This window comes from Euphorbia lathyris, chromosome 1 (genome assembly GCF_963576675.1).
Source record: "Euphorbia lathyris chromosome 1, ddEupLath1.1, whole genome shotgun sequence".
Taxonomy (NCBI): Eukaryota; Viridiplantae; Streptophyta; class Magnoliopsida; order Malpighiales; family Euphorbiaceae; genus Euphorbia; species Euphorbia lathyris.
The window spans coordinates 111,689,836-111,761,924 of record NC_088910.1 but is presented as its reverse complement, the minus strand read 5'-3'; the positions used below and the strand labels follow the sequence as shown (position 1 = coordinate 111,761,924).

Sequence of the window (72,089 nt, the reverse complement as noted above, 5' to 3'; positions counted from 1 at the left end):
TCACATCAACTTCAGTGCAACGGCAACGAAACAAAGCAGTAGCTCAAACAACCTCTTCATGCATTGAGGCTAACCGAAGCTGCGCACAGCTTCAACTTCTCAACAGTCACAGTCTTTGTTAACATATCAGCAGGATTCTTACTTCCAAGAATCTTATCAAGCATCAAAGCTCCATCTTCTAATGTTGATCTAATAAAATGATATCGCACCTGAATGTGCTTTGTTCTTCCATGAAAAGTTGGATTCTTTGCTAAATGAATAGCACTTTGACTGTCGCAATGTAAAATATTTGTCTCATGTTTCTGTCCCAACTCTTCAAGAAATGATTGTAACCAAATCATCTCTTTGCTAGCTTCCGTAATAGCAACATACTCTGCTTCCGTGGTTGATAGTGCAACTATCTTCTGGAGTTTTGAGAACCAACTCACAGTTGTACCACCAAGTGTGAAAACACCACCGGAAGTACTTTTTCTGTTATCTAAATCACCATCCATATCTGCATCTGTGTATCCTTGCAGACCTATATCTGATTTCTTGAAACATAGACAATAATCAGAAGTACCTTTCAGGTACCTCAAAATCCATTTCACTGCTTCCCAATGTTGTTTCCTTGGATTACTCATGTATCTGCTCACAACTCCCACTGCATGGGCTAAATCCGGCCTTGTGCCTACCATAGCATACATGAGACTTCCAATAGCGGAGGCATAGGGAACCTTTGCCATATAAGCTCTCTCTTCTTCTGTTGAGGGTGACTGATCTTTGGATAATTTGAAATGACTAACCAGTGGTGTACTGATAGGTTTTGCACCATCCATATTGAATCTCCGCAAAACTTTCTTCACATACTCTTCTTGAGATAACTTCAATGTACCTTGCACCCTATCTCTTGAGATTTTCATTCCAAGTATTTGCTTTGTAGCTCCCAAATCCTTCATGGCAAATGTTTCTGACATCTTCATTTTCAACTTGTCAATTTCCCTCTTATCTGCCCCTGCAATTAACATGTCATCTACATACAACAACAAAATTGTGTAATGACTTCCAGAATTTTTAATATAACAGCAGTGATCAGCTTGACATCTCAGGAAACCATTATCAATCATAAAACCATCAAACTTCTTATACCACTGTCTCGGAGCCTGTTTAAGCACATAAAGGCTTTTCTGCAGTTTGCATACCATCGTCTCACGGCCATGCACTTCGAAACCTTGTGGTTGCTTCATGTAAATCTCTTCTTCTAGTTCACCATGAAGAAATGTCGTCTTCACATCCATTTGTTCTAGGTACAGATCTTCTTTTGCTACAAGAGAAAGCACAAGTCTGATTGTGTTCAACTTTACCACTGGACCAAAGATTTCATTGAAGTCAACACCTTCCTTTTGCTGATATCCTTTTACAACAAGCCTTGCCTTGTACCTTGTAGAACCGTCATGTTCTTCTTTCAACCGAAATAACCATCTGTTTTGTAAGGCTTTCTTTCCCGATGGTAGTTCTGTCAACTTCCACGTATGATTAGACAACAGAGAATTCATTTCTTCTTTCATGGCTAACTCCCACTTGCTAGAATCATCCACCTGTACTGCCTCATCAAAGGTTTCTGGCTCACCTTTGTCAGTCAATAAAATGTAATTAAGTGCAGGAGAATACCTCTGAGGTGGTCTGATGGTTCTAGAAGATCTTCTTAAGGTAACCTCAGGAGTATGTGGCTCCTCTTCTATGATCACCTCTTCATTTTCATGCCTTGGCATATTAACTTGAATTTCAGGGAGAATTATTTCTGACTTTTTAACTTCAGAATCAGTTTGTACAACTTTTACCGAGCTGTCCTTGTACAAGACTTGCTCATTGAAGATCACATCTTTGCTCCTTATGATCTTCCAATTTTCGTTATCCCAAAAGCGATAGCCAAACTCAATTTCATTATAGCCAATAAAATAACACTTCTTTGATTTAGCATCAAGCTTAGACCTATCTGCAGAATCCACATGAACGTAAGATAAACAACCAAACACTTTCAGAAAAGAAAGGTTTACCTCTTTCCCACTCCATACTTCTTCCGGTATCTTGAAATCAAGTGGGCTTGAGGGACCTCTGTTTATCAAGTAAGCTGCCGTGTTAACTGCATCTGCCCAAAAATATTTTGGCAAACCTGCATGCAACCTCATGCTTCTGGCACGTTCATTCAGTGTTCTATTCATCCGCTCAACTATCCCATTTTGTTGAGGTGTGCCTAGAATAGTTTTCTCCATCTTGATGCCCATTTGTGCACAATACTTCTTGAATTCACTATTTTCATATTCTCCACCATTATCAGATCTCAGGCACTTCACCTTCAAATTCGTCTCATTTTCTACTAAAGCTTTCCATTTCCTGAAGGTATCAAACACATCAGATTTATTTTTGAGAAAGTAAACCCATACCTTTCTGCTTGAGTCATCTATGAATGTAACATAATATTTTGAACCTCCAAGGGATGGCATGGGAGATGGCCCCCAAACGTCTGTATGAACCAACTCCAACTTTGTTTCTCTAGGCTTTCTTCCACCATTCAAGAAACTCACCTTTTTCTGTTTGCCAAAGATGCAGCTTTCACATATGCAATGTTCTACACCTTTCAAGTCAGGGAGTTTACCTTTTGATAGCATCAACTTCATCCCTTTCTCACTCATGTGACCAAGTCTACAGTGCCATAGACTTGAGTTTACACCTGCATCAATAGCTGCCAGAGTATCTTTGCAATTAGTGGTCATGTACAAAGTACCAGTTTTATTACCTCGAGCAACAATGATTGCTCCTTTGCTGACTTTCCAAGATCCATTAGTAAAGTGCACACTGTGACCTGCTTCATCAAGCTGTCCAACTGAAATAAGGTTCTTTGTTAATCTAGGCACATGTCTTACTTGGTTGATTTTCCACACCGTTCCATTTTCTAACTTCAAACAAACATCACATATTCCAACTATCTCCAATGGCTCACCATCTGCGAGATACACCTTCCCATAGTTTCCAATTGAATAGTTCTCCATGATTTCACAGTTTGATGTTGTATGAAAAGAAGCACCTAAATCTAATACCCAAGATTCAATAGAACAATCAACAGATAAAAGTAAGGCATCTTGTACCTCATCGGCTACAACATTTGCAGCTTTCTTATTGCCTTCCTTCTTTGGAAGTCTGCATTTAGCCTTCACATGTCCGGGCTTTCCACAATTCCAGCACTCCAATTTCCATCCATTTCTTGATTTGGACCTACCATTCCTCGACTTCGATCTACCTCGTCCTCGATTAGAATTCCTTTCATTGCTTCTACCTCTATTTTCAACATTTAAGGCAGAACTTGTCGATGTACCTTCACCGGAATCAATCCTTCGCACTTCTTCAGCAAGAATTCGATCCCTGACATCACTAAATGACAATTTTCCCTTGCCAATAGAATTACTAACCGCAACCCTCATAGGCTCCCAACTATTAGGTAATGAAGCTAAAAGAATTAAAGCATGTACCTCATCATCAAAGGTAATATCAACAGACGTTAGTTGAGTGACAATGGTATTGAACTCATTTATATGTTCTGCAACTGAAGCACTATCACCCATTCTCAAATTAAATAACTTTTTCATCAGATGTACCTTGTTATTTGCTGAAGGCTTCTCGTACATATCTGATAAAAGTCTCATCATTTCAGCCGTTGACTTGGTTTCTGCTACGTTATGAGCAACATTCCGTGTTAGCGTCAATCTGATTACGCCCAACACTTGTCGATCGAGAAGTTCCCAATCCTCTTGGCTCATATCTGCTGGTTTCACTTCTGAAAGCGGCAAGTGCAGTTTTTTGCTATACAGATAGTCTATAATCTGTAATCGCCAGAATGAAAAGTCAGTTCCATCAAACTTGCTTATTCCAGAACTCATTCCGTCTAATCCCGCCATTGTCCAAACCAGATAGCTCTGATACCAGTTGTTAGGAATTTATAAAATAAACGATCACAAAACCAAATTCCTCTTCCAAGACACAATGACAAAATGCGGAAATAAAAATGGAATATAGAAATGAACAAACAAAAAAACACAATAATTTTTACAAGGTTCACCACCAAATCAGTGGCTAATCCTTGGAGCTACTGCAAGAAGCCCACTATAGGAGAATGGAGTACAAGTATTACAACACTCAATCACTCACTCACAACCCAAAACCCAAGTACACCCTACTTAGTTTTGATCACACACAATTTACACAGGTGTGTAGAGTGAGAATTCCTGCAATACTTCTAAGCAAACACTCACAGCCTTTTTTACAACTCTTCTCTCTTAATTCTCCAGAAATATAGAGCCTCTATTTATAGGAAACAAAGAACCCTAAAAATAGAATGTGATGCTTTGTAATCTCCATCTTCAATTAATGTGTTGTAGAGATCAAGATAACCTTTTAAATTCTTGACTAGGTTCAAAGCATAATCCTCCATCTCCTGGATAATAAATGCTTCATTTATTATGCACATAAAAATATTAGATTATGTTAGTTAATTAAACATAAATTAGTTACTGGGTAGTTAGGTTTGTAACACGTGTTATTCACGTGCTTACTGTTAGTCTGCATATTATAAATAAGCAGTTAGGCAACAGATGTACTTACTCAAAATAATTTCCTTTCAATCGATGAATACGTTATTTCTTCTTATCTCTGTTTTCTTCTTCCTTCCTTGCTCTCTTTAGTTTTGATATGGTATCAGAGCATTCTTTCTAATTTCCGCATTCAAGAAGCAAGTGTTCATAGAAGATTAATTTCATTCACACTGGTTAGAATTATGTTCTAATTTGCTGTTTTTCACGAATTCTTCATTCCATTTCTGGAATTTTTTCTGGGTTGTGTTTCTTTTATTTTGATAACCCGATTAGGTTTTTTTCATCTTTTATACCAATTGGGGATAATTCCTTTGAGGAGATTATAGTGTTCAGAAATGCATACCGTTCAAAATAATCAAGATTCAGTTCACAACACCACCAATACACATTCACTTAATTCTAATCCAACAGTGAATGTGATGAGTCCGTATTACATACATCCTGGAGAGAATCCATCTTTGTGTTTGGTTTCACTAGTGTTGAATGCAAGAAATTATCATTCTTGGGCTAGGTCGATGAAGCGAGTTCTTGTGGTGAAGAACAAGTACAGTTTTGTTGATGGAAGTTTGCCTTTTTCTCAAGTAGAAGCTGCTAATCAACTTTCTTGGAAACGCTGTAACGAAATGGTACTTTCTTGGATCTCACAATCAGTTTCTCCTAATATTGCTCAAAGCATTTTATGGTTTGACAATGTTTCTGATGTTTGGAATAATTTGAGAGATCGTTTTTCTCAAGGAGATACTTTAAAGATAGGAGAGTTGCAAGATGAGATTGCTGCTATCGTACAGGGTGATTTGTCTATCACAGATTATTTTACTAAGTTGCAGATATTGTGGGAGGAATTTATTAATTTTCGTGTGATTCCAGCATGTAATTGTGGTCCTGATAGGAGCAGTAATGAGAATTGTGCAGCTGTAAAGAAAATAAAATTGTATCAAGATCAAGATTACATAATAAAGTTTCTTAGAGGCCTGAATGGAAATTATTCAGGGATTAAGTCTCAAGATCACAAGGGTTTTTAGTATTGTGTTGCAACATGAAAGGCAGCTTCTAGGTGAACAATGTCATGGTTTAGGCAATATTCTTGAATCTAATGTCAATTTAGCTAGAGGACCAACATGAGGACGATTCAACAAGCCCTATACAAAAGGCAAAAAGGTGTGTAGTTTTTGCAATAAGGAGAACCACACCATAGATGAGTGTTACCGTAAGCATGGGTTTCCCCAAAACTTCAAATTCACCAAAAAGAAACTAGCTGCTAACATACAAATTGGAGATGGTGGTGATAATGGTACTCAGGAAGACATTTTTTTTCAGCAAGGAATTCAAACTCATGGAGAATTGCAGATTCAAATTCCTATGAGTTCCACGAATACAATAAATTCTGGAGCAATGACATTCACACCAGATCAATATAACAAGTTGGTGAGGTTGCTTGATCATACAGATTTCTCTAACAAAAATGTTAATTTTTCTTCTGTGAATGCAGTTACTACTAGTGATAGTTCTAAAGGACTATCAGTACAACCTTCTCAGCAGTTAGGCAACAACTTTGAAGGTAACAATTCTCTTCTTTGTTCTGTTGTAGCAAATGCTGCTGTTTGGATTATAGATTCTAGAGCTACATACCATGTAGCTAGTACTTTAGATATGTTTACTTTTGTTAAGCATGTCAAACCTGTAGTTGTTTATTTGCCAAATGGGAATACAATTAATGTTTTCCAAAAAGGAGAAGTTAGATTAGGAAATGAATTAGTTCTTAAGGATGTGTTATATATACCTAATTTCCAGCATAATCTATTGTCAGTTAGTAAACTACTTGCTGATAATTCTTGTTCTTTAACTTTTGCTGGAAATATGTGTGTATTCTAGGATCCTACAACCAAGAGGACGATTGGTACAGTTAAACAAGGACAGGGGTTGTACAAATTGAATTTAGGGTTGATAAAAGTTGATAATAATGTTTCTATTTCTAATGTACAAACTGCTTCTCCATTGTGGCATTTTAGGCTAGGTCACTTGTCTCATGTACGTTTGAAACAATTATCTAGGGAACATTCTAATATTGATCCTTTTTCAGATTTTCAGTGTTCTGTATGTCCTCTTGCTAAACAAAAGCGTAAATCTTTTCCTGTAAGCATTTCTCAATCTATGAAACCTTTTGAGCTTGTTCACATTGATGTATGGGGGCCACTATCAGTTCCTTCAATTTCTGGTTTTAAGTATTTTGCTACTGTGGTAGATGATAACAATAGATATACTTGGGTGTATATGTTAAAAAGTAAGGCTCAAATGCTAGAAGTTATACCACAATTTTATAATTATGTTTGGACACAATATGGGGTAGCTATTAAAGTCATTCGTACTGATAATGCACATGAATTAAATCCAGTTAGTTTTTATTCATCCAAAGGCATTATACATCAAACCTCATGCCCCTATACACCCCAACAAAATAGTATTGTGGAACGTAAACACCAACATATTTTGAATGTGGCACGAGCATTAAGAATACAATCTCATTTGCCTCTGACTTTTTGGCCTAAATGCATTATGCATGATGTTTTCTTGATTAATTTACATCCTACTCCACTTCTACAACAGTTAACACCTTACCAAAAATTATATGATAAATTGCCAGATTATACAAACCTTAAGGTGTTTGGCTGTTTGGCTTTTGCATCTAAGTTAGGACCTAAAAAAACCAAGTTTGATAATAAGGCAGATTTGTGTATTTTTGTTGGTTATCCTACAAATACAAAAGCATATAAATTGTATCATCTGCAAGATAGAAAGTTTTTCGTGAGCAGAGATGTAACTTTTCATGAACTCTCTTTTCCTTATGCAAATAAGCATAGTACAGAAAATGCTTTTTCACTAACGTTTCCTACTGTAGAATTTCAGCAGTCTATACAGGAACATGCATATCAATCTTTGAATACATCAACAGATAGGGTTGTTAGTATTGAAGACAATCAAATCTTGTTGAATGATAATAGGAATGAGCCTATTTTACATGTAGAATCACAATCTGTTTTATCACATCAAGATTTGCAAGTTTTACCTGATGTTTTAAATAATGATTGTGATTCTAGTATTATTCCTAATGAGCAGTCCGTTCATATTCCTATGGACCAGACCATTCATCCTGTAAATATTAGAAAGTCAGATCGTATTAAAAGGACTCATAATTATCTAAAGGAATTTCATTGTAATAACCTAAGTTCTACTGAAGTTTCAGCACTAAAACAAACAACCAAATATCCTTTATCATCTGTGGTCTCTTATAATAATATGTCTAATACACAAAAGATGTTTATTTTGGGAACTGAAATTCTGCCAGAACCAAAAACATATAGTCAAGCTATCCAACATGATTGTTGGAAGAAAGCTATGGAGGCAGAAATAAAAGCATTACAAGATAATAACACATGGGTATTGACTGAATTACCTGAAGGTAAGGTTCCTATTGGTTGCAGGTGGATTTTTAAAGTTAAATTGAAAGTAGATGGAACTTTAGAAAGGTATAAAGCAAGACTTGTTGCCAAGGGCTACACACAAACTGAGGGTTTGGATTATCTTGAGACTTTTAGTCATGTAGTAAAGATGACAACTGTTAAAAGTTTATTAGCTATAGCCTCTTTAAAACACTAGAATATATGTCAACTTGATGTTAATAATGCATTCTTACATGGGGATTTATATGAAGAGGTGTATATGACATTACCTCAAGGTTTTGATTCTTCTTCTCCTAACACTGTTTGTAGATTGCAAAAGTCCTTATATGGACTTAAACAAGCTAGTAGACAGTGGAACCATAAACTAACAGAATCCTTGTTAAATTTTGGCTATGTTCAGTGTCCTTATGATTTTTCTTTGTTTATAAAAAAGACATTGAGATCTATAACATGTCTATTAGTGTATGTAGATGATATTATATTAACAGGAAATGATGATGAGGAAGTGCACAAAGTAAAGAAATTCCTTGATGATTCCTTCAAAATTAAAGACTTAGGAAAACTGAAGTTTTTCCTAGGACTTGAAGTGGCACGATCCTCTACAGGTCTATCCATATGTCAAAGGAAATATGCTCTGGAGTTATTAGACGATGCAGGACTTCTAGCATGTAAACCAGCATCGACACCTATGGATAATTCAGTTAGATTGTCCAAGGCACAAGGGAAACCATTAGAGGATAAACAATCATATAGGAGGCTTGTGGGTAGATTACTATATCTAACAACAACAAGACCAGATATTTGTTTTGCTGTAAATAATCTGAGTCAATTCTTATCTAATCCGACTGAAGTACATATGCAAGCAGCAATTAGGGTACTTAGGTACATCAAAGGTTCCCCTGCTCAAGGATTATTTTACCCATCAAAATCTGAATTGAAGCTTACTGCTTACAGTGATTCTAACTGGGCAAGCTGTCCAGATTCTAGAAGATCAGTAACAGGAATGGCAATATTTTTAGGAAGGTCACTCATTTCTTGGAAGAGCAAGAAGCAACATACAGTGTCAAGGAGTTCAAGTGAGGCTGAGTACAGGGCTTTAGCTAACACAGCAGCAGAAGTACAATGGTTCCGTTTTCTGCTTGAGTATCTTGGTTTTCAACAAGATTTACCAACATCCATCTACTGTGGTAATAAGTCAGCTATATATATAGCCCAAAATCCTATTTATCATGAGAGAACAAAGCATATAGAACTCGATTGTCATTTTATTCGGGAGAGGTTACAAACGGGAATGGTTCACTTACTTCCAATTCATACAACACAGCAACTTGCAGATATTTTTACAAAGCCACTGGTTTCTTCAAGTTTCAAGAATATTTTCCAGAAATTAGGCTTTATTGATTTATGTAGAGTTATTCAAGCTGGTTGATAGAGATTAGTTACAGGAAAATCATTCCAGCTTGAGGGGGGATATTAGATTATGTTAGTTAATTAAACATAAATTAGTTACTGGGTAGTTAGGTTTGTAACACGTGTTATTCACGTGCTTACTGTTAGTCTGCATATTATAAATAAGCAGTTAGGCAACAGATGTACTTACTCAAAATAATTTCCTTTCAATCGATGAATACGTTATTTCTTCTTATCTCTGTTTTCTTCTTCCTTGCTTGCTCTCTTTAGTTTTGATAAAAAAACATACATGCACCTATTTCCAACATGGTCTACATGCCGACTTATTGACATCTTCTATCTCCGAATCGTTATTCAATAAGAGGATTTTTGGAGTTTCGGTTACATAATTAGGCACTGTTTGTCTATACGACGAACACCAACTTTTGTCTATCTATTTATAGCTTTTAATTAGGCAAATCAGCCACATAATTTAATCCGACCCATAAGCAAATTATATTCCATCCTCATAATTCGAACAATTTTGGTTTAAGAAAAATCTAATACCATGTTAAGTAATTCAAAAATTTAAATCTAGTGATTAACATTTCAAAAATACTTTTCAATTAATTCTAACATTAATAAAACAAAAAGGGAAAGAAAAAGAGTTTGATTAAGCAAATTGTCTATTGGAAATTGACCTAATGAACAACTAATTGAACCTAACTAAAGATGTATTTGCACATTTAATAATAAATAAATAGATAGATGAGCCCACTTTTAACAACAATTGATTCCAATAGTACCACCATCATTAGTGTCTTTTCAGGATTAGGTAAAGTGTGGGAGCACTTAAACTTAATATTCCTCAATTAATTACAAATATTATATGTTAAACAGAATCTTATTTAATGTTATATGAAAATCAATAACCCCTTGGATTTCATGGGGCAACACTTGATATTTCAAGTTTATCCTCTATCAGATATAATAATAATAATAAAAATAAAAAGATATAATAATAATTCTTAGACATCAGCTTAAACTTTTAATTCAATGGTTACGTTGTTATGTTTTGTTAATTTCATATCTAATAGTCTCACTAATTAAACATCGTTAAACTCACGGACTTGGAGCTTAATTGCATCTTACTAAATCTGATCCATGGTTCTCAAGTTTATTTGGTCAGAAATTTATTTATTTAATCTAATTAAGAAATATTTTAAATAATTTAGGACGTTAATGAAATATCTTCAAAATTGAGAAGTGAATTAAATAATCTGAAAAAATAGGGGATCCCTTGATATATGATATAACAATTTTTATAAAATTAATTTCCTTGTTTTTACTTGGCTTTTATTGCTATGTCATTGAAAAATTTGGAATTTTTTTGGCTTATTTGCGATATTTAATTTGTTCAGGTGCCTAGGGTGTGGTTGCGTGAAAGCTCTATTTTAATGCAAGCATGGCCATTTTTGGACGTAAAGGTGGAGCTTCATGAAGCGTGGGACCGAGCTGAAATTATCGTAGGATATTATTTTGGTAAAAAGCATCCTAAGTTCAAATGAATTTTTATTTTTGGTTTATTAATCCTTGTTTTTTTTTTTATTTGGATATATTAATTAGTCTATGATTATTTATTTTTTTATCTCATTAAGTCTTTACTTGCTAAATTAGTTAGCGGTTAATATCTGATGCGGGGCATCTCTCCCTAGGATCGGGTCCGGACAAGGGAAGTCGGAGGAAGAACAAAGCACAAGCAACAAGCGAGTAAGGAGACCAAAACAGTACCACACAACAGCTCAGGCACGCTCCACGTAGTTTATAGCAAGCTCCGCGTACTTGAAGGTTTGATCCGGAGAGAAGTCCAGGAGGTCACATACGCACCGCGTAGATTTGGGCACGCTCCGCGTAGAATGAATACTGATCCAGAGAGAAGTCCAGGAGGTCACTTACGCACCGCGTAGAATTAGGCACGCTCCGTGTACCTTCATTTTAAGGAACTTGCTCCTTACTCCAGCTTCCTCCTTAATTACAATCTTGTCACTCCTTATTTGCAACCCCTGCCACTCCCTATTTACCATCCATGCCACCCCTTTATATTTAACCCAATTTACCCTTATTTTGATATTTTAATTAGTTATGTTCTTTTCCCTTTATTATAATTTAGCAATTAGGTTTTAGATGATATAAATTCATCTCTTTCATTGTAATTCCTTAACTTTTTTATCAATAAAATTAAAATCTACTTCAAGAAGCTTGTTAAGGTTTTCACCTTCAACAATGGGGATTTCATTATTCCTATGGATTTAGTCCATAAAACCCGGGATTAACTCCTTCTAGTTTAGCTAGAGAAGAAATATCTTTGTTAGTTTACGATTAAAACTTTCAGTGGAAACCGATCCGTATCAGTTGGTATTAGAGCCGGTCGTTTTCTTTAACGGAGACTTCTTTCGACTATGGTTCAACCAAGTTCATCTCATAGATCCGAAGACACCTTCAACAAGGGGTTGGAAAATCTTGAAGCCATCGTGAGAAGGCATCAAGCGAGTTATAGGGAGGATTTTCGGGTGATAAATGAGCTAACAAGGAAGCTTGTGGCATCCGTGGAGAGCCTCAAGCAAGGAATCCGAAATCGTTCCCAACCGACCATGGAGGTTCCTCCTAAAGATCCATCACCAATCTTTTCTCCTTTACACATTGAAGAGGTAAATCCTAAACTTCCAATTTCTCATATTGAAGTTGTGGATAGTCCTATTGCTAGGAAGAGATTGGATGTTTGTGATGTTGTTTATGATGTTGAAGTGGATTTAGATTCTCATTGTGGATTTGTTGATAATAATGTTATGAATGAGAATGTGAGTTCATGTATGGATGAGGAGGAAGGAGAGTTGGTAGGTGAGAATGTTGGGAAAGCCTATGTAGCAAGTGATGCTCCCCAAGTGTTTGATAAAATGCCTCTTAAGCATAATCTTATTTGTAAGTTTGAGGAAAGTGAATGCATTAATCTTGAGGAAGGGGAGAGAGACTTTGGGCTTATTAATCTCTTTGAGGAGCATGATGAAATTAGCTTATGTGTGGAGATTGATGACTATGGAGATGGAAGAGATGTTGGTGGTTCAACTATAGTTGGGTGTAACATGTCGTTTGGGTCGGGTAGCTATTCAAATGAGGTAGCCAGCTTGAACTATAGGGAGAAGTGGAAGGAAACGAGAGGTCGTGGGAAAAGATGGATCGTGGATGAAGATGGAAATGAATTTGAATACAACCATGAAGAAGATGAGTTAGTAGAGGAGATTGATGAAGAGGAGAACCAATCCGAGAATGAGCTAGGAGGTTATGAGGAATATGATTATTATGAAGGCAAATTCGAGGATGAGGTTGACGAGAGAGAGCACGCTTCCGAAGATGAACTATGTGAGGATGGTGAACTTTGTCATAGTGCATATGAGTTTGATTATGATGAAGATGGTAGAGTTTACCATGGGGAGGATGAACGTCGAGGCATTGAGTGGAACCAATATGGGGCCGCTTTTGAGAAAGATGAAGATGGGGTCTACTATGATGAGAGTGAGCATCGGTGTGTTGAGTGGGATCGACACGGGGATCCTTATGAAGATAATGAAGGTAGATTCTATTGTGATGATGAATTGGAGGATGTTGAACGGAACTATAATGAAGATATCTATGAGTATGATGGAGGACGGTTCCGTCATGAAGACGAGTTCGAAAATGTAGAGTGGGACCGAAACGAAGAAGCTTATGGTGGTGAAGAAGGTCGGTTCCAAGATGACTATGAGTCGGGAAATGTTGGGTGGAACGGAAATAAAGATGCTTATGATGGTGAAGAAAGTCGGTTCCAAGATGAGGATGAGTCGGGAAGTGTTGAGTGGAGCCAAGATGAAGACACTTATGAAGTTGATGATGATGGCAATGAGCACAATGTGTATTTGGTGACTAGGATGCCAATGCCTAGTGAAGAGGAGCCTAGCCAATGACAACGATTATTTAGAACTCGATGCTTAGTTCTTGGGAAGAAGTGTGAGATGGTGATCAATGGAGGAAGCCAAGTGAATATCATTAGTCGGTCCGCCGTGAGTAAGTTTGGGTTGGTTCCCGAGCCACATCATAGACCTTACCGGCTTGGTTGGGTCAACGAGGTGGAAAAACTTCAAGTTACTCATTGGTGTAAAGTTCCTTTCTCTATTGGAGCTTATGGGGATGAAGCTATTATGTGATGTTGTAGAGATGGGTGCTTATGATGTGCTACTTGGTAGGCCATGGCAACCTCACATGCGGGAAGAAGCAACACCTACACCATACACAAAGGCGGAATCTGATATGTCCTTACACCTTTGAAGAGTTCTCCTAGTAAGAAAACGGAGACCACTTTGGAAGATTGTCCAACTCGGGAGTTGAGTGTGAATGGGTGCATTGGTGGAACTGGTGAGACATTGAGTCATCTTAACTTAGGTTCCATGGTTGAGGTAGCTAGACCCTATCCTAATGAAGTCAAATCCTAAGAGGGGAATGAGGTTGAGAGAGGGGAGAGCAAAGTTGGAAGTGAGGAAGTTGAGCCGATGTCCGAGGGTGACAAGCACATGTCTTTCAACAAGCCACCTAAGGGGTTTCCTAAAGGGCTTCCACTTTTGAGAAAGCTACCACGAGACATAGCATGGGATCCGGGAGATAGTGCACCTAGCTCTACACATGGTGAGTTGAGCTCTAAGGAGGAGGAGGAAGGTTACTCTATGAGGCCTATTGATAGCACCGAGATGACTAGCATATGCCACATGCAAAAGAATTGAGTCACTCATTTGGTAAAATCTGAACTTATTCTTTTGTGCTTTGTTGAGATATTTGTGTTGGAATCTTGGGTGTGTATGTTGAGGGAGAACCTTCCCTATGATGAGCCCATGAGAGGTGATCTTGTTGTGAGAAATATGAGCTTTATGTTGAGGGAGAACCTTCCCTATGATGGGACCATGAGGGGTGATCTTGTTGTGGGTTTTGGTGATTGTTTATGGAAGGGGAATGGCTTCTCGGGAAATCTAGAGAAGATGAGCAGAAGTCAAGACTTGGTAAATTCGAAACTCACTATTGTGTGCCTTATTGACATGTATGTGCGTGGATATATGTTGTGCTTGTTGAGGAAGCATCAACCTTATGAGGAGTCAATGAGAAGTGATCTTGTGATGACAAGAGTGGGGTTTATGAAGTCTTTGATGCATGGGGATAGCCGCCCGAGAGGTGTTGAGAAGGTAGAAGAAATTCAAAACTTGGGGAGTAATGGCCAAGTTAGTAAAGTGGAAAGTCTTGAAGTTTCGGGATTGTTAACCCAAGTTGAGGGAGGAGCTAATCTAAGTGTGCTTGAGTTCGCTATGAAGTTGGTTGACAAATGTCGTCGGGATATTCTGTTTGATGTGGGCCATATGCAAGGAGAGATTGAGCATTATAGCCTGGTTAGTGGAATGAGTGATAGCAAAGTCCGGGCATATTCAAGTCAAAATCATGTTTGGGTTGTGAAGAGTACTCAAGGGATCGCTCCAATTTGGGTTGATATATGGCGCCGGGACATGTCATTTGAGGTTGGCTATGAGCGAGTGGAGGTTGAGCCTAGCATCCGGGTTGATGGCGTGAGGTATATTGAGGTCCGGGCATATTCGACTCAAGGCCATATTGGGGTTTTGAAGAGTGCTTATGGGATTGATCCTAGTGGGGTTGATACGTGTCGTCGGGACATTCCATTCGAGGTAGGCCAAGAGTGGAAGAAGAGTGTGTTGATTCCTCAAGTTCGTGATGGGGAGATCAAGAGGATCCAATGGTGGTCCATTCAACGAAGTGAGGGGCGTTGGAAGACCATCCAAGCATTTATTGAGAAGTGGTTTGACAAGCTTCACCAAGACATGTTGAAACACCTTTCCACAAGATTTTGATTTGACAAAATCATCCATGATTAAGAGGCAATTAAATTTAAATGCTTTGATTTAATTGTACTGATGTGTTTGTTCAATATTGAGTGCAAGAATATATATAAAAAGTTATATTAGTTCCTAACCCCCCCTTGGAACTAATCACCAGGGACCAACAAGTGGTATCAGAGCCCAAGCTCACTACTCAAAGATCTAACAATCTTGAGCTGATCCCTAAAAATGGGTGAGAATAGCACTCGTTTCCTTCCAGGAAACCAAACAACACAGATACTCCCTGAGGGATTATCAATCACTAGACCTCCCCTATTCTTTGGGTCAAACTATACTTTCTGGAAGAATAGGATGAAGAACTTTATACAAGCCACAAACATGAGTGCATGGCTTGCAATTGTTCAAGGTCCACATGTGCCATACAAAACTGTTAACAATGAGAAAATTGTTAAAAGCGAGGATGAGTGGACAGAGGATGACCTCAGAAAATTACAAAATAATGCTTCGGCTATAAATATGCTTCACTGTGTGTTAGATGCTGCAGAATACAATAAGATTTCAGGTTGTGAGTCAGCACAAGAGATTTGGAAGAAGCTTGAAGTAACCTATGAAGGCACAAGCAAAGTTAAGGAGTCTAAAGTCAATCAACATATGAGACTCTACGAGCTGTTTGAAATGAAGGAGAATGAAGACATCTCAGAAATGAACGCAAGGTTCACAAACATTATAAATGAGCTAAAAAGGCTTGGAAAGAACTTCACTGAAGAAGAACAGGTGAAGAAAATTCTGAGAAGTCTGCCCAAGAGCTGGCAAGCAAAGAAAACAACTGTAGAAGAAGCCCAAGACTTGACTACCTACAAATATGATGAGCTGATCGGATCCCTGCTGACCTATGAAATCTCTATGAAACACTTTGAAGCCAAAGAGAAAGAAAAATCAGAAGATAAGAAACAAAAGTCACTTGTCATGAAAGCTGACTCAACTGAAGCGGAGTCAACTGATGATGAGGAATTGGCCATGTTCACCAAAAAGATGAAAAAGCTGTTCAGGAGAAATGATAGAAACGGCAAAAGGTCATTTAGAAGAAATGACAAGTATAAAGCTGAGTCAAGTGACAAGTACAAGAAGGACAGCTCGAAGTCTGTCACATGTTTTGAATGTCATCAAGTTGGGCACATCAAGTCAAGCTGTCCCAACCTCAAGAAAGATAAGAAGGGAAGCAAAAAGGCCATGGTAGCCACATGGAGTGACAGTGATGAGTCAACATCATCTGAGGCTGAGCAAAATGAAACAGCCAACATATGTTTTATGGCAGATGATGGAGCTAACCAATCCCAATCTGAGCAAGCTGACCTTTCTGATGAAACTGACCAGGAGGATCACAACAATGAGGTAACATCCTTACTTTTGCTTAGAAACAAAATGGTAAATGCCCTGAGTGACTTATATACACTAACTAAGAAGTGTAACAAAAAGATTAAGGCACTTAGTAGGCGCTGTGATGAGATTGAAGAGGTCAAGCTGAGTGACCTCTGATATCTTCTCCAGGACAACTCTGACTTGCATACCAACATGCAAATCTTACATAAGTTTGTCACAGAGGTTCAATCTGAGTCAAAGAAACTTAGAAAGGATATCACAATGTTACAGAGTCAAGGGAAGGGCTCAAATAGAAATAAACCCCATGCTGAGTACGCAAATACTAGTCAGCATAAGCAATTTACTCAATGTGAGTGTTGTGGAAAAAGGGGACACACAAAGGATGTGTGTTGGCATAACAAGCGGATTGTCCAATGTGACTTCTGCGGAAGAAAAGGGCATACCACAAAAGTATGTTGGCATGCCCTACACAATAATGCTGACCATACTCAGTTCAACCCACAAAGGGTACCTTTTTGTGATTTCTGTGGTAAGCCAGGCCACACCATAAAAGTATGCCGTCACAAGTTAAAATATGATTTTGCACCTGTTTATACTAACAATAAAGGACCCAAAAGGAATTGGGTACCTAAAAATGAATAGTTTAAACTGTAGGTCAGCTTGACATGCGTGGAGAAGTCAAAACTATGGTATATAGACAGCGCATGCTCAAGGCATATGACAGGTGATGAAACTCAGTTCATCACACTAGGGCTTAAACGAGGTGGAAGTGTAAGCTTTGGAGACAACAAGAAGGGTAAGATAGTCGGCTCAGGTACTATCGGAGGTAACCCAACTATTGAGTCTGTCTCCTTAGTTAAAGGTCTCAAATACAATCTGCTGAGTGTAGCTCAGCTTTGCAAGAGCGGCAGAAAGGTTGTATTTGATGATACTAAATGTCAAATACTCGAGGGAAATACAAATGAATTGATTCTAACTGCCCCTCGTGTAGAAAATGTATACATGTTAAACCTAGAAAAACAGTTTTCTAAAAACATATGCTTGGTGTCTAAAGAGGACAACTCCTGGCTATGGCATAGAAGACTTGGGCATGTCAGCATGGACCTTCTTGCCAAATTAGCTAGAAAGCAATTAGTTGAGGGATTACCCAAATTAAAGTTTGAAAAAGATCAACTGTGTAAAGCTTGTCAGCAAGGCAAACAAACTAAAAAGTCATTTCATAGCAAAAATATTGTCTCAACCAAAAGACCATTGGAATTACTACACTTGGATCTTTTCGGACCTATCCAGCCACTCAGCTTGGGAGGTAAGAAATTTTCCTTGGTTATTGTAGATGATTTCTCTCGGTACACTTGGATCATCTTGCTGAGCAGCAAGGATGAAACTTTTGAGATGTTTACCACATTGATTAAAAAACTGGAAAATGAGAAAGACCTAAGAGTAGCTCACATTAAAAGCGACAATGGTGGAGAATTAAAAAACGAACAGTTTGATGAATTCTGTGAAACCAGTGGTATTGACCATAACTTCTCTGCTCCTAGAACACCTCAACAAAATGGGGTCGTTGAAAGGAAAAATAGAACTATTGTCGAAATAGCTAGGACAATGCTGAGTGAAAATAGGCTTCCAAAGTACTTCTGGGGTGAAGCTGTTCACACGGCATGTTACATACTGAATAGGGCTCTAGTTAGACCTATACTTAAGAAAACCCCATATGAGCTTTGGAAAGGATGAAAGCCCAACATTGGATACTTTCGTGCCTTTGGGTGTAAATGCTTTATACTCAATACAAAAGACAACCTTGCTAAATTTGATGCTAAAGCTGACGAGGCGATCTTTTTAGGGTACTCAACAAACAGTAAAGCATATAGAGTATTTAACAAAAGAACTCAGGTTGTAGAAGATTCTGTGCATGTTGAGTTCGATGAAACTGACCCTACAGGTAAGCCAACTCAGCCTGAAGAAGATGAACTAAGCTCAGCTTCCGCTGATCAACCAGAAGCCTCTGTGTCATCTATACAGGAGCTGACCCAAGGTAAGCAAGAAATTGAAATATCATTTGCTGACCAATCTATTCCTGTAGAGATTGTAGAAACACCTCTTCCAAATGACTCAACATTGTCCAAGGAAATAAAGATCCCAAGAGGACATACAGAACAGGTCATTCTTGATGCTACCAACAACAAGTTGATGACCAGAGATCAGCTTAGAAAATACCTTAGCAATGTTGCCTTCGTCTCAATGCTTGAGCCAAAGAATTTTGCTGATGCTGAGCAAGATGAATATTGGATAAATGCCATGCAAGAAGAACTTGATCAATTCACCAAAAATGAGGTATGGGATCTAGTACCTAGACCTAGGAATCAAAAGCCCATAGGAACCAAGTGGGTCTTTAGAAATAAACTAGATGAGCATGGAAATGTGATTAGAAACAAAGCTCGACTTGTAGCCCAAGGCTATAGTCAGCAAGAAGGTATAGACTATGGAGAAACATTTGCACATGTTGCTAGGCTAGAAGCTATACGTATATTATGTGCCTATGCTAGTTTCATGAATTTTAAACTATACCAAATGGATGTGAAAAGTGCATTTCTTAATGGCCTTATAAACGAAGAGGTATATGTTAATCAACCTCCTGGGTTTGAAGACTCAAAGTTTCCAAACCACGTTTATAAACTCAAAAAGGCCTTATATGGCCTGAAACAAGCTCCAAGAGCTTGGTATGAGAGGTTGACCAATTTCCTGCTGACCAGGAACTATGTCAGAGGAAAAGCTGACACAACCTTGTTTATTAAGAAAAAGGGTAAACATACCCTACTTGCACAGATATACGTAGATGATATAATATTTGGTGCTACTAACAAGTCCTTGTGCAAAGAATTTAGCCAACAGATGCAAACTGAGTTTGAAATGTCAATGATGGGTGAACTCAACTTCTTCCTTGGACTTCAAATCAAGCAAGGTAAGAATGGCATCTTTATAAGTCAGTCTAAGTACACCAAGGAAATGTTAAAGAAATTCAGCATGGTAGATTGCAAACCAATATCAACCCCCATGGGTACTGATACTGTCCTATGCAAGGATGAGAAGAGTAAGTCAGTTGATGGTAAACTCTATCGAGGTATGATAGGTTTTTTACTCTATCTCACTGCTAGTAGACCGGATATTCAATACTCAGTATGCTATTGTGCTAGATATCAAGCTGACCCCAGGGAATCTCATCTAACTGCTGTGAAAAGAATTTTTAGATACTTGCAAAGCTCAGTTGATGCAGGTCTATGGTATCCAACCTCAAATGACTTCACACTCATTGGATATACTGATGTTGACTATGGACGAGATAAGCTAGAACGGAAGAGTACTTCGGGAGGATGTCATTTCCTTGGAAGCTGTCTAGTATCTTGGTTCAGCAAGAAGCAATCATCCGTAGCTCTGTCTACAACTGAAGCTGAGTACGTGGCTGCTGGAAGCTGTGTTGCACAAGTCCTATGGATAAAGCAACAGCTTGAGGATTATGGAGTCAAAACAAAGACAATAGAGATCAAATGCGACAACAAAAGTGCCATTGATCTATCTAAGAATCCAGTCCAACACAGCAGGATGAAGCATGTTAGCATAAGGCATCACTTCATCAGAGACCATGTACTAAAAGATGAGATCAAGCTGACCTATGTGCCAACAAATGATCAGCTTGCAGATATCTTCACTAAGCCCTTAGCACGAGAACAATTCAATATACTGAGGGAAGCCATTGGTATGTCAACTCCACTCTAAATAATTCTGTATAATTGAATGACTGCTATACTGAGTGGAAATTTGAATGAATGTGCAAATGCCATGCTAAGTAAATTAACAATAAATATCTACTCTCTATTAAGTTTAAAAATAGAAAAATAACCTCATGCTAAATAGACATAAACATTGAGTGGTTATACTGAGTAGATACAAATATTGAGTAAATATCCTATGCTGAGTTGATAGACATATTGAGTCTTCATCTTATGCTGAGTAGAAGCACATACTGAGTGCTCAAACGTATGCTGAGTTATTTAGAGATAGACAAAACATGGGCACTCAACATCACGAATGCTTCGAATTCTAGAAAAATCAAAAAGAAACCCACTCGCATAAAATGAACCTACACGTGTAACCTCTGGCACCTTGGAAAGACGCACATTAATGGCAAGTCCCATGCGCCGAAGATGTCATAAATGACAGAATCCTTATCGGTTGAATGCCCCTAGGTAAAACGGCTAGTTAATGAATAAGGGCCGCCGTAAATCTATATAAAAAGTGGAAGAATCCCCACTCTTCACTCTTTACGCTTGTAATCTCCTACAATCGAACTTCTCTCTCTCCTTAAAACCTCAAAACCTTCAACAATGGCTTCCGAAAAAATTCAAATCCCTAACCTCACCACTCCGCTCGGACAAACCTCTGGCACACCTAATCAAGCTGACCTCACCGGTTCCTCACAACCAGTGAAAAGAACCATGATCAAGGTTCACAAAAAGATCGCCAATCTGGAGGTTCTAAAATGCCGATGGTTTTCTCCAGGCTTTGTCTCGTCTGAGAAACCATTCTGTGAATGGATCGAGAAGAACAAGTGGACGGGGTTCTTCTCTCTCTCAGGAAAAACTTACCCCAGGTTAGTACGGGAATTCTACTTGAATCTGCATGTTGATGAGGACGATTCTGATTATTTGGAGACCTCGGTTAAAGGTCAGAAAATCACCGTTACTCCTGCCTATCTGGCCACGTTACTAGACTTACCAGACGAAGGGATTGAGTTTAGGACAGCTAAGGAGAAAGTACCAAAAGAGACGCTTGATAAAATAAAGGGGTTCTGTAAACCCAATGATCACAAAGGCGAAATTCCCAGCACGTGTATGGGGCAAGCACAAAAGATGGCTCACTACATGCTGACCAACTTTATCTTCCCCAAACTCAACTCAGCTTCATCCGCATCCAACTTCGAACAGTGCTTCATCTGGCACATGTTGACCTACACTCCGCTCAATCTTCCCATCTTCCTAGTTGGAGCTCTTCAACGAAGTGGTAAGAAACTCCGCTTGGGCTCTCTCATTACAAAAATTATTGAGGACAAGCAGATAGAGACAGTAAATGAAACAAGTAGCTTGGGGAGTGAAATCACTGCAGTCCTACTGGATGGACTGTTATATAATCAACCCTTGAAAGGATATGAAGGAGCTGGAGATGTTGAGGAAGATGAAGAAGCTGAGCAACCAGATGCTGAGCTTGAACATGAACCTGAAAAAGAAGTGGAGACTCAAACTGAGTCCCCTAAGATAGCTCAGCCTGAGCAGAAGAAGAAGAAGAAGAGGAAGGCTCTTGAAACCTGCTCTAAAGACATCTATGATGTCCCCAAAAAGGTGAGACTTGTGTCTCAGGAAAAAGCTAAAGCTGACAAGGCTAACAAGCAAGCTCAGTTAGCAGAGAAAAGAAAAAGGCAAGAAGAGCCTGAGGATGAAGAGGAAACTCCTGAATCCCCTTTAATGAAAAGGAAGAAGGGTAATTCCTTAAAACCAGTTGAAGCTGATCTGATAGATTGGATTGTATCCGCCCAAGGTCATGGAACTGACCTAGAAAAGGACACTGAGAAAGAAACTAAACAAAAGGCTGAACAAGAGCAGGAAGCTGAGAAAGGAACTGAGCAACAAGTTGCAGATAAAACTCATGCTGAGGAAGAATTTAATACTGAGCAGGAAGAACCTACCAATGTTGAGAAATCTCAGGATGATGCTGAGCAGGGAGAAAGAGAAAGTGATGCTGTTGAGGGTCAAGTTGAGCAACTTGTAGAAGAGGAGACAGTTGCTACTGAGTCCAGTGAAGGTATTCAAGCTGATCCTTCACAGCCAAGAGCTGAGACACGGCGAAGACTCAAAAAGAAGGCACAAAAACAAATTGATCTCATGGACGACTTTCCTATTGATGAGCTTGAAACTGACCTCTCTACAATCCAGTTCCAGTACTTCTCTAATGAGACTGAGTCACCACCGGAAAATCCTGTAGAAAAACAAGCCTCTGTTACTCAGGATGAGGAACAAGCCAAAAACCCTGACGATCCAATCCAAGCTACTCAAGGTGGCACACCCTCTGTTTCAACTTCACCTCTCCAAGCTGAGCAGACTAACTTGTCTAATCAAACTCCACCCAGATGAAGCACCCCATATGAGCTTTGGAAAGGATGAAAGCCCAACATTGGATACTTTCGTGCCTTTGGGTGTAAATGCTTTATACTCAATACAAAAGACAACCTTGCTAAATTTGATGCTAAAGCTGACGAGGCGATCTTTTTAGGGTACTCAACAAACAGTAAAGCATATAGAGTATTTAACAAAAGAACTCAGGTTGTAGAAGATTCTGTGCATGTTGAGTTCGATGAAACTGACCCTACAGGTAAGCCAACTCAGCCTGAAGAAGATGAACTAAGCTCAGCTTCCGCTGATCAACCAGAAGCCTCTGTGTCATCTATACAGGAGCTGACCCAAGGTAAGCAAGAAATTGAAATATCATTTGCTGACCAATCTATTCCTGTAGAGATTGTAGAAACACCTCTTCCAAATGACTCAACATTGTCCAAGGAAATAAAGATCCCAAGAGGACATACAGAACAGGTCATTCTTGATGCTACCAACAACAAGTTGATGACCAGAGATCAGCTTAGAAAATACCTTAGCAATGTTGCCTTCGTCTCAATGCTTGAGCCAAAGAATTTTGCTGATGCTGAGCAAGATGAATATTGGATAAATGCCATGCAAGAAGAACTTGATCAATTCACCAAAAATGAGGTATGGGATCTAGTACCTAGACCTAGGAATCAAAAGCCCATAGGAACCAAGTGGGTCTTTAGAAATAAACTAGATGAGCATGGAAATGTGATTAGAAACAAAGCTCGACTTGTAGCCCAAGGCTATAGTCAGCAAGAAGGTATAGACTATGGAGAAACATTTGCACATGTTGCTAGGCTAGAAGCTATACGTATATTATGTGCCTATGCTAGTTTCATGAATTTTAAACTATACCAAATGGATGTGAAAAGTGCATTTCTTAATGGCCTTATAAACGAAGAGGTATATGTTAATCAACCTCCTGGGTTTGAAGACTCAAAGTTTCCAAACCACGTTTATAAACTCAAAAAGGCCTTATATGGCCTGAAACAAGCTCCAAGAGCTTGGTATGAGAGGTTGACCAATTTCCTGCTGACCAGGAACTATGTCAGAGGAAAAGCTGACACAACCTTGTTTATTAAGAAAAAGGGTAAACATACCCTACTTGCACAGATATACGTAGATGATATAATATTTGGTGCTACTAACAAGTCCTTGTGCAAAGAATTTAGCCAACAGATGCAAACTGAGTTTGAAATGTCAATGATGGGTGAACTCAACTTCTTCCTTGGACTTCAAATCAAGCAAGGTAAGAATGGCATCTTTATAAGTCAGTCTAAGTACACCAAGGAAATGTTAAAGAAATTCAGCATGGTAGATTGCAAACCAATATCAACCCCCATGGGTACTGATACTGTCCTATGCAAGGATGAGAAGAGTAAGTCAGTTGATGGTAAACTCTATCGAGGTATGATAGGTTTTTTACTCTATCTCACTGCTAGTAGACCGGATATTCAATACTCAGTATGCTATTGTGCTAGATATCAAGCTGACCCCAGGGAATCTCATCTAACTGCTGTGAAAAGAATTTTTAGATACTTGCAAAGCTCAGTTGATGCAGGTCTATGGTATCCAACCTCAAATGACTTCACACTCATTGGATATACTGATGTTGACTATGGACGAGATAAGCTAGAACGGAAGAGTACTTCGGGAGGATGTCATTTCCTTGGAAGCTGTCTAGTATCTTGGTTCAGCAAGAAGCAATCATCCGTAGCTCTGTCTACAACTGAAGCTGAGTACGTGGCTGCTGGAAGCTGTGTTGCACAAGTCCTATGGATAAAGCAACAGCTTGAGGATTATGGAGTCAAAACAAAGACAATAGAGATCAAATGCGACAACAAAAGTGCCATTGATCTATCTAAGAATCCAGTCCAACACAGCAGGATGAAGCATGTTAGCATAAGGCATCACTTCATCAGAGACCATGTACTAAAAGATGAGATCAAGCTGACCTATGTGCCAACAAATGATCAGCTTGCAGATATCTTCACTAAGCCCTTAGCACGAGAACAATTCAATATACTGAGGGAAGCCATTGGTATGTCAACTCCACTCTAAATAATTCTGTATAATTGAATGACTGCTATACTGAGTGGAAATTTGAATGAATGTGCAAATGCCATGCTAAGTAAATTAACAATAAATATCTACTCTCTATTAAGTTTAAAAATAGAAAAATAACCTCATGCTAAATAGACATAAACATTGAGTGGTTATACTGAGTAGATACAAATATTGAGTAAATATCCTATGCTGAGTTGATAGACATATTGAGTCTTCATCTTATGCTGAGTAGAAGCACATACTGAGTGCTCAAACGTATGCTGAGTTATTTAGAGATAGACAAAACATGGGCACTCAACATCACGAATGCTTCGAATTCTAGAAAAATCAAAAAGAAACCCACTCGCATAAAATGAACCTACACGTGTAACCTCTGGCACCTTGGAAAGACGCACATTAATGGCAAGTCCCATGCGCCGAAGATGTCATAAATGACAGAATCCTTATCGGTTGAATGCCCCTAGGTAAAACGGCTAGTTAATGAATAAGGGCCGCCGTAAATCTATATAAAAAGTGGAAGAATCCCCACTCTTCACTCTTTACGCTTGTAATCTCCTACAATCGAACTTCTCTCTCTCCTTAAAACCTCAAAACCTTCAACAATGGCTTCCGAAAAAATTCAAATCCCTAACCTCACCACTCCGCTCGGACAAACCTCTGGCACACCTAATCAAGCTGACCTCACCGGTTCCTCACAACCAGTGAAAAGAACCATGATCAAGGTTCACAAAAAGATCGCCAATCTGGAGGTTCTAAAATGCCGATGGTTTTCTCCAGGCTTTGTCTCGTCTGAGAAACCATTCTGTGAATGGATCGAGAAGAACAAGTGGACGGGGTTCTTCTCTCTCTCAGGAAAAACTTACCCCAGGTTAGTACGGGAATTCTACTTGAATCTGCATGTTGATGAGGACGATTCTGATTATTTGGAGACCTCGGTTAAAGGTCAGAAAATCACCGTTACTCCTGCCTATCTGGCCACGTTACTAGACTTACCAGACGAAGGGATTGAGTTTAGGACAGCTAAGGAGAAAGTACCAAAAGAGACGCTTGATAAAATAAAGGGGTTCTGTAAACCCAATGATCACAAAGGCGAAATTCCCAGCACGTGTATGGGGCAAGCACAAAAGATGGCTCACTACATGCTGACCAACTTTATCTTCCCCAAACTCAACTCAGCTTCATCCGCATCCAACTTCGAACAGTGCTTCATCTGGCACATGTTGACCTACACTCCGCTCAATCTTCCCATCTTCCTAGTTGGAGCTCTTCAACGAAGTGGTAAGAAACTCCGCTTGGGCTCTCTCATTACAAAAATTATTGAGGACAAGCAGATAGAGACAGTAAATGAAACAAGTAGCTTGGGGAGTGAAATCACTGCAGTCCTACTGGATGGACTGTTATATAATCAACCCTTGAAAGGATATGAAGGAGCTGGAGATGTTGAGGAAGATGAAGAAGCTGAGCAACCAGATGCTGAGCTTGAACATGAACCTGAAAAAGAAGTGGAGACTCAAACTGAGTCCCCTAAGATAGCTCAGCCTGAGCAGAAGAAGAAGAAGAAGAGGAAGGCTCTTGAAACCTGCTCTAAAGACATCTATGATGTCCCCAAAAAGGTGAGACTTGTGTCTCAGGAAAAAGCTAAAGCTGACAAGGCTAACAAGCAAGCTCAGTTAGCAGAGAAAAGAAAAAGGCAAGAAGAGCCTGAGGATGAAGAGGAAACTCCTGAATCCCCTTTAATGAAAAGGAAGAAGGGTAATTCCTTAAAACCAGTTGAAGCTGATCTGATAGATTGGATTGTATCCGCCCAAGGTCATGGAACTGACCTAGAAAAGGACACTGAGAAAGAAACTAAACAAAAGGCTGAACAAGAGCAGGAAGCTGAGAAAGGAACTGAGCAACAAGTTGCAGATAAAACTCATGCTGAGGAAGAATTTAATACTGAGCAGGAAGAACCTACCAATGTTGAGAAATCTCAGGATGATGCTGAGCAGGGAGAAAGAGAAAGTGATGCTGTTGAGGGTCAAGTTGAGCAACTTGTAGAAGAGGAGACAGTTGCTACTGAGTCCAGTGAAGGTATTCAAGCTGATCCTTCACAGCCAAGAGCTGAGACACGGCGAAGACTCAAAAAGAAGGCACAAAAACAAATTGATCTCATGGACGACTTTCCTATTGATGAGCTTGAAACTGACCTCTCTACAATCCAGTTCCAGTACTTCTCTAATGAGACTGAGTCACCACCGGAAAATCCTGTAGAAAAACAAGCCTCTGTTACTCAGGATGAGGAACAAGCCAAAAACCCTGACGATCCAATCCAAGCTACTCAAGGTGGCACACCCTCTGTTTCAACTTCACCTCTCCAAGCTGAGCAGACTAACTTGTCTAATCAAACTCCACCCAGATGAAGCACCCCATATGAGCTTTGGAAAGGATGAAAGCCCAACATTGGATACTTTCGTGCCTTTGGGTGTAAATGCTTTATACTCAATACAAAAGACAACCTTGCTAAATTTGATGCTAAAGCTGACGAGGCGATCTTTTTAGGGTACTCAACAAACAGTAAAGCATATAGAGTATTTAACAAAAGAACTCAGGTTGTAGAAGATTCTGTGCATGTTGAGTTCGATGAAACTGACCCTACAGGTAAGCCAACTCAGCCTGAAGAAGATGAACTAAGCTCAGCTTCCGCTGATCAACCAGAAGCCTCTGTGTCATCTATACAGGAGCTGACCCAAGGTAAGCAAGAAATTGAAATATCATTTGCTGACCAATCTATTCCTGTAGAGATTGTAGAAACACCTCTTCCAAATGACTCAACATTGTCCAAGGAAATAAAGATCCCAAGAGGACATACAGAACAGGTCATTCTTGATGCTACCAACAACAAGTTGATGACCAGAGATCAGCTTAGAAAATACCTTAGCAATGTTGCCTTCGTCTCAATGCTTGAGCCAAAGAATTTTGCTGATGCTGAGCAAGATGAATATTGGATAAATGCCATGCAAGAAGAACTTGATCAATTCACCAAAAATGAGGTATGGGATCTAGTACCTAGACCTAGGAATCAAAAGCCCATAGGAACCAAGTGGGTCTTTAGAAATAAACTAGATGAGCATGGAAATGTGATTAGAAACAAAGCTCGACTTGTAGCCCAAGGCTATAGTCAGCAAGAAGGTATAGACTATGGAGAAACATTTGCACATGTTGCTAGGCTAGAAGCTATACGTATATTATGTGCCTATGCTAGTTTCATGAATTTTAAACTATACCAAATGGATGTGAAAAGTGCATTTCTTAATGGCCTTATAAACGAAGAGGTATATGTTAATCAACCTCCTGGGTTTGAAGACTCAAAGTTTCCAAACCACGTTTATAAACTCAAAAAGGCCTTATATGGCCTGAAACAAGCTCCAAGAGCTTGGTATGAGAGGTTGACCAATTTCCTGCTGACCAGGAACTATGTCAGAGGAAAAGCTGACACAACCTTGTTTATTAAGAAAAAGGGTAAACATACCCTACTTGCACAGATATACGTAGATGATATAATATTTGGTGCTACTAACAAGTCCTTGTGCAAAGAATTTAGCCAACAGATGCAAACTGAGTTTGAAATGTCAATGATGGGTGAACTCAACTTCTTCCTTGGACTTCAAATCAAGCAAGGTAAGAATGGCATCTTTATAAGTCAGTCTAAGTACACCAAGGAAATGTTAAAGAAATTCAGCATGGTAGATTGCAAACCAATATCAACCCCCATGGGTACTGATACTGTCCTATGCAAGGATGAGAAGAGTAAGTCAGTTGATGGTAAACTCTATCGAGGTATGATAGGTTTTTTACTCTATCTCACTGCTAGTAGACCGGATATTCAATACTCAGTATGCTATTGTGCTAGATATCAAGCTGACCCCAGGGAATCTCATCTAACTGCTGTGAAAAGAATTTTTAGATACTTGCAAAGCTCAGTTGATGCAGGTCTATGGTATCCAACCTCAAATGACTTCACACTCATTGGATATACTGATGTTGACTATGGACGAGATAAGCTAGAACGGAAGAGTACTTCGGGAGGATGTCATTTCCTTGGAAGCTGTCTAGTATCTTGGTTCAGCAAGAAGCAATCATCCGTAGCTCTGTCTACAACTGAAGCTGAGTACGTGGCTGCTGGAAGCTGTGTTGCACAAGTCCTATGGATAAAGCAACAGCTTGAGGATTATGGAGTCAAAACAAAGACAATAGAGATCAAATGCGACAACAAAAGTGCCATTGATCTATCTAAGAATCCAGTCCAACACAGCAGGATGAAGCATGTTAGCATAAGGCATCACTTCATCAGAGACCATGTACTAAAAGATGAGATCAAGCTGACCTATGTGCCAACAAATGATCAGCTTGCAGATATCTTCACTAAGCCCTTAGCACGAGAACAATTCAATATACTGAGGGAAGCCATTGGTATGTCAACTCCACTCTAAATAATTCTGTATAATTGAATGACTGCTATACTGAGTGGAAATTTGAATGAATGTGCAAATGCCATGCTAAGTAAATTAACAATAAATATCTACTCTCTATTAAGTTTAAAAATAGAAAAATAACCTCATGCTAAATAGACATAAACATTGAGTGGTTATACTGAGTAGATACAAATATTGAGTAAATATCCTATGCTGAGTTGATAGACATATTGAGTCTTCATCTTATGCTGAGTAGAAGCACATACTGAGTGCTCAAACGTATGCTGAGTTATTTAGAGATAGACAAAACATGGGCACTCAACATCACGAATGCTTCGAATTCTAGAAAAATCAAAAAGAAACCCACTCGCATAAAATGAACCTACACGTGTAACCTCTGGCACCTTGGAAAGACGCACATTAATGGCAAGTCCCATGCGCCGAAGATGTCATAAATGACAGAATCCTTATCGGTTGAATGCCCCTAGGTAAAACGGCTAGTTAATGAATAAGGGCCGCCGTAAATCTATATAAAAAGTGGAAGAATCCCCACTCTTCACTCTTTACGCTTGTAATCTCCTACAATCGAACTTCTCTCTCTCCTTAAAACCTCAAAACCTTCAACAATGGCTTCCGAAAAAATTCAAATCCCTAACCTCACCACTCCGCTCGGACAAACCTCTGGCACACCTAATCAAGCTGACCTCACCGGTTCCTCACAACCAGTGAAAAGAACCATGATCAAGGTTCACAAAAAGATCGCCAATCTGGAGGTTCTAAAATGCCGATGGTTTTCTCCAGGCTTTGTCTCGTCTGAGAAACCATTCTGTGAATGGATCGAGAAGAACAAGTGGACGGGGTTCTTCTCTCTCTCAGGAAAAACTTACCCCAGGTTAGTACGGGAATTCTACTTGAATCTGCATGTTGATGAGGACGATTCTGATTATTTGGAGACCTCGGTTAAAGGTCAGAAAATCACCGTTACTCCTGCCTATCTGGCCACGTTACTAGACTTACCAGACGAAGGGATTGAGTTTAGGACAGCTAAGGAGAAAGTACCAAAAGAGACGCTTGATAAAATAAAGGGGTTCTGTAAACCCAATGATCACAAAGGCGAAATTCCCAGCACGTGTATGGGGCAAGCACAAAAGATGGCTCACTACATGCTGACCAACTTTATCTTCCCCAAACTCAACTCAGCTTCATCCGCATCCAACTTCGAACAGTGCTTCATCTGGCACATGTTGACCTACACTCCGCTCAATCTTCCCATCTTCCTAGTTGGAGCTCTTCAACGAAGTGGTAAGAAACTCCGCTTGGGCTCTCTCATTACAAAAATTATTGAGGACAAGCAGATAGAGACAGTAAATGAAACAAGTAGCTTGGGGAGTGAAATCACTGCAGTCCTACTGGATGGACTGTTATATAATCAACCCTTGAAAGGATATGAAGGAGCTGGAGATGTTGAGGAAGATGAAGAAGCTGAGCAACCAGATGCTGAGCTTGAACATGAACCTGAAAAAGAAGTGGAGACTCAAACTGAGTCCCCTAAGATAGCTCAGCCTGAGCAGAAGAAGAAGAAGAAGAGGAAGGCTCTTGAAACCTGCTCTAAAGACATCTATGATGTCCCCAAAAAGGTGAGACTTGTGTCTCAGGAAAAAGCTAAAGCTGACAAGGCTAACAAGCAAGCTCAGTTAGCAGAGAAAAGAAAAAGGCAAGAAGAGCCTGAGGATGAAGAGGAAACTCCTGAATCCCCTTTAATGAAAAGGAAGAAGGGTAATTCCTTAAAACCAGTTGAAGCTGATCTGATAGATTGGATTGTATCCGCCCAAGGTCATGGAACTGACCTAGAAAAGGACACTGAGAAAGAAACTAAACAAAAGGCTGAACAAGAGCAGGAAGCTGAGAAAGGAACTGAGCAACAAGTTGCAGATAAAACTCATGCTGAGGAAGAATTTAATACTGAGCAGGAAGAACCTACCAATGTTGAGAAATCTCAGGATGATGCTGAGCAGGGAGAAAGAGAAAGTGATGCTGTTGAGGGTCAAGTTGAGCAACTTGTAGAAGAGGAGACAGTTGCTACTGAGTCCAGTGAAGGTATTCAAGCTGATCCTTCACAGCCAAGAGCTGAGACACGGCGAAGACTCAAAAAGAAGGCACAAAAACAAATTGATCTCATGGACGACTTTCCTATTGATGAGCTTGAAACTGACCTCTCTACAATCCAGTTCCAGTACTTCTCTAATGAGACTGAGTCACCACCGGAAAATCCTGTAGAAAAACAAGCCTCTGTTACTCAGGATGAGGAACAAGCCAAAAACCCTGACGATCCAATCCAAGCTACTCAAGGTGGCACACCCTCTGTTTCAACTTCACCTCTCCAAGCTGAGCAGACTAACTTGTCTAATCAAACTCCACCTCCAACACAACATGTTGATGACTCAGCTCATCCAATCAATCAAAGTCCAGGTACCAATCAAGGTACTCAATCTGGCAGAGAGCCAACTCCTCCACCACCATCAAACTCAGTACCAGCCTCTGAGTCTAATGCTGCTAAATTTGCATACTTGAATGCTACTGAGTCTGGCCGATGTGTCATTGCTTCTGCTCAGTCCTTGCTTCAAGATTTCAATACTACTCAAGCTGATGGTCGCCAATCTACTCAAGCTGAGTCCTCCCACCTGTCAGGTATTACTCAGCTTCTGAATGAACTTCGAGGACTAAAGGATCTGGTTAGCATTATCACTACGGTTCAAACTCAGTAACCGAATCAAGGGCAAATAGCAAAACTGACCGAACTGATGCTTACAATGGCAACCCATATGAATTCACTTGAAGGGAAAGTTCAAAAATTGTCGGCAGTCAATCCAGGGTATGCAACTTCAACTGAACTGCAAGAATATTTTGTTAAGTTAAATGCGGAACTGACCAAATCTAGCGCCACTGCCCATACTGAGTATGCTACCTCTGCTGAGTTGCATGATTGTTTTACCAAACTGAATGCTGAGCTGACCAAATCAAGTTCACCTGGCAATGCTGAGTTTTCCACCTCTGTCGACCTTCAACAATGCTTCACCAAGCTTCATGCTGAGCTGACCAGTACACGTGACTTAGTATCCTCCTCTTCTCAGTGTACTATTGACCAACTAAGTGAAGCAGTCAGACTACTCAACATCGATAGAGCACAGATGGATGTTGATCCAATCTCCAACAGTGAACTCATGAGCTTTTCACAAGCTATCATGAAGGCAATGCACATCAACAATGCCCAGCGCATGTTTTATGATTCTGCCCTGCTAAAGCTGTACCATCAATCTTTTGGTCAGATCACAAGCTCGCTCACCTGGCTGAGAAAATCCCATGAATGCCTCCTTAGCATGATCAGCAGCTCCCTTCGGGTTCCTAGGCATGTCCAGGACGATAGTGTACCAGTCATTGATGGCTTGGGTGAAAGCACTAAAAGGCTTCAGCGGTACTCCCATTATCTCTCATCTGCAGCTCGAAATGAAACCTTCCTCTACAAACCCGATGATGGAAAAACGGGGGAGACAAGTTAAGGAGGAACTCAATCTCAGCCTTCAGGTAATGCTTCTGGAAGTAAAGAGAAAGGCAAAGGAATTGCTCATACTGATCACTCGGCTCAGAAAAAGAAGAAGTAGAACTAGATATAGTCTAGTAAATGTTGTTTGTTTAGAACTTGCATAGAAACATTCTGCTTAGCTTTATTGTTTAGTTTTATCTTTTTGCTTAAATCTATGGCAAGTACAATTTCCTCAAACTGGTCGATAAAATTGAACAAACAAATTAAGAAGTAAAGAATACTCAGTTACAATAACACCCAGGTAATATACTGAGTAACAACATACTTGAAAGCTGACTTAAAATTAAAAGAAAAATATTTAACTAAGTCAGCATACACAAATGTCTTAAAACTAATTCAATTAAACATTGGAAGGTTTAGAATTAAGTTAAGACAAAATGTGCAACCCTTACGGGGGAGTCATTTCAAAAATATCAATCGTGGGGTAACTTATAACTGAGTTCCATAATTATGTATTTTGCCAACATCAAAATGGGGGAGTTTGTTGAAATACCTTTCCACAAGATTTTGATTTGACAAAACCATCCATGATTAAGAGGCAATTAAATTTAAATGCTTTGATTTAATTGTACTAATGTGTTTGTTCAATATTGAGTGTAAGAATATATATAAAAAGTAGGACAGGACAGAAGTCAGCATAAGCAAAGCTGAGTGGAAAGCAACTCAGCATGACAGAAGCTGACTAAAATTGAAGATTTCCTCAGAAGCGTTTACACAGAACGGAGCTACCAAGAATGAACTCAGCTTTGAAGTTGAACATCCGAAGATTACGAAAGAAGCTAAATGATAGTCAGGACAGCATAAAGGATCCGTTCACTAAAGGACAAAGTCTGCCAATCTTCTGCACCAATAATTGGAACCTCGAAGATACACAAAAGACTAATTCCAAGAGACATGGGTCATTGGATTATTGGTAAAAGACAACTGGCACAAAAAGACAAGCCAGACGCAAGAAGACAAACCTGACGCCTGAAGAAAACAGAGAAAGGGAATGGAGGAACAGTCTGAAGCTGACCAGAAGATGTTCCCCAAAAGAGCCGTTTTGGTGTTAACGGTAACAATAATTCAAATGATCCAAATCTGCAATTTCCTTCTATAAAAGGACAATGAAGAACCTTGGATCAACGTAGAAGCATCAAGAGAAAAATAAAAAGAGAGAAAATCTTGAAAGCACTCAAATACAAAAAGATCTTACACCAGCTTTTCTATTCTCTGTGTAAATGCTAGATTGATTTGTAATCATCTAAAGTGTTCTTTAGTTCAAAAAGAACAAGTTTGTGATCAATAGGAATATTGAGAGTGTTAAGCTGAGTGTTTGGTTGTAAGCATTTCAGTGGTAGAGAAATCTAGGTGTTGGGTTGTAGCACTTAGTAGGAGTTGAGTAGACGAATAGAGGAAGGTACTCTTGCATATTCAACTGCCTTGTAATCGGTTTGTGCTCTACCTTTAAAGAGCTCAGTATTGGATTCAAAAAGCCTGGAGGACTCTGGGGACTGGACGTAGGCAGAGAGGCCGAACCAGGATAAGTGATACTGAGTAATCTCTGAACTCTCTCTTATATTGCATGTGTTGTTTGCTATATTTACTCAGCACATAAACTGCCTAAGCTGGCCTTGAGTAAATAAGTGGTGCTGAGTTAGAAGCTGACCTCCAAGAGTGTCAATTCTCAACTCACAAGAAAACAACTTTAGTCAACATCTGACTAAAGTTGTCTTGAAACATATCTCACCAAGCTGACCAAAAGTTGAGTTAATAAACTCTCAAAATAACTTCCAGTCGGCTTAACTAAAACGAAAAAAAGTTATATTAGTTCCTAACCCCCCCCCCCTTGGAACTAATCACCAGGGACCAACAAGACATACCATTCGATGTTGGTAGAGCATTCGATATTGGTGGGGATTGGGAGATAAGTACCACAAAAGATGAAGTCCGGGGTGAGGCACTTGTTGAGATATGGGGAGAAGCTCGTGAGGAGAAGGTGAGTCCGGTAATATGTGGAGTGGACTTCTTGAATTCATCTCGAACAACACCTTGGTTCGATTTGAGGGCTTGGTTCCACTCAAAACGAACACGTCTCATCAATGCATGGCAAGCAACTTGAGGTCAAGTTCTTTTTAAGAGAGAGTGTATGATGCGGGGCAGCTCTCCCTAGGATTGGGTCCGGATGAGGGAAGTCAGAGGAAGAACCAAGCACGAGAAACAAGCGAGTAAGGAGGCCAAAACAGTGCCACACAACAGCTCAGGCACGCTCCGCGTACTTGAAGGTTTGATCCGGAGAAAAGTCCAGGAGGTCACATACACACCGCGTAGATTTGGGTACGCTCCGCGTAGAATGAATACTGATCCGGAGAGAAGTCCATGAGGTCACTTACACACCGCGTAGAATTAGGCACGCTCCGCGTACCTTCATTTTGAGGAACTTGCTCCTTACTCCAGCTTCCTCCTTAATTACAATCCTGACACTCCTTATTTACAATCCCTGCCACTCCCTATTTACCATCCATGTCACCCCTTTATATTTAACCCAATTTACCCTTATTTTGATATTTTAATTAGCTATGTTCTTTACTCTTTATTGTAATTTAGCAATTAGGTTTTAGATGATATAAATTCATCTCTTTTATTGTAATTCCTTAACTTTTTATCAATCAAATTAAAATCTTCTTCAAGAAGCTTGTTAAGGTTTTCACCTTCAACAATGGGGATTTCATTATTCCTATGGATTTAGTCCATAAAACCCGGTATTAACTCCTTCAAGTTTAGCTAGAGAAGAAATATCCTTGTTAGTTTACGATTAAAACTTTCAGTGGAAACCGATCCGTATCAATATGTAATTCAGTTGGAGGCAAATAGGGTTCTCTCTAGGCTTTTAACCTTTCTTCTCTCCTTTCGTTGTTGCACCGCTGCCGCCCCCCTTTCTCCCTTTTCACCTCCTCTCCTTCTGGAAAATACCTGCTTTCTCCCCTTTCTTCCTCTTTTTCCAACTACTCACAACAAAGACCTAGTTGATTCTATCTAGTTGAGGAGGAAGAGGGAAGCTTGTCTTCCTTCTTCCTCCTCACCTGGTTTTGTTTCTGCTAGTGTTTTTTCTTTCTTTTGGTTTGTATTAGTTTATTTTGGTTGGATCTATATTTGATCCGATCTCTAGATTTGTTTAAAGTGCAGCTGTTGGTTAAGATCTTTGTTTTTGTAACCTTTTCTGTCGTAGCAAGTGCAGAAAAGGGAGATCTTATCCGTAGATCACTGGATCTACGTGGTTGCAAAAGATGGGACTTAGATCCGAAGTTTCAGAATGGTTCAAAGGATGAAGGTTGGACTACAGTTGCTCTCTGCTGCGTATCTGGGGTTACGATAAATATATGTTTCAACTATTTTCTATTTTAGATGTACCTTTAATGGTCTTTCTTGCTTTTGGTAGTCTTTTTTTTTGCCCATGTGGATCATGTATTAGGCTTAGCCTATATGTATGTGAGGTTTTACTCCTTGTTGTTATCATCATGTACTAGCAATCTTATTACTTAATGAAATTTGAGCATTTCCATAAAAAAATATCTAATTCAGTTGTGTTTGAAATTATATTTTTTTACAGTTTGAAATAAGATTTTTATTGTTTTCTTATAGTCACATTACATATATCAAAAACTGTTTTCAAACTTTGAAAAATATAAATTTCAAATGTATGTAAGATTAATAACACTCTGTTAACTCCCTACCAAAAAAAAAAACACTCTGTTAACCAAGTTTTATGTTTAAAACAGATTTTTTTAGTAATCAAGAGTTTAATGTAATAAAAAATAAAAAAAAAATCAGAAGTTTAATGTATCTAAATAAAATAGGCTTAATAGGCACCCAACCCCCTAAACTTGTAACTTTTTTTCACCTGGCCCCCTCAACTTAGGAGACAACCTCTCAACCTCCTCAACTCTCCAAAAACATCACATACAGCCCCTTACACCCCTATGTTCGGTCAAAATATTGACCCGTGTAGAAAACGCGCTTGACTGTTGACCACACTGATAGCTCCCATTTGTATAGGGTTTTTAGACCTCTTTTAGTTTGTTTTTGCTTTATTTCCTTTTAGTTTTGTTATCATTTCGTCAGCTTTTAGTTAAAATAAGTAATTTCGAGTATTTATGACATTTTCTGTGTTTTCAGGTGTTTTTAGGCCTATTTGAGCATTTCCGAACCAGACCCGAACCTTTTGGAGCAATTCCGGACAATTCAGGGACCGTCGGAGCACTTTTGGGATTCATCAGGGACCATTAGAGCGGAATTCAGAAGCCCAGGGACCAAGACGGAGAAAAACTGGTCCCTTTTGCCCATTTGGTTACCTGTCTCGTCGAGACACTAAGCTGTCTCGACGAGACAGCCACTCGTCTCGACGAGACAGCCTCTGTCTCAACGAGACAAGGCGGGAGAGGCGTAAAAACGCCTCTCCCCAGCTGGAAACTCGAATATGAAGCCTTTGTGATACCTATTTAGCACGAAAAAAGACGTATTTACCCCCGAGAGACCTAGGTTATCTGCCTACGACTATAAATAGGCAGCTTAACTCAGTTCTTTGAGACATTACGCAGTATTATTTTGCAGACACTTTACATTCTATTTTTAGCTTTAATTCCAAACACTTGGCAGTTTTAGATTTATTTCTTTGAAGAACGACAGCTCAAAGAGTGGAGGATTTACCTTGTTTACATTGTAATCAGACGAACGAGTTTTAGAATCTTTTTCTCCTTCCCTTAATCTTTATTACATTTATTCAAGAATGCTTTTGTTTATCCTCAATTGCATGTTTATAATGATTGGTTTGTCTATGAACTAATCCCCATCCAATCTAGGATGGGGATGAAATTAGTTGAATTGTTATGAATGTTTAGGGTTTAGGGTTTAAGGAATTCGCTTTTGATTCGATCAGTTTATGCATGCTTTATGCCTAGGTAATGTTAGGAACAAGATTTATGCTAGAATGAGCATTGATAATGATCAACTAGCCTGTTTATGTATATAATGTGCCTAATGCCTGTAACCCTGACATTAAATATATCATAGATAGATGAAATCTTGACCACGGAATCGTCTATACTGAATTTGCATGAACCTGACTTCACTAGAGACCACTAGGAATGAGGCTTTGTGGCTGGGCTACGGCTTTAGCCTTAGTTGCCAAAGGACCTAATGCTTTGCATGACTTAGGGTATATGCCTAATCAAGCCGTCACCCGAATGTATGTGAATAGGAAGGACAATACTGATCACATTAGTCTTTCACTTAGGGCAATTACCTTCAATCATAAGTGAACTTAAACCTGAACCCCTATAAACCCATTCATAGGAATTAACCAATGGATTCCCCTTTCTAGGTTGTAACTATCATTAATCACAATCCACCCTGCGGTTAGTTTTGTTTACTGCTTTCTTAGATTAGTTATTTATTTTATTAGTTTATTAAACAAATTACTTTTTAACCCAGCTAAATAGATAGATTGCCAGTTGAATTTACTAATTAGGATAGTAGTCCTTGTGGTTCGATCTCGTGCTTAAGCACTGTATTACTTGTTGCGATAGGATACACTTGTCCTATTTATTGCTATATACTTTACGAGCATCACACACCAAAGTCACGTGTCATTTTTTTTATTAAAATTTTCCATTCTGGCATAAGAATTCTTATCGAAATCTTATCGAAATCTATCTCTGATAGTTGCTCGCCGAGCAGGTCTCAATGAAAAAATTTAATAAAAAATGACACGTGGCATTGGTGAGGTCAACAGTCAAGCGTGTTTTCTACACGGGTCAATATTTTGACCGAACATAGGGGTGTAATGGGTTGTATGTGATGTTTTTGGAGAGTTGAGGGGGTTGAGAGGTTGTCCCCTAAGTTGAGGGGGCCAGGTGAAAAAAAGTTACAAGTTTAGGGGGTTGGATACCTATTAAACCAATAAAATATTAAGGACTTAATGAAGTTAAAAAATAAAAGATAAAGGGGTTTTATGGGCCCTTTCACCTATTATTTTAGATGGCGTGCATAGCTTTTTAAACATCGGACATTTTGATTATTTTAATTTAAGTACTTTAGATTTTTTTTTTAGCAATGTTTGAAAACTGACTGAATCAGACATCAAACTCCATTTATATTGGATCATAATTTATTTGGACTAAATGATGTAATAAATAAATAAATAATATTATATATATAATTAATTTAAAATTATAAATCATATCTATCATTGGAAATAAGATTTTTTTTTTCAAACTTATAAGAATTTTTTTTTTCAAACTTAATCTAATAAGTTCTGCTATTTCGGTAGGAAAAGAAATCAATCTGATTACAATAATTTTTTAAAATTATTTTTATTTTAAAAAGAAAAGGGTAAAAAAATATAAATCATTGCTTTTGGAAAACTTTGAAATTTAAGTCAAATTACTTTAAAAATTCAATGGTTATTTTTCTACCTAAATAATAGAAAAAAGTTAATAGTGATAACATCTGAATATTATTTATGGGGCAGACGTGTAATAATACAAAGAAAGAATGAGCTACCAGCATCATGACCAGCCACGTGTAGTGGAGCAAGGACATACCATAGATGGACATACGCCAAAATCCATAAAGGGATATACGTCCAGGGATCCGCCATCTCAACTGATATGAGTTAGGATCCGCCATCGTATGCCTAGATTGTTATATAAGAACCTCAAAGGATTAAACTCAACAAATGTCCTTAATGCTAAGAACAGTTACATGATAACAAATAGTCATTAAACAAGCATTGAAGGCATGATTGTTCAGCTCTACATCCATTAAATGTCAAAAGGTTACAAAAACATGTATAAACACTCCAACTTTATGGAACCTAAGGTACACGAACTAGATTCTAAACACTCTTGTGATTACTCTTATTATTCACAAATATTATACTAACTTTAGCATCAGAGTATCCCCCGTCGATCCCAACGACACCTCACAAGGACGATATTCTGATCAAAGGCATTTCTACAGTAATCAACCAGTGCGGTGAGCGTGGAACTCTCAATCTTTTAGAGTTTCACCATGAATAAAGATGACAACTGATGGATTAGTAATCCCTCCCATGGCTGGAATTACTGATACAATCACTGCAAGAATATTTGCCCTTCTCACTTCGAGCATCTCAACCCTTCCCACCGATCACATTATGGAAGACATACATGATTCATCCTCACGAACACTCATGCAGGAAGTTGGAGAAGTTGAGGCGGTTTAAATGGGTCAGAAATCAAGGGATCATATAATATAGATCCTAGGAATCTTTCTGCAAGGATTGAAGCACTTGTCCTTGCACACAACCTCCCTCTAGTTAATTCGCAAGGTGGAGGTGTATTCTTCGGTTCTGAAAGTACACGTCCTAGTGTTGGTCCCTTATAACGTAACAAGTTAGTTCCAAGGGGGGGGGATAGGAACTACTTTAAATTTTAATACGTTAAGGCTGACTTCTTTTTCTTTGAAAAAGGATTACACAGCGCGTTGAGTAAATTAAGACACTAGCTTAGTCAACTGGTGACTAAGTCGGCTTCTTTCTTTGAGTCAGGAGATAGCACTTAAGTCTATTCCTGAACTCAGATACTCAATTCAACACAACTCAGCGTGACCTCTTTACTTGGTCAGTTTTGTTTAAGCAAGCAATATATATATTAAGGAGTTTAAGGTTAAAAAGATGTTACTCAGCAGATTTATCCAGGTTCGGCCTCTAAGCCTACGTCTTGTCCCCGGAACACGTTCCGAGCTTTCGAATTCTCTACTGAGCTCTTTAACGGTAGAGCATCAAACCTTTTACAACTTAGAAGCTGAGTATAACAAGAGTACCTTCCTCTATACCTCTACTCACTCCTAATCTCTTGCTGAGTACTATAACCGAGTACTCAGCCTCTCCTTTCTAATCTCTGAAAATGATAAAGATTTGTCCTAAACAACAATTGCTAAGACACCTTAGATGATTGAATAATCACTCTAGACTTTTACACGAAAGATATAGAATTTGGTGTAAGTATTTGCTTTGCTTTTTCTCACAGAACTTTGAGTAGATTTTTGGTCAGCGTAATGGCTTGATCAAGTTCTGTGTGTTAAATGAAGCAACTGAAGGGCTCTATTTATAGAGACGTCTGAGACATCAGTCATTTTGAATTTCGAAATAACCGTTGGAGGGAAACGGCTTCCTGTCGTTGTCACTCAGTCTTGCTCAGAGCTCTCGGCTAATCAGATTTGAGTATCTTCTGTCCTCGGTCAGCTTTTAGTCAGTTCGGCATAAGGTCTCTCCATTTATGGTAAGGTCAACTAGACAGCGTCCTGTGTCTTCTGAACTTTACCCAAAGTGGAAACACTTTGTCTGGAAGTTGTTCTTACTCAGCTGCTGTCTTGTACTCTTTGTCGATTCAACTCAGCAGCTTCATTCCGAAGTTGTTCAACGAAGGTCTTCTAGATCCTTCTCTTCGCTGAGCTGCGTTTTGTTCATAACGACAGCGTTTTGCACACGCGGGCCGAGTGGTCTTGATCTGTTTGACTTGGGCTTTGACTTCCGTATGGGCTTTAAGCCTTTTAGTCTTTATGTCTTATAAACAATTTAACTCAACATTGAACAAACACATTAGTGTAATAAATCAAAGCATTTAAACTTAGTGTGTTTAGAATATATTTAATTTTACTTAAATAATTTTGTCAAATCAAAATCATGTGGAAAGGTGTTTCAACAAACTCCCCCATTTTGATGTTGGCAAAACTATTCAGCGAGGAACTCAGTGTTGAGCTCCCCCATGATAGTTGACCTATTATTACTTAGCAAACTCCCCCGTCAGGGTTGAGCTACTGACTTAGTTTTACTCTAAACATTTTAAGGTTTAATTGAGTGAGTCTAAGGTCAGTTTTCAGATATAGGTCAGCTCATGGAACATATTCTATTTTACTTAGTATTAAGCGGAAGGTTTAACATTCAGAGAGCACTGAGTAATTATTCTGTTCAATGGGTCTTATGAGACAGTGTTTTATAAGCATACAAGATAATGTCAAAAATTTAATCAGCATAATATACAATCAACAAGTATTATAGGCATTAAACATAGTTGATGTATTTGAAGATACATAATAACATAATACTCAGCATCGTATGAAATAACTCAAGTTAGGATAAAAGATGCAAGTATTGTATTGAAGTCAAGTAGTCAGCATACATAGCAAAAGATGAGCATAAAAGAACATAGAGACTACAGATTAAGTACAAAAACTAAGCTAGCCCATTTCTACTTCTTTTTCTTTTGCTTAGACTGACTGCTTCTAGGAGCTTCCTGCTGAGTCCTAGCTTGTTCTTTCTCCCCCGTTTTGTCAGCATCGGGTGGAGGAGGAATCCTAAAGGAGTCGGTTAAGACTGCGGTGGTCAGTACGCCGGACAGCTCCTTAAGTTTATCGGCACTTTCATTGATGCCGTCGAAAACAATAATGCCTTCATCCAAGACATCTTTAGGTATACCTAGTTCAGCGGCGCTGAGTAAGCTCAGGATGTAGGCTTGAGACTTACCTACCCAAGTAATTGTATCTGACAGCGCAGCAAACACTTGATGAAACATCTTCAGCAGGGCTGAGTCATAGTATTGGCGCTGGATATTATTATGACGCACATGTGTGAAGGTCCTTTGGGTAGTGACCAGAATCTCATTCTGCTTCATCTGATCAGTGTCCATCTCATGTTTATTTAAGTTCAGCAGATGAACTGCTTCGCTAATTTGCTCCACCGAGCATTGAGAGTAGGAGGCCAGCTGATTGTTGGTCTTGATTTGCTCAGTGTGAAGCTGGGCAAATAGCATCTTAACTTCATCAGAAGTTGCATACTGAGTATTCGCAGCTGACAAGGTCTGGAATTGGCCTTAAAGAGTGTTAAGATGTTGAACAGTTGTCAATTGGAGCTCAGCCAGCTTAGTTATTGAGTCCTGCTTGGGCTGATGTGATTGAATTGAGATCATATCACTTAGCAGATCCTTCAGTCCTTTAACCTTATTTAAGAGCTGAGTGACTTGGGACAGCTGAGTTGATGCATTGCCACTAGACCCATCAGTAGGTTTAGCAGTTTGATGAATGTCCTTAATTAATGACTGCACCGAGTTGATGAGTTTTCTACCAGACTCGGTGGCATGCAGATAGCTTAGTGATCCTTCATCATGTTGTCTAGTTTCCTTAGTATGAACAGTTTGTGGAGGAGTCAGAGTTATGATGTGGTCAGTGACTGGAATGGAGTTTTCAGTCTGCACTTGGTGTTCTGGAAGAGATGGTTGATTGGCAGGAGTTATGGTTGGTGAAGTAGTAACCCTAATAGATTCAGTGTTGACGGGGGCATGAATGTTCTGAGTCAGCACAGTGCTTGGAGCAGCAATATTGATGAGAACTTGCTTGATTTGGCTTGTAGAGTTAGCGGAAGCATTTAAGTCGGCTTGTTCCTTTTGTGAAGAAACAGAGGCTTGCTTTTCAAGAGAAGTTTGTTGAGAAGAAGGGGTTTGCTTACTGAAAAACTTCAGCTTAAGAGAAGAAGAATCTTTAGTCGGCTTTTGAACAGGGAGGTCAATGACCGTTTTCTGAGTTGCCTTTACTAATCTTCTTCTGCGAGGAGGAGTGGGATCAGCTTGGATAGATTCTCCTGAGTGAGAAGGAGAAGTCTCTTCTTGATCAACATTGGGCTGATTAGCTTGTACTTGTACTTTATCTGCAGCCAACTTAGTGTTAGTTAGGTCAGCAGCTTCCTCTTCACTCGCTGTTTCCTCAGCGTCATCCTGATTGCTGTCTTCTTCTTCTTCTTCTTCTTCCTCATCATCCTGATCTTCGTTATCTAATTCTTCTTCCACCTGAGTGATGAAGTTATCATCCAGTTCCACATCATCTTCTTGATGCTCAGCTTCAGTTCCTTGACACTGTGTGAAGTGAGAATCATCAGGAACAATGATGTCAGTGGGGATAGCATCAATTGGGGTTAGCTCTGAAGACCTCTTCTTCTTCAGAGGTTGCTCAGCTTCCAGTCTTTCCTCTGTATCAGGCTCATCTTGCCTGCTTCTCTTCTCAGCTGACTTAGGTCTCTCCTGACCTTTTTGAGCAGCTGACTTTAGCTTCTTGGCCTAAGGCTCAGCCTTCTTTGAAGGAGTCCCAACAGCTTTCCTTTTTCGGACAGCTGGAGCCTTTGTCCTTTTCCCCTTTTTTGAGACAGTTGTCTCCTCATCAGCCTCATCAGCATTTTTGCCTTTCTTAATCGGTTGGTCATACTTCAAGGCACGCAGTGCAGCAGCTGTGATCTCAGAGCCTTGGGCCTCAGTTTCCTCGAAGAGATCAATTTGATGGTCTTTGAGGATTCTGGTTATAAGTGAGCCCAGCCTTAAAGTTCCAGTGCTCCTCTGGAAGCCGGCTATTAAGAAAACCGGCATGTTGATGGGCTTGTAGATCAGCATATGCCATATGAAGCATTGCTCGAAATTTGTCGCTGAGCTGGTGCAATTAATCTTGGGGTAGATGTAATTGGTCAGCAGATAGTGTGCCATCTTTTGGTGCTGACCCATTGATGAACTTAAGATTTCTCCAGAATGGCCAGCGGGTTTGCAGAAGGTGGCTACGTACCTAGTTCCTTCATGATCACCCTTCCTTCTCAGCTTTGTTCCCTCATTCTTCAATTTCAGCAAATTGGCAAGGTAGGTAGGGTTGATAAAGATTGTTTTTTCCTTTACCACGGTTACCAGATAGTCCTGGTTGTCGTCAGCAACCCGTAGATTGTGATAAAATTCCCTTACTAGGTCAGGGTAAGTGGAATCTCTAATTGAAAACAGCTCGATCCAGCCATTCTTCGATATCCATTCACATAATGGTTGCTCGGTTGTTACGAAGGCCTCAGAGAACCATCTTGAGGAGTCTATCTTCCACTCTCTGACGTCCTCGAAAACCTTAGTATAGGTTCTTACTTTGGTCGGCTTTCCTTTGGAGGAAGTGGCTTGGCCAGCTTTGCCTTTGCTCAGTGTGGTGGCTTTAGTCGTTTCAGGCGAAGTAGTTTGCCTGGATGGTTCATCGGAACTGGTCTTAGGGTGACCGACACCGGAGATATTCACGGAAACCTTAGTCATAGTTTCAGAGAGAGATTTGGAAGTCTTGAGAGTTTTTAGAGAGAGAATGCTTATGCCTGAGAATTCGGTAAGTGTAAAGAGATAAAAATGGGGATTTACCCATTATTTATAGCGGTGAAAGGTGGATCTTATCGAATCCATGTGTCAGTTTTGCCTTGGGATTGTCAACTGACAATGATCTTGGCTTTTATGACACATTCGGCGCATACGTCATCCTAGGTGGCTATTCGCGTGCTCTAGCATTAAATACAACGGATCTTATACTCAGCGTTTAGAATACTAAGCGTTTTATATTCTGAGTGATCAGTTTTATGCAAACGGATGATTTTTCAGTTTGAGATAACTACTCGGTGCCAATGTTTGCTCAGTATGTGATATTCATTTATTTAGCATTAATCACTCAGCATACATCTATTCACTCAGCAAATAATAGATCATTCAGCATGTTAATTCACTCAGCATGAATCTATATTAAGAGCTAGAATTTACTGAAGAGGATTAAACATACCAATGGCTTCTCTCAGTATGCTGAACTGCTCACGAGCCAGTGGCTTTGTGAAGATATCAGTAAGCTGCTCATCCGTTGGGCCATAGGTCAGCTTTATCTCACCCTTGAGTACATGGTCTCTAATGAAGTGATGTCTTATGCCGACATGCTTCATCCTGCTGTGTTGAATTGGGTTCTTTGATAGATCAATTGCACTTTTGTTGTCACATTTGACCTCAATTGTCTTTGTTTGAACACCATAGTCTTCAAGCTGTTGCTTAATCCATAGGACTTGAGCAACACAGTGTCCAGCAGCAATGTACTCAGCTTCAGTGGTAGATAAGGCTACTGACGCCTGCTTCTTGCTGAACCAGGATACAAGACAGCTTCCTAAAAAATGACATCCTCCAGAGGTGCTTTTCCGTTCTAGCTTGTCTCGTCCATAGTCAGCGTCAGTGTATCCAACGAGTGTAAAACCATGAGTGTTGGGATACCATAAACCTGCGTTCACTGAGCTTTGCAAATATCTAAGGATTCTTTTTACAGCTATGTAATGAGATTCTTTAGGGTTAGATTGATATCTAGCACAGTAGCATACTGAGAACTGAATGTCTGGTCTACTTGCTGTTAAGTAAAGTAGAGAGCCTATCATACCTCGATACAATTTCCTGTCTACCGACTTACTATTCTCATCAGTGCAGAGGACAGTGTCAGTGCCCATAGGTGTAGATATTGGCTTGCAATTTTCAAGATCATATTTCTTTAATATCTCCTTAGCATATTTGGCTTGACTGATGAAGATGCCATTTTTCCCTTGTTTGATTTGAAGTCCAAGGAAGAAGTTGAGTTCTCCCATCATTGACATTTCAAACTCAGTCTGCATTTGCTTGCTAAATTCCTTGCACATTGACTCATTAGTAGCACCGAAAATAATATCATCCACATATATTTGAGCCAGCATGGTATCTTTACCCTTTCTCTTAATGAATAAGGTTGTATCAGCTTTGCCCCTGACATAGTTTCTAGTCAGTAGGAAACTGGTCAGCCTCTCATACCAAGCACATGGTGCTTGCTTGAGGCCGTACAGAGCCTTTTTGAGTTTATAAACGTGGTTTGGGAACTTAGGATCCTCAAACCCTGGAGGTTGATTAACATAAACTTCCTCGTTTATAACTCCATTAAGGAATGCACTCTTAACATCCATTTGAAACAGTTTAAAGTTCATATAACTTGCATAAGCGCATAAAATTCTAATAGCCTCTAGCCTTGCCACTGGGGCAAAGGTCTCACCGTAGTCAATACCTTCTTACTGACTGTAGCCCTGAGCTACAAGTCTTGCTTTGTTCCTGACTACATTTCCTTATTCATCCAGCTTGTTGCGGAAAACCCATCTTGTTCCAATGGTCTTCTGACTCCTTGGATGTGGCACTAACTCCCATACATCGTTTCTTCTGAATTGATCAAGTTCCTCTTGCATTGCGCTCATCCAGAATTCATCTTCCTCAGCATCAGCGAAGTTCCTTGGTTCCTGAACTGAGACGAAGGCTATGTTGCTGAGGTATCTCCTGAGTTGGTTTCTTGTGATCAGGGTATTCTCAGCGGCATCAAGAATAGCACTCTCTGAGTGTCCTCTTGGTATCCTTATCTCCTTTGGTAGATTGATGTCTTGTGCTTTTTGTGTTTCAACAATCTCTGCAGGTGTAGACTGGTCAGTGAAAACAATTTGAGGTTCACTTTTACCTTGGGTCAGCCCTTGAGGGTATGACTCAGCGGCTGTATCTTGATCAGCGGATACTGAGTGTGGATCATCCTCGGTCAGCGGCTGATATCTTCCTGCAGGGTTAGTTTCGCCGAACTCAACATGTACTGACTCTTCTAAAACTTTGAGTTCGTTTATTGAAAACTCTGTATGCTTTGCTGTTTGTTTAGTAGCCTAAAAAGATAGCTTCATCAGCTTTTGAGTCAAACTTAGCTAGGCTATCTTTGGTGCTTAAAATAAAACATCTACAGCCAAAGGCACGAAAGTATCCAATGTTGGGCTTTCATCCTTTCCAAAGTTCGTAGGGGGTTTTCTTTAGTATAGGTCTAACAAGAGCCCTATTAAGAATATAGCACGCTGTGTTAACAGCTTCTCCCCAAAAATACTTTGGAAGCCTATGCTCACTCAGCATTGTCCTGGCTATTTCAACCAAGGTTCTGTTCTTCCTTTCTACAACCCCATTTTGTTGAGGCATCCTAGGAGCAGAAAAATTATGGTCAATGCCGATGGCTTCACAGAATTCAACAAACTGTTGGTTTTTGAATTCTCCACCATTATCACTTCGGATGTGAGCCAGTTTTAGGTCTTTATCATTTTCAAGTTTTCTAACCAAATTTGAAAATGTCTCAAAGGTCTCATCCTTGCTACTCAACAAGATGATCCACGTGTACCGAGAGAAGTCATCTACAATGACCAAGGAAAATCTTCTTCCACCCAGACTCATCGGCTGGACTGGACCGAAGAGATCCAAGTGTAGTAACTCTAACGGACGCTTAGTTGAGACAATATTTTTACTATGAAAAGATTGTTTGGTTTGTTTTCCCACTTGGCAAGCGTGGCATAGTTGATCTTTTTCAAATTTAAGTTCTGGCAATCCCTCAACCAATTGCTTTCTTGCTAATTTGGCCAGGAGGTCCATGCTTACATGACCAAGTCTCCTGTGCCATAGCCAGGAATTTTCTTCCTTTGAAACTAAGCATACAGTTTTTGAAAACTTTTTCTCCAAGTTCAGCATGAAGACATTATCAATGAGAGGGGCAGTTAAAATTAACTCATTTGTTTTACCCTCGTATATTTTACATCCAGTGTCATCAAATATAACTTTTCTCCCATTGTCACATAGCTGAGCTACGCTGAGTAAGTTATATTTGAGTCCGCTGACTAGGGAGACTGACTCAATGGTAGGATTACCTCCAACGGTTCCTGACCCTACTATCTTACCCTTTTTGTTGTCTCCAAAACTTACGCTTCCTCCTCGTTTACGCTCAAATGTGATGAACTGAGTTTCATCACCCGTCATATGCCTCGAGCATGCGCTGTCAATATACCACATCTTTGACTTCTCAGCACATTTCAGGCTTACCTGCAATGTAACTAGTTACTCTTAGGTACCCAATTCTTTTTGGGTCCTTGCTTGTTAGGTTCAACAGGTAAAGCATCATATTTTATTTTATGGCGACATACTTGAACAGTATGGCCATTCTTTCCACAGAAGTCACAGCTGACTTTCCGTTTAGGATTTCTCACTGACTTATCAGCACCCCAGTGCTGAGCGTGCCAGCACACCTTTGTGGTGTGTCCTTTCTTCCCACAGAAGTCACACTGGACTTTCCGCTGAGGATTCCATCTCTGCTGACCAGTACCTCGGTACTGAGTATTCAGAGGAATATTTCTTTTGTTTGGAACCTTTAATTGGTTCTGGATAGTTGTGACGTCCTTTCTCAGTTTCTTAGAAACTGATTGGACTTCAGAGACAGACTTATGTATGATCTCCATGTTATCATGCAAAGTTGAGTTGTCCTGAAGAAGGAATATGAGGTCACTCAGCTTGACCTCTTCAACCTCGTCACATCGCCTCCTGAGTGCTCTAACTTTCTTATTACACTTTTTGACAAGTGTGTAGAGATCACTCAGGGCATTAACCATTTCATTTCTGAGCTGGGGTAGTGATATTACCTCATTTGATTGCTCCTCGTCATCAGATGCAATGGAGGGGTCAGCATGCTTAGAGATGCACGGCTCAGCAAGTTCGTCAGCCATAAAACAGATCTTTACTGACTCAGTGGCATCAGCTTCTAATGATGAAGACTCATCACTGTCGCTCCATGTTGCCACCATTGCCTTTTTGCCGTTCTTCCTTTCTTTCCTCAGCGTGGGGCAGCTTGACTTGATATGGCCAGTTTGATGACATTCAAAGCATGTAATGGGCTTTGAGTTGTCCTTCTTGTATTTGCTATCGTTGGACTCAGCTTTATACTTATCAAACTTTCTGTAAGGCTTCTTAGAATATTTGTCATTCTTTCTGAACAGCCTCTTCATCTTCCTGGTGAACATAGCCATCTCCTCATCATCTGTTGAGCCCCCATCAGTGGAGTCAGCTTTCATGACAAGAGATTTTTGCTTCTTGTCTTCAGACTTTTCCTTCACCTCGAAATTCTTCATTGAGATCTCATGGGTCAGCAGTGAGCCGATGAGTTCATCATATTTGTAGGTGGTTAAGTCTTGAGCTTCCTCAACAGCAGTCTTCTTTGCTTGCCAGTTTTTAGGAAGACTCCTGAGAATCTTCTTGACTTGTTCTTCCTCAGTGAAGATCTTCCCAAGTCTCTTGAGCTCGTTGATGATGTTTGTAAACCTTGCATTCATGTCAGAGATTCCCTCATCATCGTTCATCTCGAACAGCTCGTATAGTCTCATCTGCTGGTTCACCTTGGACTCCTTTACTTTGTTGGTTCCTTCGTAGGTGACCTCCAGCTTCTTCCAGATCTCTTGCGCTGACTCACAACCTGATATCTTATTATACTCTGCAGCATCAACCGCACAGTGAAGAATATTTATAGCTGAAGCATAATTTTGTAGCTTCTTGAGATCATCCTCTGTCCATTTGGCCTTAGCTTTGACAACTGTTTGGCCAGCCACAACTTCAACAGGAACAAACGGGCCTTGGACTATTGAAAGCTATGCACTCATGTTTGTTGCCTGAATAAAGTTTTTCATCCTATTTTTCCAGAAGGTGTAGTTAGACCCGAAGAATAGGGGAGGCCGAGTAATGGACAGCCCCTCAGGTAAGATCTGAGTTGTCTGGTTTCCTAGGAGAAATCGAGTGCTGTTTTCAGCTATAGTGGGGATCAGCTCAAGGTAGTTAAACCTTTAACAGTGAGCTTTTAAGCTCTGATACCACTTGTTGGTCCCTTATAACGTAACAAGTTAGTTCCAAGGGGGGGGATAGGAACTACTTTAAATTTTAATATGTTAAGGCTGACTTCTTTTTCTTTGAAAAAGGATTACACAGCGCGCTGAGTAAATTAAGACACTAGCTTAGTCAACTGGTGACTAAGTCAGCTTCTTTCTTTGAGTCAGGAGATAGCACTTAAGTCTATTCCTGAACTCAGATACTCAATTCAACACAACTCAGCGTGACCTCTTTACTTGGTCAGTTTTGTTTAAGCAAGCAATATATATATATATTAAGGAGTTTAAGGTTAGAAAGATGTTACTCAGCAGATTTATCCAGGTTCAGCCTCTAAGCCTACGTCTTATCCCCGGAACACGTTCCGAGCTTTCGAATTCTCTACTGAGTTCTTTAACGGTAGAGCATCAAACCTTTTACAACTTAGAAGCTGAGTATAACAAGAGTACCTTCCTCTATACCTCTACTCACTCCTAATCTCTCGCTGAGTACTATAACCGAGTACTCAGCCTCTCCTTTCTAATCTTTAGAAATGATAAAGATTTGTCCTAAACAACAATTGCTAAGACACCTTAGATGATTGAATAATCACTCAAGACTTTTACACGAAAGATATAGAATTTGGTGTAAGTATTTGCTTTGCTTTTTCTCACAGAACTTTGAGTAGATTTTTGGTCAGCGTAATGGCTTGATCAAGTTCTGTGTGTTAAATAAAGCAACTGAAAGGCTCTATTTATAGAGACGTCTGAGACATCAGTCATTTTGAATTTCGAAATAACCGTTGGAGGGAAACGGCTTCCTGTCGTTGTCACTCAGTCTTGCTCAGAGCTCTCGGCCAATCAGATTTGAGTATCTTCTGTCCTTGGTCAGCTTTTAGTCAGTTCGGCAGAATGTCTCTCCATTTATGGTAAGGTCAACTAGACAGCGTCCTGTGTCTTCTGAACTTTACCCAAAGTGGAAACACTTTGTCTGGAAGTTGTTCTTGCTCAGCTGCTGTCTTGTACTCTTTGTCGATTCAACTCAGCAGCTTCATTCCGAAGTTGTTCAACGAAGGTCTTCTAGATCCTTCTCTTCGCTGAGCTGCGTTTTGTTCATAACGACAGCGTTTTGCACACGCGGGCCGAGTGGTCTTGATCTGTTTGACTTGGGCTTTGACTTCCGTATGGGCTTTAAGCCTTTTAGTCTTTATGTCTTATAAACAATTTAACTCAACATTGAACAAACACATTAGTGTAATAAATCAAAGCATTTAAACTTAGTGTGTTTAGAATATATTTTTACTTAAATAGTTTTGTCAAATCAAAATCATGTGGAAAGGTGTTTCAACACCTAGGACCTGGGAATATTGCATCACTAGTGCCCCAACTATCCTTTATAGGGGGCGGTTCTCGGATCCTCTGTAGATTTTTCTTCCTTCATGGCTCTTGGAACGTCGATTCCTCCATTATCTCACAATGTCGAATCAACAGTTAATTACACCAAATACATTAAAAGACCACTATGGAGGGAACTATTTGGAGATCCGGAAAGAATTGACGCACCAAGAGAACTATGGAAATTTTACCCAGTCACAAGGCGAAGGCTATCCCAAAATAGGGATCGTCCAAACCCTAATTTTGTAATCAGATCCCAACCAATGGCTGACGGATTCAGAAGTGGAGCAACAGATTATTCCATACCTCAGCCACTTATTATGGGAAGGATGGAAGACGAGATAGACAAGCGAGTGCTAGAAACTCTAGCAAAACACAGATATTCGGCCAATAGACAATCACCCTCTCATAAGTATTTGCCCTTCACCGCGCGGATCCTAAGCTATGAAAGACATCAAAGATTCAAAGCTTCCACATTGTCGGAGTACAAATGAGAAGGCAACCCCGAAGCACACATGTGTCAATACAAGGAATTATTGGACGTTTGTCACACCAATGAGGGGATAATTTGTAGAGTTTTCTCCGCAACCCTCAAAGGGCCAGTGTTCGATTGGTTCCAGCCCTTTGTTTCTAGATTCATTGATGGATGGGAGCAGCTAAGTCGTGAATTTTATGAAAAAATTACAGGGTGTATTCCTCCAATAGTAGCCTGCCAAAGATTGTATGATCTAGTACAAGAAGAAGACCAGACCTTAACAGAGTTCATTGACAAGTTCAACTAACTATATGTTCAGATCACGAGAGTAAACCTCAATACTGCCATAGAGGCGGTGATCCGAAACACCTCCTGTGAAAGGCTAAGGGAAGATCTCATCACGCATCGCCCTAAGACTCTCATGGAACTGATTGATATGTCAAAAAAAAATTCATGGAGATAGATGGTGTGAAGAGAGAAACACAAGCTATGCTAAAGAACCGAAAAGGAGAATTTAAAAGGAAAAAAATTCCCCGAGACTCGCCATCCAGAAACAAACGGAACACTGGAGAAAGACCAACATATACTCCCTTAAATACTCCTAAAAGGAAAATCCTCGTGTGGATTGAGAAAAGCCAATACAAATGGGACATCCAATATCCTGTCACCAAAGGAGGGGAGAACGTTGGATGAAATTCCAAGGCCTATTGCCGATTTCATCGGAAAAATAGTCATGACAGAAAAACTTGCTGGGAGTTATCAAAAGAGATAGTGAAGCTAATAGAGAGCGAAAAAATGGACATGTTTATCCAAGATGTAAAAGATCCAAAAGAAAGCAAAAATCAGATCCAAAGAAGAAACCAAAAGGCGTTATCAATGTCATAGTAGGCGGACTAGGATATCAACCGCCAGCTAAGAAGGCTAAGACATCCGCCATAGACAAAACGTAAACAAAAAATGAAGAAATTTTCACCCCGCTCCTCAACTCATAACTGTCTTTTATAGCTCGATATAATAGAGTAAATTCAGCTCAAGGTACACAAGTTTATTCATTCTATTAAGCTTACATTACACTTTTGTTTATTGATTATGATCATCATCCAGTCCTTCCATAAACCGATTCAGGCATCGGAACGGGTTACCGAGACAACAACCCTTTTTGACATTGTTTCTATGGTGTCGCAGGTTGATAGAGTGGACTAAAAGTCTATTGGAGTTAAATTCACTATCTATTCACATAAAATGACAAATAGAGTTTGTGTGTAATGAGGTTGATTATTGGCATAGTAGTGAGGTAGGTAGGTTGGGTTGAGTCTTCAAGAAAGGCAGGCTCATACCTTGAGAAAGAAGGTATGGAAAATGATGATGACGAAGAAAGAGATAGAATAGCTCCAATGATAATTGAAACAAAGCCAAAATCAAAGTGTTAAGTATGATTAAAGAAATGGTAACTCCACATTAAACAATCATATCCTATAAGTTGCCTTAAACTAATCAAACCCCATGTGAAAGGCACCCAAAAAAATGGCCTCGAATCTATAATAGTGATGCACGTTTCCTGCTTTCTCTCGTTAATCTCCTACTACAGCATGGACCATTAACTTTTCACATGTAATGTAATTAAGTTAAGAGAGGAGAGGATCCACGTGATCATTGCCCATCTATGTGGAATCTTGTTGGACAGTATACATCCTTTTTCATATCCAATTAACTCATTTTAACTTTTTGTTTAAGATTATAATAATGCTACTAATTTCTTATTCGGACTTATCTCTCTAGACTGTCGTTTTCACACATATATTTGACCTAATTTTTTCAATTTTAATAGAAGTCTTTTGTGGACTTCCTATTCGATAGAAACTCTCTTGTTTAACTTATTTGATTGGTTCTCTTTCATATATATATGTTGATTTGTCATTATTTATAGGGTGAGGATAACGATAATGTTATGTTGTTGATTAGGTGTAATAGATTCTTGGGTTAATTATAAATAGATGTTATGCGGTTTTACGGATTTGTAGATGGATATCTGTGGTATTTTTCGTAACGCATTCATGTAGAATTTTCATTGTTTATTGACTTTATCAAATTTGACTGATAACGATATCAAAATGAAAATTTTTAAAAATTAAAATTGTTTACTATCATATTTACTATGTAACCACATTTTTAATTCATTAGTTATGTCATTTATCTTGGGTGGGAAGAGTCATGCCCTAAAGGGCCTTACAGAAACTTTTATTAGGTTAGCCACTGAACAAAATATCCTTCGAATGCTTAGCCATGGCATTACTACCTTCTTGGCACAAATACAACCCCTCAACTTCCATAATCCAATTCATGAAGAAATACAAACATAACTACTATCCTTACTCAAAGAGTACCACACTTCCTCAGCAATAAAATTATTGCCTTACCCCTGCAAAGAACTCGAGATCATAAGATTCCCTTGATCGAAGGAGCAACCCAAGTAAATATTAGACCCTATAAGCATTCTACCATACAAAATGATGCTATATAAAAGATGGTGCAGGAATTATTAGACAATGGGACTATTCAAAACAGTGTGAGCCCTTACTCTTCCTCGATAGTGTTATTTAAGAAGATGGATAACATGTGAAGAATGTACATAGATTACATGGAGTTAAGATAGATTCTCTATACTTGTCATTGAAGAGCTACATGATGAATTGCATAGTGCAACTATTTTTACAAAAATAGATTTAACTATAGGGTATTACTAAATTCAGATGCATCCTGCTCACAGTAGAGGAGGATCCACTTAGCCTCCAAGAAGCCCTGAGCTTTTTAGGTGCTGATTTATAGAAAAAAGCCATCCATGATGAAATGGACTCTCTAGATTCAAACAGAACTTGGAACTTTATTGAGTTACCACTAGGTTGTAAACCAATAGACTGCAAATGGGTTCTAAACAGAAACGGAAACCTTCTTTCATTGGCAGCCTCTAGTATGCCACTAATTGTACTAGATCCGACGTAGTTTATGTCGTGGGATTATTGTGCAGATTTACTGGTAGACCTAGTGTTGACAAAGAGTCATGATATAATTTAAAAGATCCATGAAACTTGGATTATATTACCAAATGTTTCCAGTTTTCCTTGAAGGATATAGCGATGCTAACTGAAACACTTTGTTAGATGATCCCAAGGCAACTAGTGGCTATATTTTTTAGTATAATGGGTAGTGTTGTTTTATGAAAGTCTAAGAAACAGAATATTCTAGCTCAGTCAACTATGGAATCAGAACTTATAGCACTAGTAACAGGTAGTGAAGAATCAGGTTGGTTGAAAGGTTTGTTAGCTGAGATTCCCTTATGGGCAAAACCATAGCAATTTTGATCCACTGTGATAGTACCGTGGCTATCTTTAAGATTCAGAACGTTATTATAATGGTAAGAAACGAGAAATACGTCGTACACACAACATCATTAGAGAGTTACTCTCTAAAGGAGCTGTTAGAGTAGATCATGTACGCTCAAGAGAGAATTTGGATGATCCTTTGATGAAAGAATTTGGCCGATCCTTGGAAAATTATTAGACTTATGTCTTTATAGTGACGAGTTACACGTAATGGTAACCCAACTTATAGACTGGAGATCCTAAGAATATGTTCAATGGGTAACAACACGTTATGATGTAATAGAAGTTAGATCATGCATTTTGAAGCATAAATTCCTGAAGCAATATTAGTGTTAGGTAATGAAAACTCTTAATATGATCTATACTCCATTTGGAGTGAAGTACATAGCTACAAGAGTATTTTTGATAGACTCGCCTATATGAATGTGGAAATGTGACCACTTTTTATGAGTTTAGGGCAAAACCCCAGAGTATTCATTATATTGGGATAGACGTGCATGGCCATAAACGCATAGGCTCCTTACTATGAAAAGGTTAGACGTGGTACATTGTCAGAGATAGAGTTCAAAGCTACAAGTCACTCTAGTATAATGTGAATTGTATCCACTATGCTAGGGTTCAAATGAAAATATACCTTTGTTTAAGCTCGATCTTATGTTACTACTGAGTAAAATGTTTTTAAAAATTCAAGTGAGGGATTGTTGGGCTAGTGTGTGAATTTTCGTTGAGACAAAAAAACCTTAAGACTTCCTTAAGTCCATCAAAGGGATATAGATAGTGTTCTTGTCTCACATTGGAAAATTGTCACTTGTAAATGCAATTTATAAAAAAGTCACCCTCACACTTTTGGGTGTGCTCCAAGGGGTATCCCACTTTTGTGAAAGAGTGAGTACCTACATGATGTTTGACCACCACATATGCACATCGCCGCCGTCCGACCGACCGATCCGAGCCGCTCTAGGTTGGGTTGGACATTATATTTTTTAGATAAATTCTCATTATTGATTTAATTAAAAATTTTGAAAATCATTTTGAATTAAATAATTAATTTCTCAACATACATTTTATTAAGCTGAATTAGTCTCAAGTCTTGGTCTTAAATGATTATCATATTCCTGGTTTACTCTCGTATTTTCCTCCATTTGACCAATAACTAAAAACTGCTTTCCACTTTCTCTTTGCAGCTATAAATAGCTTCAATTTTCGCACTTTTTAATGTTGTATTAGACCGGTTCTAAATTATGCAATTCATAATCGAATTTCTTATGTGACTAAATTGTTTTATCCTGGATGAGAGCGGTATTTCTGACTGCTTACACAAAATTCAAAGGCACTTATGCGAACGTTTTAAAGAGCGTGATCTCATCTGCAACTCTTCCTATATTACCATGTTCCGCAACTTTGTTCTTTTCTCTGTTCGTGCTTCAACACCTTGCTTTGACTAAATAGAATTCTTGAGAAATTTGTAAGAATTTGTCAAACATTATATATTGATATATAATTAATGTGCATATTAATGCCTAATTAGGTCAGAATTCTTCTATATATATATATTAGTTGCAGAAACTAAAACTGCATTTATATTATAAACAACATAGATGGGTGAACATATTGTTACCCAAAAGTGAAACTTTAGATGCAAAATATTCAGGAAAAAATTAAAAACAATAACCCTAGAATTCAGTTCCAAGAACTGATCGATTAGAAGAACTTATCCAAAATGGTCTACTTTATAAAGCACCCCTACATTGGATAATATTTAAGGATTATGTGTTACACCATTTTTAATTATATATACAAGCAACTTGGAAATTGAGCTCCTTAATTAATTTTTAACTTACCTAATTAATTAATTAAACAGATTTAATTATTTTGTCAAAAGATTTCCATGCTACTAAAGTATGATTTTCTTTGTACCCAGATTGAAATTAAATTAGAAAAATGTATGCATCATTGTACGGCAAGACAATATATATTGAGAGACAAAGCTGATAACTTTGAGACATAAATATAAATTTATTATTTATTGCCTTTTAAAATATGTTTTGTTGCTAGTTTAAATTAATCCTTATCAGGAAGTTAAAAGTGCTTCAATTTTAAATTGATAATTAGAGAATATATTATTAACAAAGGGCCTAATATTTTAACTAGATAGCAATCTAACAGAAAAATTAAAAAAAAAAAAAAAAGTCAATTTAAAAATATTGGGTTACTGGATAATGCATATTTATATGTATGTCTATATTTTCCTTTGTTGTTTGTGGATGAAGCAAGAATAAAATTAATTTTTTACATGTTATATAATATGTTCAGACATGATCATTTCCTCCTATCTTTGAGGAGTAGAGATATCTGATTAATGGGTAATTAAATTCACATACAATTAATATTAATATTTTATCTATTATTCATAAATAAATTAATGTAGTAATTATAATATATAAAATCGAACCTAGCTATAAAAAAATTAATATTAATATTTTGCTTATTGTTTAATATGGATTGTTAAAGAATGTTTGCTTAATCAATTATATTTTTTGGATATAAAAATTTACATTAATTCCCTTTAAATAAATAATGGTTACTTAAGACCACATTGGCCTAAGTTTAAAAAATTAACAGACTATAAGTCTCTAAAAAGTCTATTTAAAGTGGATGAGAGCATAATACTATAATGATACATTGGTGATGTAACATTTTATTTTTGTTTGGTTTCATTTTTTATTGATATATTGAAAATAAAATATGTGATAGGAAACTTAGACTTATTAATAAAATAATCTGTAAAATATTTCATGTTGTTCGAGTCTTAAATTTTCAGTTATATAAAAATTATTTGCTAATTTTTTTTCATGGATCCTAATTAAACAATAATAATAGCATTGATCATATAAGTTTAATTTAGTGGGTAGCTGCATAATTTCAATTAAAATCAAATAATGAATACTCTCCTGCCCTTCATTTATTTTTACAGTAATAATTTATCATTTTTTGTAAAAAAATAAATTATTGTTGACAGGAATAATTGTTACACTAATAATTTATCATTTATTAATTTATTAATCTAATACTAGTGTTATTGTATGACCCTTCATCAACAAAAAGGCCAATACAACTCCAATTTGTGGGCTTCTACTGGACTATGAATAGCCCATTCTGAATATCATTTCGTAAATTGGATGGCCCAATTAAGCCAAGAGTTGAAATGAGATTAGATTTGACTAGTTGTCTATTCAATCGGCTAGTTCTATGAAATATATCATGAGGGATTTACATGTTAAATCGTGTTTGGTATTTTTTTTTTTTTACAATTAATAAAATGGTTTTCTATGTTTTTATCAAAAATTCATATTTTCTTTTACTTTTGTCAAATTAAAACAGTTAAGAAAATTTGAAAAAAAAAAAATGAATGAATTTTACAGTTATTTATTTGACGTTTTAAGAATTAAGTCATTAGTTTTGTTGTATTAAGAATAGAATTTTATAGTATAATTAGATTGTAATTATTATTATCATTTATCATTCGCAAATTCAGTTCAATTCCATTCCATCTGATCCACTTCATTCAGTATGATAGATAGGCTTTTTAAGTATGATAGATAGGCTTTTTACTGTGGCGGGTTAAGGATGATAATTCAAAAGTGTAGATAATTTTTGAAATTTGAATATCCTTGTAAATTTCCCTTTTAACTTAGTATATTTAATTTGACAATTATAATAGAACACAATAAAAATGAATATATACACATATTCAAACTTTTTCTACCATTCTATATAAAATTTGAGGAAATTACCTATATTTATTTATTTATTTATTCAAAGTATTTGGATTTGTATAAAACATATTGATATTTAAATTTGAAAATGTAATTAATAAGTTAAATTATAAATTAATTAGCAAATGATAGAAAATATGTTATATAATATTAATATATATATTAACAGATATACCCATGGATATTCCCGTGATTAGCCCTAATGGTAATGGATTGTGAATCTCCATGGAAGGGGATAGCTATTACCCTCCCCGGGAATGGGGATCAATTTCTTCCCTATCCCCGATCCTATGAAAATGAGCATTGAGGATTTCCCGGTCCTAATGGGTTGGACCCAATAGATATGGATATTACCCGCTCCATTGACAAGCCTAATGACAGAAATAACCTGTTTAACATGATCCCTTTAACACGATTATAAAATTTTGATAGCATTCATATCATATGAAATACATAAATTACATAACACAATTATAAATTTATCTAATTTGGTAACTTCTTGGCAACACATGTATATCCCTACTTGTTACAGTAATTATACTCCCTATGCCAAACAGACAACAATTCTTCTCAACAACAACAACAACAAAAAATGAAATAGAAAATAATCCAACTGTTCTGAACTCTATTCACATCATCAATCACAGCTAAAAGCCTTGTACGAAGCATTCGTCGATCCAAAGAATAGAATCTTAGTATTGACATTACACAAGAAACATGTCGATTACCAGTTTGTTTTACCACATCAGAATTGGCACAAGTATCGGTCGAAGGGTTTACCCGAATTCATCTGAGAATCGGTCCAGGGTTTAGCTGACCACATGGTTCTGCTGCTATGTCATCTTTATCTACATTTCTGTTTGCACTTCTCATCACAGACATAAATTGGGAGCATTCCACACTTCATAATTCTAGAATTTGATAAATGACAAAATCTAAATGACGCGCACTGACCGCTAACAAAATCCCAGAAAGGGAAATGTGGATCATACATCAGAAAGGTATGGTCTGAGTTTTCTTGCATTGTAAACTCACTATCACACAAAACATATTCAATGCCATTGCCTTCACACCTAATTTTAGCATAAGACCAGTAAAAATCCCTTGAATTGATAATTAGGCATAGAGCAACCCCCAAAAACCTACAATCATTAGAATGTGTTTCCAAAGGGATATCAATTGAACGTCCCTCTGTTTTATATGCCAACCACTCTGGAGTTTCACTTCCTGGATGCAATATCATCGTACGATCACATCTCTGCATCCAACGAACATATAAATTAGTTTTTTTCCTCTGCAATTACAGACCGCAAAAAAAAAAGTATCCCAAAGTAGTGATTTTGAAACCTTGTTTAGGTCTCTAGTTCTGAGCATGTGCCACTGTGTGGCCGAAAGTTGAATCACCAGCTCTGCATCGGACAAAAATTCTCTCCATGCTTTTGGATCCAATTTCAAACAATCACTGAAGATAAACATCTTTTCATAGGAAGAATTCTCGTATTCCAACTGAAATAGATGTTTAAGTCCAGATACCATGACCAAAGATGTGCAGCCATATGCATCTATACGTTTTAAAGAATGTGGAAGATCTGGTAATGATTGCAGTCTATCACACCCAATTATATCTAGCAGTGTCAGTCGAGAGAGTAGTTTAATGCTTGCTGGAAGCGTCTCAAATTGGTTAAACCTCATATGCAACTCTTCTATAGACAACGGAAGATCTGGCAATGCTACCAAAGAACGGCAACTGTTTATGTTAAGCTTTCTCAGCCGCGAGAGTTGTTTAATGCTTGCTGGAAGACTCCTAACACTGCAATTAGTCAGATTCAACTCTTCTATGAAGGATAAACTGCATAGTTCAGAAGGAAGCTTTGATAAATCAGAAGGTAGCTCTTCAGACGGTGAAAAAAAAAATACTATTACTAAAGTTTTCTAGAAAGAAATGAGGTTTCAATAATTTTTCAGCAATAAATAAAAAAACCTTTTCTGATTCTCAACTGATGATGATAGCTGCTCTTGGAGAATTGGTCTATCTAATGCTGATGAATGATCCATGCTTTCTAAGATTTCTGGAATAATGTCTGAAATAGGGCAGTTTGTGAGGTTAAGGGATAAAAGAGATTTTAACTTCCAGATGCCACGAGGAAGACTCTTAAGCTGAGTGCAGTCTTTCAATGATAAGTTCTGCAGTTGTAAAGCTAACTCAACTGATGAAGGTAATTGTTTTATAGCTGTCCCATTTAAATTTAGGAATTTTATGTTCCTTGGAATCTCCAGAAATTTCTCAAGGAAGGAGCAAGAGGAGCAAGAGGAGAGATCAATATTTTCCAGAGATTTCAAACCAATGCCACTAGGAAAACTCATCAGCCTTACACAACCACGTAGTTTAATACAAGTAAGATTTATGGCCCCTGACAGCTCTGGAAGTTCAATCAAGCAATCTGAGAAACTGAGGTCAAGGTGTTTTAAATTCTTGAAGTCCTGTAGCAAAATGAGAACCATTATAACAAGTTTACACCCTTTCACATTAGTTGTCATATATATATATATATATATATTCAAGACACAACAGCATATAAGATGAAATATACCTTGATTTCCTCGGGTAATCGTATCAATTTACTATAAGGCAAATGGAGCTCAACAAGGTCCATTAGGCGGAAATTGGATGGCAAAGTGTTGACTGGGTAGGCTTCCCAATGAAGATATCTTAGTCCATTGGGAAAAGATTCAAGCCCTAGCGGAAGGCGCACCTTATTAGATTTTGAACTCTGGGGACAAGAGAATCTGAGCAATTTGAGATTAGGCGTTCTTGCAAAAATATTTGGGATTACATCTATCGCAAGTATTTTAGACATGTGAAGGTATATGGCTTCAATTGATTCAGTTCCCTAACAACAAGGAGCAGTTGTTCAGTGAACTTAAGCTGACTATATGATAACAATATTGAAAACTTAATTAACTTAATTGAATCTTACAGAATTTTCTTTGAGTACACGAACAATATCCTCGTGATTCCATAATCTGCTGCGTCCTCCTGGTTCTCTGGATTCTTGATGAACAATCCCCCTCCCCAATTCTTGCAGTAGATCATGCATTTGTACTTGTACATAATGATGCTTTCTCACAATTATAAGAGACTTATCAATAAGAGCACGTAATCCAATGTCTGTTGAGAAGCCACATGCGTTCAACATTTGTATCATCTCATTCCATTCTTTACCTATAAAGAAACATGCAACATGAAGAAAGATTTCCTTTTCTTCCTGGTCAAGGCTGTCATAACTTATCCTCAGCACATTCTGGATATCTTTATTTGGAGCTTTTCTGAGTCTCTCCAAGGCACTTCTCCATTCTGCTTGGTTCTTACCAAATAAGAAGGAACCCAAAACTTTAAGAGCCAAAGGATTACCGTCAGCATACTGTATAAATGAGCCTGAAACTATGCCATTATGTCCTGTCACTGAGGTGTTTTTGAAGGCATTTTGACTAAAAAGTCGCACAGCTTCACTGTAATATAATTTCTTAACTTCATATATATATGCTTCCTCAACACTTGTTAACAGCACATGTTTGTCCCTACTTGTTACAATAATTCTACTCCCCACCCCAAGCAGATGACGATTCTTCACAAAAAATTCAAGTTGTTCTGAACTCTTCACATCATCAACCACAATTAAAAGCCTTTTACGCAGCATTCTTTGACCTAAATAATAGCATTTAATGTCAGTTACGTTAACATTGACATTACTTTCTCCAGACACTTGGCGAAGAAATTCCTTTATTAAATGGTGACGACCATGTTTTTCAGAATTTTCTCTAACATCTTCAAGGAAGCAGTATGCTTCGAATTGAGTTGCAATCTTCTTACAAACAACTTCAGCAAGGGTTGTTTTACCAATACCGCCCATACCCCAAATTCCCAAAAAGCGGATATCTTGTGACCCGACTGATAATAATTCTTGGATTTCTTGAATTCGTGAATGTATTCCCACCAGACCTTCCAAATTAGATGAAAATTCTTCCTTTAATTTCTTCAGTATATCTTTGGCAATATTTTCAACAAGCTTGGCGTCTGGCCTGCCAAATTTTAAGAATGAATTGCATAAGAAACATGCAAATTACAAGTGATAACAATATATTCAAGATCGTTTCAGTTTACCTATTCTCCAGTTTTTGTTTATGGTATAAAATACAGAGTATGTGGCCATATGTTATTCACAAGCACCTTATTCCTTAAATTGTTTTAAAGGAATATCTAAAAAACAAAATAAGAAAGTTCAAATTACCTGATAACCTTAGAATCCCATCCGGCCATACTTGCAGCCTTGTTCAAGGCGGATTTCCATCTCTCAATTCTGTCAAAATTATAAGTCTTAGAATGATTAGCAAAAGCGGTCTCAAAACTAGCAGTTTGGTTTTCCACATCAGATGGATCAACATGGTAGAAAATTGGCACAACTATCTGTCCATGTGTTGCATGGCATTCCATTATCTTTGCAACCTCATCTAAGCAGAACGAAGAATAAGCATAATTCTTTGAGAAAACAATAATTGCAATTTTTGATCCTTCGATGACTTGAAGAAGTGATGTTGTGATTTCGTCCCCTCTGCAAAGTCCATCATCAATGAATGTTTCGATTGACCTTTGAACCAAAGCAGAATAGAGATGGCTCGTAAAATTTTGGCGAGTATCTTCCCCTCTGAAACTCAAGAAAACTTCATAACTACGATGTTGGATAGTAGATGGGGAAGCCGGGGAAGAGGAAGCCATCTCACAGCTTCTTTGTTATTGGTCAATAAAGAAGAATCTATTGCCAAAAACTGCAGACTTGGAAAAAAAAACAAAATGATCACTGGCTCCAATCAAAACCCTGTTGACATGAAGAAATTTATCTAAAGTAGAAAGAGAAAGGAAAGAAACATGAGGAAATCAAGTCAAGAAGAGGTGGTAAGTAAGGACTAAAGGAGAGGCAAATTGAAAATGCATAATGCTAATTGATAAATTAATACTGTAATAAGACGTTTTTGTTTTATGTCACATATGGATAGGAATTTTTTACAGTACTCTATTGCCTTCCACACTCCGATCAACTCGTCCATTAGTAATATCATCCATTCCTTATTAAGAGTAGTATTGATATCAATTATACACTTAAATTAGAAGGCAAGAAAGAATGAAGAAAAAAGAAACAGAAGTTATTTATCATTTCCAAAACAAGAGAAGACTTCTCAAACCACAAAAACGAAATGTAAGACTAATATCTATGTGTATACATTGCACAATCTTTATTGTTAATGGAATAATTATTAATCGGTATGGTGATGCAGCAAGGTCTGGTGGTAAGACCCTAGGAAAAAGGGAGCAAAGCATGCGCTGAAACAGAAACGAGCTGAACCTCCTGTTGAAGTAGATTCGGTTGCAAGGTTCAGCATACCATCGATCTGATCAAGAGCAGGAATCAAAGCTTTAGGTGAAGCAGCTCAGTTGCAAGATTCGACCCTACCTTAGATCCGGTTAATAGCAGGTCCAGCTACACCTATAGACATTTTCTGGTTTCAATATAAATCCTTTTATTTTAGAGACTTGCAGCCTGGTTTAGAGTATGTCCGGCTACACCTATAGATGTTCTCTAGTTTCATTGTAATTCCTTTTGTGTTGCAATCTATTATAGTTTTTATGTTTGTCATTTCTTTCTTTTAGGATTTTGTGCCCTATAAATATTTAATGTCAGCTTTTTGTAAGGAGCTTTTATTATCTATTAAACTAAATTCAAGAAACCTAAATGGTATATTTTATCTTTCTCATTCTTGAGCATTCTTTGAGAATCAATAAGCAGGATGGACTTTAACTAGAGGCTATCTACAAAATCATAGCGCATGGTGACCTCATTCTCCTTTCATGGATTGAAAATAAAACATGCCAAATGCCAAGATTAAAGCAAGACTATATAATCAGTTAAGCAAAAAAACAGGTTTGTCATAATCTTTTGTATTAAGAAACTCAATAACACCAATTTTCTACTCAATCAGACCAAAAAGAATTTGAAGCATCATCAATTTTAATGCAGCTGCAATCAATATCTCAAAAAAACCAAGTATTCGCACATCTATAGTTTAATGCAAATTTATCTAACCTTCTTCAAATCGGCTAGGAATCAAATCCACACCAATGATCCCTAAAGCACTTGATATGGCCCATTCAACAGCCTGCAGATTTTAAATACAAAGTATGAAGAATTAACTCAAGACAAGCTACTTAAGTTGCTACAAAATTAAAAATGTGGAAGCTCCCAAGCATCACAACAGAATGACTGGTTTTTTAGCAACATTAAAAGTGGCAGCAAGAGCTTGAGCAGAGAACCCCCAATTAGACAATAGTTAAGGGAATTGAAGAGGAATGGCACAGCAAGTTGAAAAAATTATATCAACTATACTGATAACTATAATTAAATATCATTTTCCGCAGAAAAATGAGTGCGATCATACCTCTTCGGCTCAGGCAGAGTATGATAAACACTTCCAAAGTCGGTGGGGATGGAGAGTTCGGCTACGTTGAACTCGGTGATCAGAAGACGAAAATGAAGCAGGGAATTCCTAATTAAGTGATGAAACATTGAACAACATTGCAGAGATTATGGACCAGATTTGAAAAACCAAGATCAGTCAAGTTATACAGAGGTGAATTCATCTGAGAAGCCGAAGATGTTATATGGCGATGATGATTCAAATGAGACGCGCATTGTGACGGTGGAAGAGAAAGGAACGGGCATTGACTTAATTGAGGGCATATTTGGAAACACGAAATTTTAATCTCCAGTTTAGTCTATAGAATTCAATCCAAAACATAAAATAAATTAAAGCGGTTTCCATTTGGCCAACATGAGTTGAATACCATATCTGTTTGTTTGAAAAATGCACCATCTAAATTTATAGTTTATATTAATGGCGTGTTAATTATTTATTTTCCGATTCTACCCCTTAATAAATTTAATGTAATTGTGTATTTAATTTAAGGTAAGTTACGTAATAGTCGCAAATGGTTTAAAAATTTACAAGTGTGGCATTCTTAAAAAAAAATCTTCTTAACATGTCAAATTCTTAAAAATTTAAACAACTATATTATCGAACAAGCGTTTATGCTGTTTTATGAGAATTGTCCATTTCTATTAATCATTTGAACAAATACAACATATTTTTGTAACTAACCTTACCATTCTGATTTTTTATTTTTTATTTTGCAAACATTCATGCTATAAAAAAAAAAAAGGCAAACCCTTCTCAATTCATGTCGTTTGAAAAAATCTCTATTTTTTTTAAAAGAAAGAATTCATGATGTAACTTATTTTCATAGTCGGGAATAAGTTTGGGAGTAAATAATTAGTAGGAAAATGAAAAAAAAAACATATTCTTTAATATTTAGATTTTTTAAATTAAATAATCAATATTTGATAACTGTAATTTGATAAAATAAGAAATATTTGTTTCAGAATTTGATATTTTAAATTTAATAAACATTCCTATGATAATAGAAAAAAAATAGTTAATTATCATCTTATCTATATCAAATAAACAATCAAATATTTTTTATAATTGTTAATGATGGATAAATATATCATTAGTAGTGTGATTACTAGACTAATAAAATTATACCAAATAAGTTTACCATTCACATAAAAGTATATTTGTCTGTCGTTAACAATTACGAAAAAATATTTGGCTATTTATTTGATATATGGACATATATGATAAATACAATAATAAATATGTAATTAATCCTTTAAATTATTATGATCTGTTTTCTTATTTGTCTATCGTTATGATTAATATAAGCACAAAATAAATAATTATATTTTTCTTTCTTTTTTTTTTGGTAAGAAAGGAAAGGAAAAAAACAAAACCAACAAAAAAACCTACACCGGGATCAGTCTAGGAAGGCTGACTCCAATCCTATCCTCTAGGAGAGAAGGCAAAAGAAAAGAAGGAGGAACAGATAGGGTAGAAACACCTAACATTCTCCCATGGCCAGCAGCTGCTAAGCGATCCGCCACGCGGTTTTGCTCCCTAAAAATATGGGAGAAATTAAGATACTCAAAGGCAGGACGAAGCCTCAAAATAGCTTTGATGAGATTCTGGCTCTTCAGACAAACAGCCTGGCTATCTGAAATCCTGTTAATAGCCTCCAGATTATCAGATTCCACCGAGAGCTTTTTAACACCCATGCGAATGGCGAGTTTAATACCTGACAAGATACCCCAAAGCTCCGCAGAAAAGGAGGAGCCCGTCCCCAAGTTATGGGTAAACCCCGCCATCCAATTGCCACCAGCATCCCGAAGAACTCCTCCAGCAGCAATTCTGCCATTGCTAAGGCAGGAGCCATCAGTATTCAACTTAGCAAACCCTTCTCTAGGCTTACTCCAGCCAACTAGCAGGATCTCTTTATCTGGGGAGGGGCGAACAAGGGAATCTCTTTCAAAGCTTTTAGTAATAACAAAGAGCTTCTTCGAGAAGAAAAACAGTAAATCAGGAATAAGGACAGCCTTACCCGCAAATAATTCTTCATTCCTCCACTTCCAGATTTGGTGACAAGTAATAGCAAAGAGGATGGCACCGTGCTCCATGTTGGCCAGCAAGTTCCCCTTGGCTCCTTGAGAGAACCAGTCCCCTTCAGAAAAGGCCATGAAGGAAGGGAGGATGTGATGAGGGAGGATCCCTTCCCAGATCTTCTTACTATTTGGGCAATCCCTCAAGGCATGGCACAAGGTTTCCACATTGCCTCTGCATCTACTACAGGCACTAGACTCAGTCAAGTGCCTTTTGTGCCTATCCGCATTCGTAAGGAGCCTGTCTTTGATACCCAGCCAAAGGAAGCTCCTGATACGGTAAGGGATCTTGAGGGACCATATGGACTTCCAAATCTCCAAGGGAGGATCAGCCCTATTAGGGGTAAAAGCTTCATAGGCCGATTTACAAGAATAAGTACCATTATTCGTCAAGGCCCAACAATGTCTATCATTATCCTCCTCTTGATTGCTAATCTTCACTCCTCTAATGTTAAGAAGGGTCTCCAGACTAAAGAAAGAGTCGAACTTTGACCAGATCCAGTCTCCCTCCGAGTCCACCACATCAGCAATTTTCCAGGAAAGGAGATCAGCCGACGGAGGGGCATTACACACATCAATCAGCGGTTTATCACCAATCCAGGTGTCATACCAGAAGCTAATAGATCTACCATTACCCACCTCCAGGCCAATCCCCGTACAGAATTCAGCAAACACGGCACTGAGCCCTTTCTAGAGAAAGGAACAGCTAACAACCCTCTCCTTCGGGCCACCAAAGATTCTATCTTTCCGATACTTCCCGCACAAGAGACGGACCCAAAGAGAGGAGGGGCATTGCCACATTCTCCAAAGAAGTTTCATTAACAGGACTTTATTATTGTCCTTTGCCTGCCTAATACCAAGACCCCCCCTGTTTTTAGGCTGGCAAGCTTCCTTCCACGGGACCAGGTGATCCTTTCTCCCATCTCCAGACTCACGCCACAGGAAACGCCGATTTATCTTATCCAGGTCACTAAGGACAGGCTCAGGAAGCTTAAAGACCTGCATGATGTGGTTCGGAGCAGCGCAGTTAACTGACTGGATCAAGGTAAGGCGACCTGCAAGGGAAAGAGAATTAGCTTTCCAGCTAGCACACAAACCATTAGTTTTGTCCAAAATATCCTTGAAAGAGGCTTTGGAAACCCTGTCACTGTGAAGAGGAACCCCAAGATACTTCCCCAAAGAGTTCGTCAGAGGTATGCCAGAGAGCTCACTCAGTCTTCTGCACAAGCTATTGTCCATATTTTTGGAACAAAGCATACGGGACTTTTGGATGTTAACCTTCTGGCCAGAAGCCTCGCAAAAACAATCAAGGATATCCATAACTGTTTTAATTTGCTCCTCATTACCCTCAACGAAAAGCATGACGTCATCAGCAAAGAGTAAATGGGTAATAGGGGGGCAATGTCTGTTGATAGAAACAGGGTGGAGAGTCCCTTTGCACACCGCCTCTTGGATCAGGTGAGATAGTCTTTCCATGGCAATAACAAAGAGGAAGGGACTCATAGGATCTCCTTGACGAATTCCTCTGGAGGGAGAAAACTCATCTGACATGTCCCCATTGATCATGACCTGGAAAACAGGAGAGGAGATACACTTCTCAATCAAAATCCTCCAGTTCTCCGGGATGCCAGCTTTGGCTAAACTATCCAGAAGAAAGCTCCAGTTCAATCTATCATAGGCTTTCTCCAGATCCAGTTTGAGGGCCACAATCCCTTTCTTACCTTTCTTAATCTTCATAGAATGGACAACCTCCTGGGCAATAACAACGTTATCCATCAATTGTCTACCAGGAACAAAGCTCCCTTGGTTCTGGCTAATTATATCCGGAAGGATCTTCCGGATTCTATTAGCCACAATCTTAGTAATAGCTTTATACAAAACATTACAAAGACTGATGGGTCTCATCTGGAGGAAGGAGGAAGGCTTAACAACCTTAGGAATCAAGACAATGAGGGTTTTATTAACCGACCTGATATCGTTAGAGCCACCAAAAACACCTAACACAAAACTGTATATGCCCTCCTTAACAGTATCCCACTGTTTATGATAGAAACTAGCGAGGATACCATCAATCCCAGGAGCCTTAGTAGACCCTATGCTAGAGAAGGCCAAATCAATCTCTTTAAGGTCAATAGGATGGAAAGCATCTTTAATAGCCTCCTCCCCCAAACGAGGAAAGGAAATACCAGAGTGGGCACTCTCCAAGTCCACAGCTTCCTCTCTAAACAGGTCCTTGTAGAAATCAAGGGCTGAGCGACGAATGTCTTCCTCCTCAAAAATCCACTCGCCACTAGCGTCCTTGATAGCATCAATCCTATTCCTCTGTCTCCTAATGATCGTAGAGAGATGAAAAAACCTGGTATTCCGATCCCCGTCTTGAATCCAGGCCTTCCTAGACTTCTGGAACCAAAGAAGTTGTTCCTGTCTAAGCACAGCTTCCAACTCGTTCTGGAGAGCTCTAAGGTGACCATTTAAGCTATGGTCGAAACGAGCCTCCAAGCAACGCTGAACGCCTTCCATCCTCCTCAAGAGTTTATTCTTCCTCCTGATAATATGGCCAAAGATGTCTTTATTCCAAACAACCACCTTCCTTCTGAATTCCTCAGCAGCGAGGAGAACATCAGAGTGGGGATGCCAATTGGTTTTCACGAAATTCCTAAAGTCGGGATGAGAATCCCAAGCCACAAGATATCTAAAGGGTCTGTTACCTTTCAGCCGGTTACCTTTGACCAAATTAATGAGGATAGGGCAATGGTCAGAGTGACGGAAGGGGAGATTCAGCACCTTGACCTCAGGAAACCTACAGATAGCCGCAACATTAGCATACACCTTATCCAACCTCACAAACAAGCTATTTCTTTTCCAGATAAATTTGTGGCCAGCAGCACCCAGGTCTGAAAGCCCACACAGATCCATACTACGCTTGTGGTTAAGGCACCGGTTCACATAATGATTACCCCCTCCTCTCTGATCACTTAAAAGGGCAATATCATTAAAATCCCCGGCCACCAACCAAGCCTCCACCATGTTAGAGCTAATAGAATGAAGGATCTCCCACAACCTTGTACGATTAGAAAGAACAGGATCGGCATAAACAAAGGTAACAAAAATTTATAATATTGCTCCATTTAAGGCTTATCCAATACCTTTTTAATAGATTTTTGGTATATTAAATTTTTGTGCAAATTATAATGGGTGAATTTATTAACTGCAAGTAAACCTTAATTGGTAATAAAAATTAGGCCTAATGCATACCCAGCTCCCTAAAGTTGTCTGTTTTGTTCATTTAACCCCCTCACCTTACGGACAACCCTTTAACCCCCTAAACTCCATAAAAATGGTATTTCTCACCCCCTTAACTTGTCCATTTATCCCCCCAACTCATAGAATGTTCTATTTACCCCCCTTAACTCCATAAAAGTGATATTTTTCACCCCTTACAATCCGTTATCGAAACCTAAATTGATAACTTTTTTTAAACGTTAAACCTATATTTATGTTTTCCATAAAAGTGGAACCTAAATTGATACTTCTCCAAAAATCATAGGCCCATTTCGGTACATTATCCCTACATATAATGTATTTAACTTGTTTATATTAATGTTCTTGTTATTTGTATTTTTTATTCGTTCTTTCTCCATTCAACTTTTTTTACTACTATAAAGGGATAAGAAATACCATTTTTATGAAATTAAGAGGGTAAATAGGATCATAAGTGGTGAGAAATACCACTTTTATGGAGTTAAGGGGGTAAATAGGATATTCGATGAGTTGAGAATGGGTAAAATGACAAATTTGGACAAGTTAAGGGGTGAGAAATACCATTTTTATAGAGTTTAGGGGG

The 72,089-nt window shown here is 38.4% G+C and overlaps 1 protein-coding gene across 4 annotated transcripts; it reads right to left on the bottom strand.

Moving 5' to 3' along the window:
* Positions 1-60,087: 60,087 nt before the first annotated feature.
* LOC136210633 (disease resistance-like protein DSC1) lies at positions 60,088-66,437 on the bottom strand. Of its 4 annotated transcripts, none has more exons than XM_066001984.1 (8): positions 66,132-66,437; positions 65,780-65,852; positions 63,932-64,473; positions 62,621-63,722; positions 62,234-62,533; positions 61,624-62,123; positions 60,990-61,491; positions 60,088-60,900 (listed from the first exon to the last, which is right to left on the bottom strand). In XM_066001984.1, exons 3-8 carry the CDS (start codon positions 64,414-64,416, stop codon positions 60,487-60,489), a joined length of 3,303 nt encoding a protein of 1,100 aa, XP_065858056.1. In that variant the 5' UTR covers positions 64,417-64,473; positions 65,780-65,852; positions 66,132-66,437; the 3' UTR covers positions 60,088-60,486. The 4 variants fall into 4 exon arrangements, with proteins under 4 accessions (XP_065858056.1, XP_065858055.1, XP_065858058.1 ...); XM_066001983.1 differs by having other exon boundaries at positions 63,932-64,466; XM_066001986.1 differs by having other exon boundaries at positions 63,932-64,000; positions 66,132-66,434.
* Positions 66,438-72,089: the final 5,652 nt, after the last annotated feature.

Coding starts and splice junctions, on each gene's coding strand:
- LOC136210633 (XM_066001984.1), bottom strand. CDS start 64,416: ATGGCTTCCTCTTCCCCGGCTTCCCCATCTACTATCCAACATCGTAGT. Junction 61,492..61,623: donor TCAGTTGAGAATCAGAAAAG/GTTTTTTTATTT, acceptor TGAACTATGCAG/TTTATCCTTCATAGAAGAGT. Junction 60,901..60,989: donor GAACTAGAGACCTAAACAAG/GTTTCAAAATCA, acceptor CGTTGGATGCAG/AGATGTGATCGTACGATGAT.